The sequence below is a fragment of the Babylonia areolata genome, chromosome 5, assembly GCF_041734735.1.
Source record: "Babylonia areolata isolate BAREFJ2019XMU chromosome 5, ASM4173473v1, whole genome shotgun sequence".
Taxonomy (NCBI): domain Eukaryota; kingdom Metazoa; phylum Mollusca; class Gastropoda; order Neogastropoda; family Buccinidae; genus Babylonia; species Babylonia areolata.
In genome coordinates, this window is record NC_134880.1 from 51678763 (window position 1) to 51750851 (window position 72089).

The window sequence follows — 72089 nt, forward strand, 5'->3', positions numbered from 1 at the left end:
GGAGCCACTGTCCACAGCTGTCGAACCTTCCAATCAGCCCTCTGCACCTCTGCGATTGCTTGACATCGCTTGTGGCATGGACATGATGAAAGGCAAGGACGACGAGAAAGAAGAGGGAGAAGGGGACAATGGTTCCAGTCGACTGCTGCAGGTCGTGAAGAGAAGCGTGGAGGGGGAGGCTACCACCCCCGCCATGCCGGCAGAGGAGCGTGTTGTATGACCCTGCAGAGGTTGCTTAGACGCCTCTCTCAAGTCCAGGGTTGTGCCACTCTCTCATCACTCGCTCTTGAATTTGAAATGTTACCATAGATCTGTAGTGCTTATTTCCTTCCTTTCTGTCTCATCATTCATCTCACTTAATGGAGATATATATATATATATATATATATATATATATATATATATATATATATATATATTTTGTTTGACAAGGGGAAAAAAGAGAAATGATTGAAAAATTATTGCTGTTTCAATATTCTGGAAATAATTAAATTTGTTCTGTTGAAAATGGTTTTTCTTGGTAAATTTTTCTAGGTTGGGATGAAGAAGATTAAAAAAAATAATAATAAACATGACATTGTTCTGGTACTGACACTAGTTTAACAGCAGGAATTGAGGAAGAATGCTTGATGATTAGGTGCTGTTTTTAGTACAGATGACACGCATAATCTGTTTCACCTGTAAGGTAGATTCACAGGCTTGAAAAGTTCTGATGATTCATTGTTGCAAGGTAACTCAACTAGTTTTCTTCAGAAGAACTGGTCACCTATTCTTCTGTAGGAATAAATGAAAGGAGCATTCTTGTCAGGATATATTATAGATGTCTTCTCAAGTTGTGTGTTTGCCTTGCAGTTTTAAACTGGTGTCTTCAGACAGAAATAAATATATGACATAAAACCAGAAGAAGAAAAGATCATCTACATTCTACAGTTAGAACAGCACATCTTGATAATGTCGGTCTTGATAAGCACATTGTTGTATACATTTCTACCATTCAGAGTGAGTACTTAGATTCAGAGGGAGTGGCTTCTCACTCGTTCTTGTCCCCAGTTCCAGACCCCTGACAGATTCTGCGTCACCCATCCCCATGTCTGCTGCCCGCAACATTCCCGAAACATAGGATGTGTTTCAACATATTTTTTATGCTATTGTGACGTTGGTACATTTATCATGTGTTTTTGCGTTCCTGAATGTGTTTTGTGTGTCTTGCTCACAGTAAACATTCTGTGATCTGTGTAAAAGTTTGTTTCAGTTACGTTTGTTTGCAATTAAATAGAGCCTCCCCCCTCCTCCAACCCCTTGGAGATTGTATGCATTTGTATTTGATACCAGTGCAGACTGGTTTCTACAGACTGTTGTTCTGCAGTCAATGTCATGGTGTTTTTTGTGCGTGTGCATGGGTTGTTCTTTGGGTTTTATTGCTTCAACAAAATACTGTATTTGCACAATTTAGTAATAGTTAAAAAACAATATCATGTATGTATGTATAAAAGAATAGAGCCAGGCAGTTTGTGATGGCAATGTCAGAATTTTATTATTCGTTCCCATTTCAGACAGCTCAGGTCAGAAGGAAACAGTTTCCCAGTTTGCCCATATTAGATAATCAGTAGAATAATTGTATTTATAATGTTAATACAGATAGTAAATTACAATAACTTGAATAAGACAAATTATGTCTTTACTCTTAATGTTCATAAATTTACAATTATTCATTTTTGTTTATTTTTTCATTATTAAAGTACACAGGTGATTGGTTCACAGACAAATCTGTGTTATGTTTGTTCGAGGACCTATTGGTTTTTATGAGGCATGACTTTATATCTGACCCAGGTTTGGGGCCAAAACAGAAGAGGCAAAACAAAAAAGAAACGGTTCTTCAGTAAGAATAAAAGGAAAGCAGAAGGGAAAAAGAGAGAGACTCGAGAGAGAGAGAGAAAAGAAAAAAACTTCTCTTTTTTTTCAGTTTAGTGGGACTTTATGCAGTTTTCAGCTTTGCTTTGGGCTGATAATGTAGATGCTTTTTTTTTCTTTTCTTTTTTTTTTTTAAATATTTTTTTAGTTAAACAGAACAGGCTTACAGGCATAATGTTCTTCTGACAATGGTTTCTAATATGACACATTTCATATTCAGATCAGGGCATGAAACTTGCAGCTGTGATAAAAACATTTCAAAGCCCCTCCCTTTCTACCTCCTGCCCCATTCACCCTTCTTTTTTTTTAAGTTCCTTATATATATATATATATATATATATATATATATATATATATATATATATATATATAACGTAGTTGAACAACTGGTGTCATACCAGATTTTTGTTTTATGGATCACTTTTGCAGTTTGCATCATATGATTCATATTACATTTAATTGCCAGTAATCATATAATTGCTCAGAAATTGCTCTGAACCAATCATGGCTTGATAGTTATAACAAAATATAAGAAAATTTTGTTTTCTGATTTGGTTATTCCTGTGTGGTTGTAAAGAAGGAAATAATTGCACGATTGTATGTTTTTCACTAATGGCTACAGTATACTAGTCCTTCTTCACTGACTTCCATTGACCATATTCAGACCATCTGTATTGGTTTCTTAACAGATAATATTGATGAGAAATGAAGAATATACATCTTGTGAATTGCTGGATGGGGAAGCTGAATTTATGAATTTGAACAGGCATTATAAAAAAAATATATATGAGTCATTGCTTTCAGAAACAACCATCAGAATTGCCAATGATTCATACTTGCGTAATGACTAATAATGATTTTATGAATTTCTAAATTGAAAGTGTGGTCTGCTGAACATTCTACAGATGAAGGAGATCTATCACAAATAAGTTTGGTCCATATGGAATAACTGAAATGGTATGAGGTTCATCAACACAATACAAGCCAGTAAGCGAGAAGCCTATTCTAATTTAGGGGGTTGGTGGGGAGGGTATTTTGTTGGTTGCTTCATTTCTTTGTTTCCCTTCCTTCCATGGCAAGCTTTTTGATGCAAATATATTCTTATACTTTTGGCATGTGTCTTGCTTTACCCTTTTTTGTGCTTTTTTTTGTTTTTTTGTGCATGCTTTATGTTTACTTGCTGACAAAATTGTTATCTGTCTTGATTTTTCCTTGTTGATCACTTGAGAAAGACATTGTTCATGAAGCATTTTGGTCCAGCACATGCCTTTTTTCTCAGTCTGAGAGTTGGGTGATTTTTTTTATTTTTCTGTTTGCTATATTTACAGTTGTTTCTCCATGTTTTGATGGTAAAGTCAGTCTTCATGCTGTTGTTTAAGTTCTGTTGAGACCCAAAAAAATACAAGGAAGCTGAGGCAACACATACAGTACTGTTTCTTTCACTCCCACAACCTTTCTCCCCAATGATTCTCTTTGCAGTCTGTTTTGCTTTGACAACTGCTGAGTTGTCAGACAAAAGCTTTAAAACAAAATGTGAAAGTCACCCCACCCCACTCCCACACACCTTCCAAGTGACTGGAATGTGAAGATTTCATGAGATCGTATGTTATTACTTTCTTATGAATGACTCGTGATATATTTCAAGTTTTAGGTTTGACATCTCTGGAAGTTCACCAAACAGAACAGAAAATTTCCTGTGTAGAAAAGTGGTGTATTTTTTTTCCTTTCAAGATGAAAACAAATGGTTTTCATTAGTAGTGGAAGTGAGTTCTCATACTTCTAAAGGACACACACACACACAAACACACACACACACACACACACACACACACACACACACGTCATTAAAAAATGCTATGAAGGAGAAAGCACAGAACACAGTCAGATCCTCATCAGTTTGCAGTACATACATCAATGTAGTCTTTCACTGGTGAATCTCTGCCTCCATTTATTTGTTTTAGAACTGCATAGTGATCTCACCTCAGACCAAAGGATGCTTCAGTAATCTGTCAAAATATTATTCTTAATATGTTTTTGACTCATTTTTGCCCCCATTGCCAGTTCTGCTTTCCCTCTTAAAAAGAGAAAGAAAAGGGTAATTCTTTTTCTCTCTCCTTATTTTGTACATAACAGCTTCCAGTAAATTACAATACTCCTTGAGTCCTTGCCAGCATATTAATGGTATTGTAAACACAATTTTATTTCAGTGTGGAAAAAGAGGATGGGTATTTTAGACAGAATCCATTTTTCATTCTTGTGTACAGCAGTCATGTACGATATATGTGTACATGAAAAGTATGCCGTTAATCTGGTCTCAGCTTCTTGGCTCATGCCAATGTACAGTTTGGAATTTGCTTTGTTTAGTGTCCCATTCCTTTCGTGTTAACCCTGTTACAATATTAAGATAGCACTTCTGCCTCATAAGGTAAATTAAAAGATTCCGCATTATACTATCGTGTTATTTTGGGGGGATGCAGGGGGTTGGGGGGATGGTATTACATTACATAAAAATTATAAAGATACAGTTCTGGGGGGGGGAGTGTGAATGTGTCTGTGACAGTGTGAGGGGGAATGGGAGTGACTGTGGATGTCACACAATTAGACATTTATCTCTGCACATTTTTTTTTAAATTGTTTTTATTCACTGCCCACCAGAATGAAATATTGAACTTAGAATGTGTGTCAGCACCATAATTCTAGACTCAGTATTGTGAAACATGTACTTGTTAATATTAATGGTGTATTCAACATTTGTCTGTGGATTTCTGAGATTGTATTTTCTCCTTTAAATCACTGGAGATGTTGACCTATGTTTGGATGATTTTGTTTGTGTTCCCTTGAGATTTTGTGCAAGGAGAAGTGCAGCAAGATCTATAGTTGATGTACCACTGTTCTAAATGCTGTTTGCTTATGGATGCTATGTATTGTACTCGTCTGAGTCACAGAGTTGTATGACTTGTAAAGAATTGAACATTGATATATGAAGTCAAGTTGAAACAACTATTTGCCTTAACAATGTGTCAATTATTGTACATATTCATAATTGATATAATTATTAAGAGAATGATTTGTGTGTAATCTTTTTGAAGATGGCTGTTTTGAGTTCTTACTGTTTTATATCTGACACTTGTGTGAAATACATTTTTGTTGGGTGGTGGGAAACAGGTTGTTTTATGTTTTTGGTTTTTCCACTCTTATTCTGTTTCATTATCTTTTCATAGGCAGTGGATAGTTAATGTGCAGATGCAAATGGAATTGCCAGTTATTGAAAATAGCAGTTTCACAAGAGAATGGTAAATATTGTCTGCTCAACAGCAAACATGACTATGGATCTGCTGTTCTTTTCGTTTTTTTCCCCTTAAACTTAAGTATATTGATCTGTTATTCTTTTCTTCCCTTAAATAACTTAAGCCACAACATTGTGCATCAGCTTACATATATTTGTTACAGTTTAAGGTGTCTTAAGTGTGAACAAAATTAATGTAAATTGTGTGACATTCGTAATTTTTGGTTTACTTGTTTTAGTAAGAAGATATTTACAAGCAGCTCTAGTGTGAAATTAAAGCATACATGAAGATGAAATAACATGTTTACTTCTTTTTAATTTTTCTTAGATGCTGTTTGATTTTTTATGTGCACCCATTAATTATATGATTGTGAGGATGGTGGATTTTAGTTCCAAAGCTGGACTCAGAAATATTTCCAAAAACATACATCAGTTGAGTGTGAATGGAGGTAGCCGTGTTGAAGTGATGCAGAATGATCTAAGCACAGTAAAGGCAAGGTGTGGTGAGGCAGTTGTAATTTTGTGTGCTGCACATCCCTAATACTTTATACACAAAACAAAATAAACAGCTGTTCCACACTTCATTATAATCACAGCAGATGTAATTGTAAGTGACACCACAAAACTTTCCTTTTTTCTCCATTGCTGCTTTATTGACTATAATTATCTTAACCTTTCAGACAAAGGCATTCAAATGTGAAAATTGATACCTAAACAGAATGTCTACACACATCAGCATGTGTTGGGACACTAAACATATTTCCTCTTCTTTCTGCTCAAATATATTTCTCCAGTACTCTTACATGATTGTTAGATGATTCTTTGTGGCAACTGAATATGTGAATGACGAACAACACATTTATTTCAGTTAATGAATGAAGTAGCACAGGTGAGAGAGGCACCCTGACAGAATCGTTAAGGTGTTCCTGATCCGGTGGTCAGGGTTCGATCCCCCATTTCGGCCTAGTGTGGTGTCCTTGGGAAAGGCACTTTGATTTTCCTCGCTCCAGCCAGGTGTGAATGGGTACCTGCCTTTGGTTAGGGAAGGTTAAAATGGCAGAAGGAAGAGGATTGGGCCATACCTTTCTATGCCGAGCCCTTGACACACTGGATAGGAGTTCACTGCCCCGACTGCAGTAAAAGGCGATGGGGCCTTTAACCTTAAACTGTTGCAGACGTCAGCTGCTTAAAGCTGACCAGGACACTTGACAAGATGCTGAGTGCTTCATTTCACAAGTTTCAGCTTCCAGACTTGTGAAGAAAAGGTAAAGGAATGCTCCAAATAGCCACACCGTCCTGCAGTCCTTGGTTGTGATAGTGTATTTTGGTGCCGCTTGTGTGTGTATCCCCCGCTTTTTCATATAGATTGTTTCTTCTGCACTTTTGTCCTTTTAGAATAAAAACAAATAACCTCAGAGCAATGAACTACCCATTATTCACTGTAAATTGAATAATGGCATCCAGCACACTCAGGTGCAGATTATTACCTGTCGAGTATCCATCCATTCAGGTGACATCACAGTCATCAGTAGCAAGAAATTGCAGAATGTTAGAACTTTATGGACAGATCTGTGTGAATTATGTATAATAAAGTTTAAACACAAATCAGAACTTGGGTAAAGAATGGTACAGAAAGGGATCTCATGGGCTGAAGTATTTAAAACCTTCCCAAGACAGGAATTGTGATGAAGCACAAAAGTGTCTGAAATGTTGAAGACAAAGCGTAGCAGTCTTGATCGTTTTCTGTTTATTGGTTGCATGTGGAATTCCTGTTTGGAACTGTGTGACAGGTTTGCAGTTACCACTGCAGGTCATGCACAAAGCACATCAGGCAGCATTGTGTATGGTGGCATGACAAAAAGCTTCTGAATGTTTGGCATGTTTATGTAAAGAATGACGTCCTCAAACAAAATGAATTATAATTTTTAACTTAAGAGTCATAAAAGTTAAATCAGAGATGGTCGAGATTTACTACTTTGCAAACGGCCTAATGATTGTGTTAATTTTTTGTCACAACAGAGATTGCTCTTGTGAAATTTGGGCTGCTCTCTCCATGGGGAAGAAGCATGGTGCCACTGTGAAGCACCACCCTTTCTTATATTTTTTGTCTGCAAGTTTCTGTTTTACTGTCAGAATGATACATTTTGCCAAAGACAATCCTTTTGTTGCCATGGGTTCTTTTACTTGTGCATGCATTACACTGGACTTAAAATATCAATCCCATATGAAAGATTTGTACTCTTACACTACATTCTGCTTGTTTCCTTGTTGGGTGCATTACTACTAAGCCACCACTCTACTGATTAATATGTTGTGTTTAAAATTTGATTTTTCATGTATATTTAGCTCACAAAATGCAGGTAATAAATAGAAATTTATCCCAAATTCATTGTTTAGTGTTCACTACCGAAAAGAATGTTGATGGAGTCGGCAGTTGTTCGACTCGTTTTCTGTGCACTATTTGAGTTACTAAAGTCCCTAATTAAATCCTAATCAATTAAAACTTCACCATGACGCGGGGACCAAGCATGCATTCCGGTCATGGGCAGAAACTCACCTCGAAAGAACATAGATCTTGATAGCAGTAAAGATAAACAAAGTTGGTATTTACTCCAAACCACAAAAAAAATAATAAGAAAAAAGGTGTTTATCATCTTAGCATACAGCAGAATGGATGCCTTTTTATTTTATTATGTAGACAAATACCTGAACAAAATGTTTTAAACACAAGGGAATAAAATGATATAAAGAGCCTGAAGAAAAGCCTTTTATCATGTGATGATGTCGCTTCTTAAACTGTGTTTAACTCTTTGTGTGTGTGCATGTGTTTCTTGGTGGGGTGGAGAGAGCTTGTGTGTGTTTCTTGGTTGGGTGGAGAGAGGGGTTAAGGTGAAGTTACTGAAACCCTTCCCTGATCCGCCATTGGTGTCATTATGGCGTCAGGTTGGACAGAAACTTCCCCCAACTCTAATGCATTTGGCTCCCAAAGGGATCTTTTCACATGCCCAGCTGGAAATGTGATACCAGAAATATGTATGTTTTTGTGTGGCTGTGTATGTGTGTGTTTCTCTCATCTGTAACATAATTTTGTGCAGGCTTGCTTGTATCTGGTCAGAGAAGTACACATCTAATGTTTAAAATAACAGTAATACTATCCCGAGATCGTGATGGTATTTTATGGCAATGGAAGCTCAAGGTACATACTTTGTTTAGCAAGTTACAGTTCCAAACATGCGTACCATCCCAGGTGAAAAGACTTTTTTCCACTTGGCAAGTTGTCATACCAATATGTGCATTCTGGTTGAAAGAGCTTTATTCCCCCAAAAAATGTGATGAACAAATATTAGCAAGGTTCGGTGGTGCCGTTTGGTATAAAAAGATTTTATCTTTGGGACACTGTTATGGTAGTCTCTTCTTGCTTGTATAATCATCGGAATACAATTATGCAGTTTTGTGGAATATGCACATGCCGTTTATTGGTGTCAATATCACATCAAAGTGTTATAAAAAGAAAGAAATAAACCAAGTAGGTTGGCCTGATTTTGAAAAGATGTTTGGTACCAGTGTCCATGTTCACTGTTTTGTTTACTCTGACTACACAGGTCTGTACATACAGTGATTTGGGTACTGGGTTGTGAATGTAGGCTCCACGAATGGCAGTTGAATTGACATGTATACAATAAATTTTGTTTTCACCTCATTCTACCAGTGTAAATGTAAATTTGATGGATTGTTTGTTTCTTCTATGACATGGGTGTCAGTCTCACACACCTCACACCAATTTTCCTAGAATTATACTCCCCTTCCAGCAGCCACCACCCTTCTTTAATGTACAATATCAGAAACAGTGCTACACTTACAGTCAGTGTTACGAACTAAATAAACTTCTGGATATACACCCAGAACAGAAGACTTGCCTGGCAAGAAAAGCAAAGCCTGTTTTCATACATTTCTTGTGAGTGACAGTGACAGTCTGCCTGCTCATGTGTCAAATGCTCCTACTTAAATCACTTCTATTTTCTCCAATAATGTGATTGTTTTGTTGAATGCAATTTCTGGTTTTCCATTCCTAGGTTACTTTGTTCATGTTTTGTTTTTTAGAGGGCAGGTTGTAAAGTAATCAAAATATATGACCGTATAGTGATTGTCTGGAGATTAATTGGATGGGATATGAAACCACCATGTCACTCTCACATCTGTGTTTTCTTCTTGTTCATCTTTATGTATTATTTTAGTGTAGCATTGAATAAAGAAATTTTAAATTGGAAAAATGTTTCTGTCGTTATTTTCCAGTTTACAGTCTTTGGTTCTGGGGTGACTGCATTATACACAAGTCACCATGAAAACAGAGTATGAATGGCTTAGAATTGAAGACAATTTTTCTTTCTTTTTCATAAGATGGATGATTGTGCATGAATGCAGATTTCAAGTGATGTGCATATGCATGCTTTTGCTTTCTCTGCATGTGTGTGCATATGCATCAAGTGTGCGCTGAACATATATATAAAAATTGCAAAATTATATAATTTATAGACTACATAATTTATAAAGCTGTCACAGTGTCAGTTTGAAAAAACAAAAGAACATATGGTTATACCCACCTACCCTTACTCCATCACCCAAGCTCTATCTCTCTCTCTCTCTCTCATAGTTTATTTACTCGCTCAGAACTACAGGTGCACTCCCTCAGAACTATAGGTGCCTATACCTTTGACACTTTTAAAACATCAGGAGTAAATCCAGATTAAACTGCCCTTTGGTTATCATAAATAACAAGACCTGAATTGGAGATGACTTTGACATAAAATGATAAATTCCATATAATTCCATATCTTTAAAGAAAACTGCTCTCTCTGTTTTACATCAGGATCCAAATTACCTCTACAAAGATTTTTCTATATTAACATAAAACTTATGGCTATATTAATGGGTCTAAATCATTTAATCAATTTTCCATTACTATATTGTAGGTGCTATTTTTATGTCGATCCTAAATAATTATGTATTATAAAACATCAGTATCATCTGATTTTAAAAGAACTGAAATTCATCACATGATTCTTTTTTTTCTTTTCTTTTTTTTCACCATCCATGGTTTAAAGATTTTTTTGTTGTTGTTGAATAGCTTTTCTCATGAAATGATAGTGGGAAATTAGGGTGTACACAGTTGTGCGAAGAAAGGCGCAACGAACATTCACAATGCAACAGAAATTTGCATTCCATTTTCATTGTTAGAATGTTATTCTTTGCTGAAGAAAACCTGTTGGAACAATGTCAATAAACTAAAACTGGGGTCTGACCTTGTAAGCGAAAAAGCTAACTGATGGTAACTCTGGTAATGCAAATGCCCCCATGCATATCATCTATGAATGTGAAATTGAAAACATTTTTATTTCATTCATTTACAGAATCTGCAGTTCCTTCTGCTTCCATCGGAAGCGTTTTATATAACAACATATGTCTGAAATAGAAGGGGATGGATTTTAGTCAAAAATCACAATTAACGATTGACATAAAACAAAAAGAACAAATTAACACAGATGCACACTGCCATTAAGAGTGACCAGATGAGCAACATGATGAAAATTATACACAATCTAATCAAATAAATCCAACAAAGTCATGGGAAATGTACTGGGTCATTCAATCAAAAGTGTACTCAGTCTTAAGTGCTATTTATGTAAAGTAGAGCTGTTTGCTGGCTTATCTCTCTTTCAATAGATCCCAAGAAAACAAATATAAAACCAAATACTCTCATTCAGATTCCAGCTTATAAATACGACATTTCAATACCAGGACTTGACTTCACTGCCAACAGTGCAGATTCCACTCCCGAGTTGATAACACCATAAATGCACAGAAGGTGAAAAGATAACTATTTGCAAGCATCCAAGGTTTAAGCACCAATGCTGCTTTCGAAAGCGCAGGCTGTACATGAGCACAGATATCACATGATTAATGCACCATACAAAATCATGGGATCTCTGGGGCATACTGCCTTTTGAAGTCTTGTTTGCCAAGGAAGGTCACTTTAATGTTCCATACACAAGATTTCTCTTGCCTTTGACAAGCCCCTTTCTCTTTTGGCATTTGAAAAAAAGTTTGAAAAGCCAGTAGACATGTCTGCTCTGCTGTCAACAACCACCACCAAACAAAAAAAGAAAGACAAGAGAGGCAAGGCCTTCAAGACTCACTTGTGATAAATTAAGTCCCCTAGCATTAATTACAGAGTAATTTCCCTTTTTTACTATCTGCACCAAAACGTTTGCAAAATAAATAAAAATTCCATGCTTAGCAAAGGAAGTTCCTGTTTGAACAAAAAATGATAATAATGACTCCTCTTGTTGTTGTGTCAGAATAAGAGGTCAAAGTGCCAAGTTTAGAGAATACAAAAAAAAAAGTTAGAGAATACAAAAAATAGAAATATAACAGTAAATGCAGTCTGCATATAATTAGGCTTCTTTTTTTATTTTTTTGTGCCCATCCCAGAGGTGCAATATTGTTTTAAACAAGATGACTGGAACGAACTGAATTTTTCCTATTTTTATGCCAAATTTGGTGTCAACTGACAAAGTATTTGCAGAGAAAATGTCAATGTTAAAGTTTACCACGGACACACACACACACGGACACACACACACACACACACACAGACAACCAAACACTGGGTTAAAACACAGACTCACTTTGTTTACACAAGTGAGTCAAAAAAGAGGCTACTGGTGCTGACAGCTGATTCCTGTCAAAATAGCTGTCACTGTAAACACCGAGCCATACCACAAAATAAAAAATATTTTCTTTTTAAAAACTGGTCCATGTGCATACATTTTATATATATTAACTGGTTTGTTTTGTTTTGCTTTTTCACATAATATTTAAGATTAGCAAATGAATCATGGGTGCAATAATTGAGTGGTTGGAGCATTAGACTTTAAATCTGTGGGTATGCCTGCCTAAAAGGGTAGAAAATGGTCAAACATGTAAAAACCACCTGTAGATCTATAAAAGTTAATGTGGGACTTGAAGCCCATGATGAAAGCAAGCATGCAAATGAGTCAAGTTCGAACAAAATGACAGTTTATCACACACACACACACACACATCACTATCAAAGTAACTAACACAAGAATTATATTCAAGTTATTAACTATTTTTCCTCGGTTTTTCAAATATATACAACTCATCAGTATTTTTCCTCTCTTTTTTTCCAATACATACCTCATCAATTAATGTAAATTGTCTGTTTCAAACCACATAATTACATTTTAGAGACTGAACAGGTAGTAGTGCAGTAACAGATATGATTGTTATCTATAGGGTGATCAGTGAAAGGTATGTCACTTCTCTTTGGTATTTGTTGATGGGCATGATGTGAGCCAAAAGAGAATTTACTGTTTTGATTGAAGCAGATAATAAAGTATTTTGAACTGAATTGAATTGAATTCCTCAAACTGAGAAAGAAAATGGATGTGTTGTAAGACCATGACTGTGGAGGTAATCTATCATTGATCAGACAGTCGGTGCTACTGTCGAAACAGAGTATCTACTGATCACGGATAACATGGTCATGATGGATCAGATGAACGTGGTGTTCATAACACAGAATCTATGGATCACTGACAACATGGATGGAAATGGTGCAGATGACAGAGAATCTATCACTGATATCACGGATCAGATGGATGGAAATGGTGCAGATGACAGAATCTGTGGCAAACTGGAACACACACACACACACCATATGCAAGTGTACTGAGTAAGTACTGGTGTTTACAACAATCCTTTCACACTCCGTCACAGTAACAAAAATACCACAATCTTTTCAGCACCTTATGCAATATACATGAACATGAAATTCAACTCAACTGACATCCATACATCCAAGCAACTGTTACAGCACATTGTGTATTACATGTGAACATGAAATTCCACTCAACTGACATCCATACATCCAAGCAACTGTTACACTAAAAAAAAATATATTACGCTACAGCAAAAAATGCATTACATATGAAAATGAAATTCCCCTTCACAGACATCCATACACGCAAGCAACTGTTTCTTCGAAATTTGATTTTTTTTTTTTTTAATCATTTTCTTGTAAAATCATTACTCTTCACAAATCTATTGTACTCTGGAGAGCGTGAATGACGTCGATGACGATGTTCATGTCTAAAGCCATCACGGTCTCGTCTGGATCTTTCAAAGTCTCGTTCCCTTGTTTCTCTCCATCCTCTGTCAGCACTTTTGTAATTCCTAGGATTCTCATGAGGACCTGCCCTGTTCTCATTGTCTGCTGCCTGTCTCAGGGGAGCTGCCATAATAGGCTTGCGGAAAGGCCTGTCGCGTCCTCCAAATCGTAACTGACCTGACTCTTTTCTCCCACCAAACCCTCCCCCTAACCGTCGAGGGATCCAGTTCTTCAGAGATCTTCCATGTTCATAATCCACCAGAATTTCTTTTTCATCAATTGTTATGTTTTTTCCTTCTAAATAAGCATGGCGGACTGATTTTTCACTCTCAAACTCCACAAAACCGTAGCATTTCGAGAAACCAGTCACAATGTCTCTGACCAAACGATGCTGTCGGATTTTCCCATACTGTCGAAACACTGTGTACAGAGTTTCTTCATCTGTTTTTGGAGAAAGACGAGCAACAAACAGAGTCAATTTGGGGTCTCCTTTCACTCGTTTATTGGGTTTGTACTTGGCAGACAATGCACGAGCAATGGCACGGTCATGTGGGTACTCATCCGTCCCGTCAATGCTTCCAGCCAGCAGGGGATCATACTCTTTGTCCAGGTAAGGTGAAAACCCCTCCATTTTCACTGCAACAAAAATCAAGATAAAGTGAAAACCCCTCCATTTTTACTGCAACAAAAATCAAGATAAGGTGAAAACCCCTCCATTTTCACTGCAACAAAAATCAAGATAAGGTGAAAACCCCTCCATTTTTACTGTAACAAAAATCAAGATAAGGTAAAAAAAAAAACAAACAACAACCTCCATTTTCACTGCTACATAAATCAGGATATGGTGAAAACCCCTCTATCCTTACTGCAATAAAACCAAGATGAGGTTAAAACACCTCCATTTTTACTGCAACAAAAATCATGATATGGTGAAAACTCTTCCATTTTTACAGTACCTAAACCAGACTGGATCCTGATGAAACATTTCTTTTTTTTTTCTTCAAATTTAGAATGTTTTTGCAAAACCAAAGTAAACCAACCAACACAAAGCAAAACCAAACCAAGACAAACTGAAGAAAAAAAAAAACCACCAAAAAAAAACAAACAAAAAAACAACAACACTGGGTCAACTGAGGTAAGCTTGGGCCAAATGAAGCATTCAGTATACACATAGTGACATAGTCAACCAAATGTTCAGAGTTCAAAAAGAAAGGAAAAAAATCTGAGATTTGTATGGCTTGTATATGTACACTTTCAATTTCTTTTATCATCTCTGATTATCTGTCTCTTTCTGCTTCATAGAGCACACACATACACATACATATGTGTCAATACCTATACTCATGTCTGCCACTGCCCCCTCCCCTCCTAAACATGATCTCCAGTCTCATTGGGTGCATACACAATGGTATACACCTAAAGATCTACAACCACCACCATCCCCACCAGGCTCTTCTCCACCCTACCCCCCAAAATACAGACAATCCAATGCACCAGCCATCTCCAGTACACATAAGACATGCACGTTTAAACCATGTTTTATGTTTGCGAGGTTTGACAATCACTTGTTTCTGCTGAATAACATCTCATTATTCATTTCATCCAAATAGAAAAGAAGACAGAGTAACAAAAGGAGCAAAGTGCCATTCAGAGTCACTTCATATGGAATATGGATATATTCCTCTTCATTCCTCCACACTGAACTCCACACATCAACATGCACCCACCACCGCTCTCTCTCCACACTCTCATGATCACCCTGACAATGACATGCATGCACACACGGCACATACATTCACATAATAAAGGGTGGCTGCACTTACACACAAAAATAACTCATACCAGTACCGAGTTACCACCCCACACCATTCACCTTATAGTCTACAGAATCTTCACAATGATGAAGGCGGTAGTCAAGGGAAAGAAGAAGAAGACCTGTATAATCGCACTTTAGCATGCTAAATTTTAAAAAAAATTTAAATCAGCTCAGGAATTTAGGATGCAAAAATGAGATTCTCTCCGTCCCAATTTTGCATTCCAACCCTCTCCTGCAACACATACATACATAAATACACACACACACTTACCCTGTCCTGGATGTGCAAAAACACACACACACGTACACTCATCCGGTTTTCGGTGTTCACGATCAGCGCATCACAACTGGAGCATGTGTTGGAAGCCACGATCTTTCACAGCAGAAGTTCGCGGTGAAGCAAAAACAGACGCTCACCTATTACGACATCAACGCGAACAGTTTGATGAAAGTAATGTTTCTGTAAAATATATCAACATTTGTAGTCTTTGGAAAATAGTTCTATAGTTTAAAAAGCAATTTAAAGCGATCAGATTATTTCATTTTATCTGTATCGTAATGTTGTGAAGTTGAACAGAACAGTTTCTGAGTCTAGATTGTTCTGAGTGCCCTACAAGGGATAATAGCGAAAGTAACTTTCAAGGAAGAAATTGTTTTTGCTGCTTTCTTACAGGCCACACAGTGAGTATCTTTTCTTCTGCTTGTCAGCTTCATATTCAAAACGAGCGCATTTAAGTAAATCGATTTTGTATGAGTTCAAAAGAGAGGATAGACACAGCTGATGATGACACAGTGGATTGTGTTTTTTCCACGCTTCGTCCAAAGAACAAATTAAGGCAGTTTCATGCCATGAACCGACCTGACGCATTCTGTATCACTAAACCAAAGGGTTGAGATAAATTAGTGGGGTAAAATTATTATTAACATGAATTCCCTCATTCGTCTTTAAAAAATAAAATTTAAAAAAAAAGGGGGGGGTCTACATTTACAAGCTTCCTGACCATGACAAGGAATGAATAGTCTACTGCTTAGACACCCTCTGGAGGAAGATGCACGTTGGGGACTGGACTGTTTCAGGGGGGGAGGGGGGGGTGCTCCAGTCGTGGATCATTCTTGGGAAGGTGTTGTTTCTGTAGTCCGTACGGCAGGGGATGCGTTGGAACGGCTGACTGTGTTGGCTTCTTCTGCCCTTGGGGACAGAGATTTGAGGGCTGTGCACTTTATACATGCTTCACCATGCTTTGTTTTATATAGCATGGAAAGCCTGGCAATGCGTCAGCACTCCTCAAGTGAAGGCCACTGGAGATGGTGGAGCATGTCACTTACACTAGAGGTATTCCTGTGTCGGTTTAAGATAAACATGGCTACTCTTTGCTGGACTTTTTCAGTCCTGGAGGCTTGCATGTCAGTGTAGAGGTCCCAAACAGTGCTGGCATACTCTACAATTGGCCAAACTAGGGCCTTGTAGGCCAGCTCCTTGTTCGTCTTGGAGCACACCTTCAGGTTTCGCCTCAGGAAGCCCAGGGCTCTGTTGGCTTTTGCACAGGTACTATCAATACACTCGTCCCAGGAAAGGTCAATCTGCAGTGTGAACCTGAGGTATTTAGCAAAGGGAACTTGCTGGAGGGTGTGGCCGTGGAGAGAGTAGGTGGTACTGGCATTCATAACATGCTTATAACAATAGTTTCTGTTACAATTAGGATTATGTTCATACACTTGCTAGCTGCAGAGAATGAGTAGTTGATTTTGAGTGGAGACCAGCAGTGCTACTTCCAAGTTTCAGTGAAGGTCCATAGCAGTCTGCCATGTATCATGTTGTATGTGTGTTCATGTTTGTTCAGGGCGACCAAATATTTTCCCTCACCACATAGAACACCCTTCTATGGATACTAACAAAACCCTGTCTTGCGTGCACCTCGGGGATCAGCTGCATAGCACGGGACATAAATTCAGATCCCCAAAACCCCAAAACAGGCATGGCAAAAGAGGTGGGAAAAGATTGTGCTTAGGTAGCAGAATGACAAAAGCAGAGCGGCTGTCAAAGAATTTTTTTAGAATCGGCAGTTGGAATTGTTCCAGCGCGAGAATGAGAATCTCAACAATTGAGAAATTGGCATATGATTTTGACATTTTATGTCTCCAAGAGACCAGGACAAGTGCAGACAGACCAATACAGTTTGAGAATTTCACAGTCTTTCAAAGGAATGAAGGAAGAGGAGTAGCAATCATACTGAACAAAAACCTAAAAAAACAAAGTTTCCACCATAAATCTAGAGAAATGGTGTAGCAACTCATGTGAACTAGTGGGTGTGCGTCTTGAAAAACCTGACGGAATTAAGGGAGGAAGATGGCAGAATGGTTAAGACGCTCAGCTGCCAGTACAGAGAGTCCGTGAGGGTGTGGGTTCGAATCCCGCTCTCACCCTTTCTCCTAAGTTTGACTGGAAAATCAAACTGAGCGTCTAGTCTTTCGGATGAGACGATAAACCGAGGTCCCGTGTGCAGCACGCACTTGGCGCACTGAAAAAGAACCCATGGCAACGAGAGTGTTGTCCTCTGGCGAAATTACGTAAAATGAAATCCACTTTCATAGGTACACAAATATGTAAGCATGCACTCAAGGCCTGACTAAGCGCGTTGGGTTATGCTGCTGGTCAGGCATCTGCTCAACAGATGTGGTGTAGCGTGTATGGATTTGTCCGAACGCAGTGACGCCTCCTTGAGAAAGTGAAACTGAAACTGACGGAATTCACAAAAGCATTGTGCTCATCAATGCCTATGTTCACCCAGGAACCTGCACAACAAAAGAGGATTGGGCCTTTTTAGAGGAAATAGAGAATGAATTTGGAGACTCAGTCATTATCTGTGGAGACCTTAATGCAAGATCGAAGTTATGGGACCAGCGGAACACCAACCCACAAGGACTCGCACTTGAAGGAATGATAGGGGAAATTCTTCTTAGCCCATTAACAACCACATCCCCAACTCGCCTTGGAACAAGACAAGGGGACAGTGACAGTGTGATCGACATCGCTCTAACATCTCCAAAATTCAGAGCAGAAATGAATGCAGAGACGCTTCCACACCAAGGCAGTGACCACCTCCCGGTAGTTTTCAGTCTACAGAAACTGTCAGATAAACCCTGTATGAAACCACGTGATCCATTTCAGTATGAAACCAAAGAGACAACCATCATTGAAAAAGTAAGACGCAGAAGAAACAAAAGAACGGCACCGAACCGGATGCAAAATATTCAGCCCCCATGGTGGAATACCGACACAGAGAGAGCCTGGATAGAAAAACATGCGGCCGTCAAACCTTCTCCAGACAAAGATATTGAAACAAAAATGAAAGAAAAAACTAAACAGTTTGAAGTCATTGCTCAAGAGGCCAAAAATGACAAGTGGAAACAATTTTGCGAGGCACTCAGTTATGACACAACATTGACAGAGTTCTGGCAATTTTATCATCGCATGGAAGGGAAAACGTGCACAACAACAACCACAGACATGTTAGACACTGACAGAACCAAGCTTAAGACAAACGAAGGAAAAGGATCCGCCCTGCTCAAACGTTTCATACAACAGAGCGATCAAAGAAACTTAGATGAGAAAAAGAAATATGTTGAGGAGTTAAACCAAACCCTTATGCAGACTGGACCCGATGATGAATTGACAATAGATTATCTAAACGAAGCAATAGCTAAATGCAAGAAAGAATCGGCTTCTGGCCCAGACAAAGTTCACTACTCGGACATCAAGGAACTATTTGAAGAAGACAGAAGCAAACTTTTCAATCTGTATCAAAACAGTTTCCACAATGGACATGTGCCGGAGGACTGGACACACAGCTTCTTAAAACCCATACCAAAACCAGGAAAGGACCATCGTCAGGTAAGTGGCTACCGGATCCTAACCATGCAAAACATTGCTGGAAAGCTCATGGAACGCATGATAGCCAGGAAACTTGCAAGGGATCTTGAACACAGGCACATTCTCCATTCAAATCAAGGTGGTTACAGAACAGGCAAGTCCACATGGGAAAATGCAGCTGCTTTTGCATATGAGGTGTATGAAGGATTTCAAAGGAAAGAAGAAACACTAGCAGTAGTAATCGACCTTGAAGATGCCTACAATAAAGTCCAGTTTGCACACCTCATAGAGCTGCTGCTAAGGTATGGAGTGAGTTTGACACTGACAAGATGGATAGCAGCAGCACTTCAGGAAAGAACCGTCGTCCTACGCCTCGGAGATTGGATGTCTGCACCTTCTAAACTATTCATGGGACTGCCACAAGGGTCTCCGCTCTCTCCTGTCCTCTACAATGTCTACACGAAGGGTCTTGCAGACTTAAACAACAATGGAATAGCTCAGGTGCTTACTCTTGCGGATGATGGCCTGGTCTTCAAAACTTCGAAAGATGCTCAGGAAAGAACTAGAGCTGTCCAGAAACAACTAAACAATATTGCTCAATGATGTAAAGACACAGGATCTTCCATCAATCCAGCGAAAGCCCAAACATTGCTGTGCACCCTCAGCAACAGAACCGCATGCAAATCACCACCACCTGTATCATTCGACGGGATTCAGATCGAGAAAACCGAATGCCTACGCTACCTAGGAATACAAAGTTATAGAAAATGGCCCCATATTTCATGGCCTTTTATGCGTTGTTCCCATGGTGATCTCTGTGTTGTTCCCATGGTGATCTCTGTTTTCAACATCTCTACTTTTATGTTTATGTTGAGATCTAGTCTAGGTTTTTGATGTCAGCATATTCATGGGGGCTGTGTACTTCCATGTTTGTGTCGAGTTCCACTTCCAGTCAAGGTTTTTGATGTCAGCAGATCCATGGGGACAATGTATGAGGAATGTGCTATGTAGTGGCTGTGAAATTAATAAATGTAGCAATATTGTACATATAACATTAATAACTAATGCTTTTTCTTCTCATTGCCCTTCCTTCTTCTCCCCACTACCTTACCATCTTCTGCGTGCCTAAATAGTGTGCTTTACATTTTAAAAAGATAAAAAAAATAATCTATCTGACTTTGAAAAGGAAAATAATGACTTGACATGTAAATATGGTTTTCTGTTACAGATGAGTGTTCATACACAGGATCAGTTACCTAATGGTCAACAGGATATGCAAAGTGCTGGAATGACTTCAGCAGAACAAAATGGTGAAGGTTCTGATTGCAACTGTGGAGAAAGCAATACAAACACAAATAGTATGAAAGGAACACCGAAAACAGAAAAAGAAAATAATGAAGATGAGAATGTTCCTTCACTTAACGGTCATCAACCAGTACTGTCTGATGCTCAGCCAAATCAAACACCATTGGACATAAAACCCAAAGAAATTTTTAAGGACATTAAACCTGATCTAGAAACATCATCAGTTGAAGAAGGTGAACAAGATACACCTGATAAACAATCTAAAACAGACATAATGCCAGATGGACATCCTGATCAGACAAAGATGACACAGGAACAAAAGGAGTCGTATTCAAACTCGGAGGATGGATTTATGGACCTTCTGGGAAATGGACAACTGAAAAAGAAGGTAATCACTACCATAGTCCATTAAAAAACAACAAAAAAAAACACTTCCATTATCCACTCCTACTGTCACATACTAGTTGCCTTAAGCAAATACGAAGAAGTGAGCTTTATTCTGCATGTTAGTTTTACAGGCTCTCAAGTTGTAACACTAATTCAGTAATTGTGACTCGCCAGATTTTTTTTGTTTGTTCATTTGTTCTTGTTGTTGTTGTTTTGGGGGGCCATTGAGATTGATGATGTAAATGCAGTGCTGGGCCAGTTATTTGTCTGTTCCAGCTTTTGGATTTGAGAGGGAAAGACAGTAACAGAGAAGGGCAAAAGATTTGGGGAGGTCTTGACCACACATTTTCTGTTGATTTGATTTTAAGTCTGTACATCATCAATGATATCAGAAATGTATGCATAGCGCAAGTTTGACCACTTATATATTTTTCTGAAGGGGAAAATAGCATGCAGGTGATACACCTGTTGTTGGTTTTTTTGTTTTGTTTGTTTGTTTGGTTTGGTTTGGTTAGGTTGGGGTTTTTTTGTTTGTTTTTTGGGGGGGTTGGGGGGGGGTTGTTGGGTTTTTTGTGTTTTGTGTACATTTGTCATACTATAAAGTCTTTTCCCTTTGTTCATTTATTTGTTGTTGCAAATCATCCTTCACCAGTTCGTATGTTTACAGTTGACAATACACACATCGTCTACACACACACACACACTTACACACACACACACACACACACACACACACACACACACACACACACATGCACACATGTATGCACCCACTCTCTCAACTCTCTCATTCCCACATGCTCTCTCTCTCTTTCTCACACTGTCTCACTCACTCTCTCTCTCTCACTCTCTCTCTGTCAGTCTTGTCTCATTCACTCTGTCAGTATCTGTCTTTTTGCTGTTTCTGTGCTAAAAGGAATGAATTTTGCTTATTTTTTGCATATATGGTTTTATTCATCAGGTGGTGAAACCAGGTACACCAAACACAAGGCCGGTGAATGGCAACCTGGTCCGTGCCAAGGTGAAAATGTTTCTGGAGAATGGCACCTGTGTTCATGATGCTGTTGACAGCTTCTTCCTGGGAGAAAATGATGTCATCGTAGGTGAGTCCAGCCTCACTTTCAGTTTGTCAGATGTGGAGAAAGGTTTTTCTCTGACTGATGTCAAGAAGAAAGAATTAAGATTTTGAAATTGTTTTTAAAGAATTAAGTAATATTTTGAAAATATTAATGAATTAAACTAATGAGTTTGATCTACTGTTTTTGGCAATGTTCATTTGATGTTTGTTGGGTTTTAATCATTTGTTTGATTTTCTGTTGTGCTGAGAAAGATGCCGTTTTGTCAGAAGTTTCAGTTGTCTGTATAGGTTTTGATTTATCATTTAGAAATCAGTAATCATTTTTACTTGTTTTTGGTTTTTTTGTTGTTGTTCTTGTTGTTAAACTTCATAAACAACTGATCTCCAGGCACTGTTATTTCTGCAACAGGTGGTAGCACTGGCAGGGGTCCATGTCATTGATCAGTCACATTGGGATTAGCCATGGCATGAATAATATCTTGTAGTGACAGGTGTTTCTCCTTGTAGTGACAGGTGTTTCTCCAGTATGTTGTCACTTGTGTATATATAAAAGATAGCAAATAGTAATGCATTTGATGGGCGCAATAGCCGAGTGGTTAAAGCGTTGGACTGTCAATCTGAGGGTCCCAGGTTCGAATGACGGTGACGGCGCCTGGTGGGTAAAGGGTGGAGATTTTTACGATCTCCCAGGTCAACATATGTGCAGACCTGCTAGTGCCTGAACCCCCTTCGTGTGTATATGCAAGCGGAAGATCAAATACGCACGTTAAAGATCCTGTAATCCATGTCAGCATTCGGTGGGTTATGGAAACAAGAACATACCCAGCATGCACACCCCCGAAAACGGAGTATGGCTGCCTACATGGCGGGGTAAAAATGGTCATACACGTAAAAGCCCACTCGTGTGCATACGAGTGAACGCAGAAGAAGAAGAAGTAATGCATTTGAAGATTAAAATTCATTCAGATATCTAAGCTAAAGCATAGCACATACTTCAGTGTTAACAGTTTGTATGATATACTAAGTAGTTTGTTAGGAATTAACTAGAAAAAAGTATTTAAACACACATAAAATATATAGATGATGTGTATCAATTTTGTATTTGTGTGTGTGTGCAAAAAAACAACAACAAAAAACAAAAAGGCAGCAACACATTCTGTACTGTAGCTCAGACATGCCCGTTTTCCATGTTTGTGGAAATTCTTTTGCTTTTCTGCATTGTTCTTTGCCTCTTCCAAAAAATTGTCAGTGGCCATTTATGCATTTCATATGACCATGCTTCTGGTGACCTTGATCTCTTGTGAATGGTAAAAGACACTGCCAGTTCTCCCACCCTCCCTGCCCCTGTTTTCCCTTCATGATATTAAATTGCAGGTATCATCATAAAGCTTGTATTTTTTCTGTTTCTTAGTGAATTATGTAGAAAGCAACTTTCTGTACAGTTTTTGCTGTCATCTCACACTGTTGTTTCTTTCTAGCACTTGACATGTGTGCGGCCATGATGGATACTGGGGAAATTGCCACCATACAGACAGTTGCCAGATTCGGCTTTGGTCAGTTTGGCAGGTATGTCGTGTGAATGTTGTTGAATGCTGGTTGGTTTAATGGTTGATTGATTGGGTTTTTAAATTTATTTCTTTGATTAAATTTTTTTTTATAGCTGTATAATAATGATAATGGATACTTATAGAGCACACTATCCAGAAAGCTGCTCTATGAATGAAATGCATTTTATTCCAAGTAAGGATTAAACAACAGCCCCCATGCCCCCCCCACACCCTCCTACCCATCCCTCCTCCACTGAATCTCACACTCCATCCCTAAAAAAAATTTCTGCATATTAATTTGATGTACACTAATGATTTCTAATATTTTATTTTCAGGTTTGAAGGGAGGGGAGGAAATACATGTGTTTTTTCAAAATGATCCCAATGTATATCTCAATAATTTATTATGAACTTTCATTGGAAGAATTCTTCTTCTTCTTCTTCTGCATTCGTGGGCTGCAACTCCCACGTTCACTCGTATGCACACGAGTGGGCTTTTACGTGTATGACCGTTTTTACCCTGCCATATAGGCAGCCATACTCCGTTTTCGGGAGTGGTGTGCCGGGGGTCATTGGAAGAATAAAGCAGATGCATGTGAGTGTATAGTGGAACTGGAAGTGAAGAATAGTGAAGAAAAATGTTTGGTTTCTTCTGATTACCGTACTTGTTAGGTTTCATCTCAGTAACATACATGTTGGTAACAAAAGTAATGCACAAAAAAGAAAAAAGAAAAAAAAGAAGATACAGTCACTAATAAATGTTATCAAACAGTGACAAATGTGCCTTCCTTGAACTGTAATAGAGAAATGACACAAACATTTCTTGTTTATGAGATCATGATTTTGCCCATTTTTAAAGTGAAATCTAATGCTTGCAGATGACTATGTGAGAGAGAAATCTGTAATGTTTTCCTGGTAAGAACTTTATTTTTCCATAACACTAACAGAGACCCTGATATGCCAGGTAAGAACTTTGGAGAAAGCCTGTTATATCTGGTAAGAATTGTTTTTCCTCAACAGAGAGCCTGATGTTCCTGGTAAGAACTTTTTCCGCTTAACAGAATGCCTGTTACCTGATAAGAGTTTTTTTTTCTTTATAGAGATTCTGATAAACCTGATACGAACTTTTTGTTTCCTCAACAAGAAGCCTTATATCCCTGGTAATAACTTTTCCCCCTTCAACAGAAAGCCTGTTATACATGGTAAGATTTTTTCTTTGATTAAAGAGCCTGATGTATGTGGTTAGAGCTTTTTGTTTCCTCAACAGAGCCTGATAAAGTTATACACTTGGTAAGAACTTTGTGTCGAGATGGCTGCTGGAAAAAGAGGGCGCTAGCTAGCGGGACAAAGGGGAGGTTACCTACTTCCGGGAGGTTATCGGCCGTAGTTGCTTTCATATTCTCCTCATAGGCGGATAGTAGTTTGCACAGGACAGGAATGTCAGAGCCCTGCCGGAGTCTGCACTAGTTGGGTCACGGTTAAGTATGTTATTTAAACGTAATTTTAGATAGAAAATTTCCTTTTTCCTCAACAGAGAGCCAGATATACCTGGAGATGCTTCTTTGACTGTGGAGGCAGAAATACTTGAGGTGCTTCCAGCCCCAGAGGTATCTCAAATGTCTGCAAAAGAACTCCTGGAAATGGGGTAAGACTCAGGCATTGCCTGCTGAACATTTGCTTTCTTTATTGCGGGGAATGCCATCTCAGACCTATAACCTGCCGCATTTGTTTTAGCAAAGCGTGTCACACAGACTTTCAGAATACTAGGCTTCCAATAAAAATGCTGTACTGAAGTAGCAGTGAATAGAAATGGATGGTAATTGGCATAAAGATCAAGGAAAGTCCCTGGGGCGTATTGAGGTTGTGTTCCACTTCAAGGAGCTGGAGAGAGTGTTTAAGATTTGAGGTTAATGCCCTGATTAGGATGTTAGGGATTGAGCCCACTACCACCAAAGTTTCCTTGTTTATATTTAACAGCTTATGTATTGATGTGTGTGTGTTTGCGTTGTTGTTGTTGTTGTTTAGATAAAAGATTTGAAGTACAAAGAAACAAAAACAAAACAAAGAAACAACTGATAATGGTGCTCTGTCTTGACCACATTCATATAACATTTACAAAATTCCAACAGAATTGTTTATACTTAAAAACTCAAGACACATTGATAATTGTAATTACATCTCAAGTCTCTAGAAGGTAGGTAGGCCATTGTTTGAGATTCAAGTATGTAAATGATATTCCATGATAATTCAATGGCCATTGGAGCATAGACATGACACTGACACTTTGAATAGATTGATAATACTGGAGTATTCTGATTTTAAAATAAAAATAAAAAAAAGAAAGAAAAAAAAGTGATTACAGATGTTGATGAAGTGAAGGATTTTATGAAATTAAGGTTTCTATGTTCATTTCTTTACCTGAGCATACTTAATCTGTTTGATGAGTCAGTGAATCATATTCTTTAATTATGTCCAAATTTCATTTTAAATAAAATTGGTATTATTATTATTGGCACAGGGAGAAAAAGAGACTGCGTGGCAATGAATTATTCAGCCGTGAAGAGTACTCCACAGCCATCAGTGCGTACACAAGGTAAGTTCAGTGCAGCTTGTTCACTTTCCAGAACAGTGTGTCTTTCAGTTTCTGGTTGTTGTTTTTTGACTCACTTGTGTAAACAAAGTGAGTCTGTGTTTTAACCCAGTGTTCGGTTGTCTGTGTGTGTGTCTGTGTGTCCGTGGTAAACTTTAACATTGACATTTTCTCTGCAAATACTTTGTCAGTTGACACCAAATTTGGCATAAAAATAGGAAAAATTCAGTTCGTTCCAGTCATCTTGTTTAAAACAATATTGCACCTCTGGGATGGGCACAAAAAATTAAAAAAGAAGCCTAATTATATGCAAACTGCATTTACTGTTATATTTATATTTTTTGTATTCTCTAAACTTGGCACTTTGACCTCTTATTCTGACACAACAACAAGAGGAGTCATTATTATCTTCTTTTTTTTTTTTGTTCAAACAGGAACTTCTTTTGCTAAGCATGGAATTTTTATTTATTTTGCAAACGTTTTGGTGCAGATAGTAAAAAAGGGAAATTACTCTGTAATTAATGCTAGGGGACTTAATTTATCACAAGTGAGTCTTGAAGGCCTTGCCTCTCTTGTTTATTTTATAGTTTTGTTTTTGTTGTTGTTTGTGTGTGTTTGAGTGTTTGTGTGTGTATGTGAATGTTATGTCAATGTCTTTCTCAATACAGGGATGTGAAACCTATGAGGGAATGCGTAAATGCGCTTTTCAGTTTATAAAAAAATAATAATTTAAAAAAAGCGTCTTTCAGTCAGACGGGGCTGCTATGCATACAGGTGAGTCAGAATTGAGAAACAGGTGTGCCAATTCTTTTTTCTTATTCTTCTGCGTTCGTGGGCTGCAACTCCCACGTTCACTCGTATGTACACGAGTGGGCTTTTACGTGTATGACCGTTTTTACTCTGCCATGTAGGCAGCCATACTCCGTTTTCGGGAGTGGTGTGCCACATTACATGTCACCTTTGTAAGCTTCACTCCAATTTGTGTTCGCATACAGTCAGCACCTTTTGAAAAAACCCAGAGGCAGTTCCTGAAATCTGTGCAAAGCCTGTGTATTTTCAACAAAATTGGGATAAAAAAACAACAACATATATATAAAAACTAGCCACCTTGATATCATCCATGCCGATAATGAGAGGCCGGATCCTCTTCTATTCTGTGTTGATCCAACAAACTCCTGTGCCAAACATATGGGTTCTTAGATCTGAGAGTCAATTATTATGTCGTTTTGATCAAGTGAAGACTCCTACAACAACAAGCACTTTGGGGAAAAAAACAAGCAAATCTATATTCATTTCTGTGTTTGGGAGCAGTACCTGTGTACACACACACACACACACACACACACACACACACACGCACACACACACACAAACGCACGCACGCACGCATGCATACACACACGCGCTCTTGCATGCGCACACACACACACACACACACACACACACACACACACACACACACACACTTTTTACCACCACTCCCATACACATCATCACCCCCCCTGGCCCCCCCCCCCTCCCCTCCCCCGCCCCCTCCACACACACTCACACACACAAACGCACGTGTGCACAGACACCATGATCACCATTCTTGTTTGCCTTAAAGCCGTTTGTTATTTCTTCAGCAAAGAATGTAGCACTTGATATCAATGTTTTCTGTATGCTGAAATTACGTCAGCTGATAATTTGGTAATGCAATTCACAGCTGCAGGAAAACGTTATTTAGATTGTGATCTATAGTCAAAATAAAATGATCATCCACTTTGCAAGCAGGAAATATAAGGTTAAGACGAGACAGAGCGTAAACCTGACAAGATGGCGTGGAGAGCCTTGGCCAAAGGAATGATTCAGCGCTTATAGCTTTTGGAGGCGTTTGATTGGCTGAGAGTGGGCCAGACCAAGACTGCTCGTCTTTTCACTGTTAGCCACGTGAAATTTGGCCAAGCAGAGCAAACCGATAGGCCTAGTTTGCATCAGTTTGACATGGTAAGTATATGTAACACCAAACATGGAGTATAATACAAACTCCTCCTTTTTGTTCATATGCGCCTCTAATCTGTCATTGGATGTCAGTACTTTTAACTTTCGCTGTTCTCATTTGGCTGTTATGCATCACTCTTCTCGCAGCCTACCCATTGTGTGTGTGTGCACATGCACGCATATGCGAAGTCAGTGGTTGAAGGAATGGAATTGGAGGGGTGATGTCAAAATAAATACGAATTGAGTGTGTTTTTAGATCGGTGCGTTCCATTCCCCCATCTCCCTCTGCCTCTCTCTCAACGTGAAGGCATACACACACGCACGCATGCAGACACACATGTACGCATGCACAAAGACACACACACATGCACATGCCGATCTTACCATCTCACTCACACACAAAAATATTAGGCCTTATCTTCTCTGTCTCTGTCTCTGTCTGTCTGTCTGTCTGTCTCTCTCTCTCTCTCTCTCTGTCTCTCTCTCTCTCTCTCTCTCTCTCTCTCTCTCTTTCTTTACTTATCAATTCAAAGATCCTGTGTGTTACTCAAGAGGAACTGGACATGCATCATCAAGAAAAAGAAAATACACACATCCATTCTATACAGCCTTTAACTCACTCAGTACGGCCAGTCCTCTCTTCTCCTCTACACAGACCCCTCGGATGTCCTGTGGGTGTCTGAATGACCCAACCTTTAGCTTCCGTCGTAAGAATTGTGGTTATTCTTTGTCAACATTCACCTCTTCAGTATAAGAAGCTTCCTCTTGCAATATTTTGATGTTGGTAATTGGGGTGAAACGCTGTTAACGTCGTCTCTTTCGCCGTTCGTATGGAGAGAGTTAATGACTCAGATCACCACAAACAGGACCACTTGATTGCCCTCACCCCTTCCATGCACATCCCCTCATTCCATCCAGCTCTCTTTCTTTCTCACCTCTTTCATCTCTCCTTTCCTTGTCCTGTCTGTTCAGCATTTGTCCCTTGTCCCTCCTCCCTTCTTTTTACATGGGCAGAATAGAAATATTAGAAGGGATGGAGGTACAGGTTGGGGAGAGGGGAGGATTAAGTCCTGTTCTGCTGAAGGTTCAGACAACACATTAAAGGGTGGTGTCAGTTCAGGTACAAGGAGAAAAGGTCCCTCTTTATCATGAAATTATACCAAAAAAAAAAAAGAGGGCACTAGCCAGGGGGACAGAGGGGAGGTTACCTACTTCCGGGAGGTTATCAGCCGTAGTACTTTCGTTTTCTCCGCATAGGCGGATAGTAGTTTGCACAGGACAGGAATGTCAGACCCCTGCCGGAGTCTGCACTAGTTGGGTCACGGTAAGTATGTTAATTAAACGTAATTTTAGATAGAAAATTTCCTTTTAATGGCCCCTGTCCATTTGGACAATTACCCTGTCTCTTCTGTCTGATGGCAGAGCAATAACGTTCTTTGAAGCTGGAGGGAAATTGAAAGGAGAAGATGAATCATTGCTGAAGCAGATGGCAGATGGTCGAATCAAGTGCTACAACAATATGGCAGCCACACAGCTGAAGGTATGCCCATTGTTCAGTTGAATGGCCTGCCAGCCACTTCTTTATTTTGTCGTTTGTTGTGATTTTTGTTGATGAATTGGTTGCATCAATGCCAAAATCAGTGTTTAAAGTTTTGTTTTGTTTTCTGTTTCTGGTCATAAATTTCCTTTCTATTTAGCAATTTAGCAGATTAGATTATGGTATTGTATTGTGATGGTCATTTGCATCAAAGTGGCATACAAGTGCTGTGATGGGATTATGGTATTTTATTGTGATGGCCATTTGAATCAAAATGGTATACCTTTTTTTTTTTTTATATAAGATAACGGTAACTTGTGATGACTGTTGGCATCAAAGTGGTATACCATTATTGTGATAAGATGATAACTTGTGATGGCCATTTGAATCAAAGTGGTATACCATTGTTGTGATAAGATAACAGTAACTTGTGATGGCCGTTTGAATCAAAGTGGTATACCAGTGTTGTGGTAAGATGATAACTTGTGATGGCCATTTGAAACAAAGTGGTATGACATTGTTTTGATAAGATAACAGTAACTTGTGATGGCCGTTTGAATCAAAGTGGTATACCAGTGTTGTGATAAGATAAGTGTTACTTGTGATGGCCATTTGAATCAAAGTGGTATACCATTGTTGTGATAAGATAACAGTAACTTGTGATGGCTGTTTGAATCAAAGTGGTATACCATTGTTGTGATAAAATAATGGTAGCATGTGATGGCCATTTGAATCAAAGTGGTATACCATTGTTGTGATAAGATAACAGTAACTTGTGATGGCTGTTTGAATCAAAGTGTTATACCATTGTTGTGATAAAATAATGGTAGCATGTGATGGCCATTTGAATCAAAGTGGTATACCATTGTTGTGATAAGATAATGGTAGCATGTGATGGCCATTTGAATCAAAGTGGTATACCATTGTTGTGATAAGATATTGGTAATTTGTGATGGCCTTTTCTGGCAAAGTAGTATACAGTTGTGATAAGATAATGGTTACTTTTGATGGCCATTTGAATCAGAGTGGTATACCTTTGTTGTGATAAAATAATGGTTACTTGTGATGGCTGTTTGAATCAAAGTGGTATACCATTGTTCTGATAATGGTAACTTGTGATGGCTGTTTGAATCAAAGTGGTATACCATTGTTGTGATAAGATAACGGTAACTTGTGATGGCCAATTGAATCAAAGTGGTATACCTTTGTTCTGATAATGGTAACGTGATGGCCATTTGAATCAAAGTGGTATACCATTGTTGTGATAAGATAACGGTAACTTGTGATGGCTGTTTGAATCAAAGTGGTATACCATTGTTCTGATAATGGTAACTTGTGATGGCCGTTTGAATCAAAGTGGTATACCATTGTTGTGATAAGATAATGGTAACTTGTGATGGCCATTTGAATCAAAGTGGTATACCATTGTTGTGATAAGATAATGGTAACTTGTGATGGCCGTTTGAATCAAAGTGGTGTACTGTTTTTTTCAAACAGATTGGTGCCTTTCAGGCCGTCATTCGCTCCTGCGCATTTGTTCTGGAGAGTGAACCAGATAACGTCAAAGCACTGTACAGACTGGGCAAGGTAGGGTTGTTTTTTTTATTTCTGTCACAGGAATTAGGAAGTGACCACATTATTGCTGTTGAGTTGCAGTTATGAGTAGTGACTGGTGTTTGCTGAAAAAGATTCTGCAACAGATACTGTATTCTTTGTGCATTTGTGTGTGTGTGTGTGTGTGTGGAGTATTTTGTTTATTGATATTCTCTCTCTCTCTCTCTCTCTCTCTCTCTCTCTCTCTTCAAAAGCTTGTTTTGCTTTGAGCATCTTAATAGCTTGACATTTAAACATTTTGTACAAATAATTGTTCATTCCTTTCAAACATTGTAGCTTGACTGTTGAATGTTGTTGTGATAAAAGCTTGTTGTTTTTGTTTTGTTTTCAACCTCCAGGCACACTGTGGGAGAGGGGAAATGGAGAAGGCCATTGGGTACCTGAAAAAAGCAATCAAGCTTGAACCTGAGTCAAAGGTAATGTCCCAGTCTTAGATATTACTTCAAAATAACCTCTCCAAAAAAATTTTTTTTTTAAGAGCAAGAAAAATAAAGAAGGAGCTCCAAGCACTCCTGAATACCTTCCTTAGTGCTGTGGGCATCCCTACCCGAATCGGTCGCCATCTGACGTGAGACGGTTGGGGCATGTGGCATGATGGCGCCATAATCCAGTGTTATGGGCGTCGTGGACGAGGGGGTGGCAGTCCGTCGGCTTGCCGTGGGATGTGCATCCCCCTGTAGCTGAATGGCGGTCCAACCTCGCAAATAGCTCCTGCGAGAGGACTGACGTTCAGCTGTTGTGCGTTGACGGATAAAGGGATAGACAAGATCGGCCCGAGCACTGCCAAGTGGCAGGATCGAGTTATTAAGAGGCACTCTGACGTGGAAGTGCCAATATTAGTCTGGGTAACAGCAGAGTTAGGCGGTAGGGCAGAAGAAACCAGCACTGTCGAAGTTCAATGGGCCGTGCATGTACCTGCTCTGTGGGCAAGGGGCGGTGCAGGCACAAGGGAGGTAACCGCGACGGTCACTGGGCAGGGGTGCTGAAGCAGAACAGAGCAGGCTCATCTTTCTGCTTGATAATAAAACTGCCAGAGCAAAGACACAGCTTGAACACATTAATAGGAAATATATCTTTTCCATTCAAACATATTTGTGGGGGAGAAATTAAAGCAGTCACTGGCCTAAGAACAGAAAGACAGATTTATACAAGGAAAGAAATAAACTAATAGCAGGCAGAGACTGTGGCAGGCACATCTCAGCACAGTTTGTTACAATCATTCTTGCAGCGTGTCAATACAGTCTGTATAATTCTTAGACCATATCAGCAGTCTGATAGTCATTCTAACCACATGTCTGCACACTCAGCTGACTGTCTGCTGATGTATGTGTATCATTGTCAAAGAATGTGTGCTAGATATACAAGACTTTAATTGCTTCGTCAATTTTTCTGTGTCTGTCTCTGTCTGTCTGTCTGCCAGTTATATATATATATCTGAATTTTAGCCACAAGGGATTTTATCTCTTTGGTGTATTTCACTAACTGCTTGTGATGTGGTTTTGGGGGTGGGTTTTTTTTGTTTTGTTTTGTTTTGTTTTTGTTGTGTTGTTTTTTTAAGATATGGTTTCTTGAAATATGCAGCAGAATCGTTTAGTTTCACTTGTAATATTTGGATCTTTTCATTTTTCAGTTATTACACAGAGAACTGTCGTTGTGGACCCAGAAACGAAAAAGAGAAACGGACAATGAGAAGACGATGTACAAAAAGATGATGGGTGACATGGCTGATGCCGCTGCGGAAGGCAAAAACAAGTCATCAGGCAGCAGTGTGAGTTGTGTTTGTTGAATTGGGAGTGTGCTTCTCTGTGTGTGTGTGTGTGTTTGTGTTTTTTACAGATTCATTTGTGGTGTGTATCCGCACGCAGCTTTCTTTCATTTCAAATTTTTGTTTTGTCATAGGATACGGTGATGTATGTGTGTTTCTTCAACTGTTCAGCTTCTGGATAGAATATTCATTCACTTATTGGCTCCCTTGATGTTTGTGTGTTGTACATTTGAGAGAATGTTTCATCTTGCTGGTGCTCATATTTAGTGACCAGGTCTATTTCAGATAAATTCAAGGTCTCTGTAAGAAAAATCACTCGCACACACATCCACGCACACAAGCACACATACACACAAACACACACACACACATGTACATTCATGCACATGTGTGCACGTGTGTGCGCACACACACACATACACACACACTCTCACACACACAAACACACACACACACACACACACACACACACACACACACCTCTCCACGATCACCACCACCAGTAACTATGACAACAACAACACCACCAGCAAGTACATCATACCAACAGACCAACAAAAACATGTAGGATATGAAAATAAAAGCACTGTTTGTGCATGTTGTTCAAAAGACATTACAGCGCAATGGCCGAGTAGTTAAAGCGTTGGACTTTCAATCTGAGCATCCCAGGTTCGAATCTAAGTGACAGTGCCTGGTGGGTAAAGGGTGGAGATTTTTCCAATCTTCCAGGTCAACATATGTGCAGACCTGCTTGTACCTGAACCCCTTCATGTGTATACACACACAGAAGATCAGATCCGCACGTTAAAGTTTGTGTAATCCATGTCAGCGTTTGGTGGGTTATGAAAACAAGAACATACTCTGCATGTACACTCCCAAAAACAGAGTGTGGCTGCCTACATGGCAGGGTAAATAAAATGGTCATACACATAAAATGTTACATGTCTGTCTGAGAGTGTATGTGTGCACACCTGAAATTGATTGAATGACACAGGAAATGAATGATGAGCACCCAATGGTAGCCGTCAGTCAGCTGTACCCACACAGGCAGCCAGCTGTGCAAATGACCCAGCATTTGTAAAGTGCTTAGAGCTTGGACTCCCACTGAGGATTGGCACTATTTTATAAGTATCCATATCATTCTTCATTCATTCACATCAAAAGTAAATTGCTGTTTAATTAAAAAAAAAACACAACAATAGCAGGTGGCTGCTGTGAAGAAAGTGAGAAACATGTCATTACATTTAAGATGTTTTAAACAAACTTCTTTTTACAGAGAAATCAAAGCAGCTGTATAACAGATAAGTCAAAGCACAACAAACAAAGCTTACAGCCGTGCTCTAAACTGGTTACTTGCCATTGAACTGGCTGCAATTAAAGAAAAGTGTGTTCTTTGTGGTTTGTTGGACAGTTAATCAAAAGTGTGGTTATTTTGTTGTGTGCAGATGATGAAGTTGTCGCTGGTGGTTGGAGGATTAATGGCAGCCATGTTCTCGGTGGGGTTTGCCTACTATCGCACTGCGCACTAATTGGTGGGCTGGTGTGTGCATAGGAAGGAATGTCACCTGTAATGTGGATTGATTAATGTGGAGGGTCTGTCAGGTTTTTTTTGGTTGGTTTATTTTTGTTTGTTATTTTGATTGACTGCAATGGAGAGGCTGAAAGAAATAAAACTAAATTAATTCAATCTTTTTCTCTCTCTTTTTTTTTTATTTTTATTTTTTTTTTTAATATAATTGTATACAGGCATTTTTCTTTGAGAAATATTTAATGTCTATGTATTTCATCTGTTTGTTACATGCCCAGTTTAATGAGATCATGTAGCATGTTTGTTAATTCTTATTCCTACGTGTTTTAAGTTGTGTTTTATATGGACAACTGTTGAAAATTCTATGAAATGCAAAGATCAGGGCGAGTATTTAAATCACTTAGGGAAGTTCGATGAGTACTCATGTTTTTTTTTGCCAACTCCAGCAATATTTTTGGTCAGCCTCAACTACTGCAGTGTTTCTTCTGCTGTTTTGTTTTTAGACTAATTAGAATCTAAAGATGTGACTTTGAACAATAAATATTAAATGAAACTTGACTGTCCTGTTGACAACAGCTCACTGTCTGTCAGGTTTTTAATATATTTCTTTCAACACCCTGTCACTGATAGTTGAGTTAAACAATTGAAGATTTCACTAATTAAACTGCTGACACTTTTGTTTCTCAGTCAGTTTGGATTGCTGATGGAAGGACTTATGTTGCACTTACTGCTTTTCTGGTTGTTGTTGTTTTTTGTGTATGTGGCTAGTTTGGTTCTTGAATTGAATGTTATCCTCGTTTGGAGATGCCATGACTGAATCAGTACGGTGTTGGACTCCTGTTGTTGTTGTCTCATTCGTCATTTATCAGATGGATTCCCCTGTCTCCTCGACAAAGGCGGCAGTACGTCGCAGGTCCTCCAGTCCTCCGTAGAGCTTCCGGGCCGCTGGGCACAGGGCCCGGCACTCTACTAGCATGGCGGGACTCCACTGGTAGAGCACCATCTCGAAAAGATTTGAGGTTTTCCATCCATGACGTAAATGCGTTGTACTGCCATTACTCCCCAGGGGCCCACAGTACAGCCATCTTCGGCGTTGGTTTTCTTGTCCGAGTTTCCCTCTCATAGGCGACTTGCCGACCAAGGCTTAAGAGCATCCCCTACCCTGGTTTGTTTCTCCGAGGTTTTCCTTCCCCGGGGCTAGAGGTTTTTATGCGCCTCTTACTCACATGATGAACCTGTCACAGAACACATGGGGAATTTGATATGGTGTAACAGTGCCACCTGTTACCCCGCCCCGTCCTGGTAGAAACATCGCCATTTGGTCCGGGACTGTTTATTCGACCAGGCAAGCCTGACTTATATCGCAGGTAACCTTCATATCTGGGGGCCGTTCCCCAGTCCGCCACCAGTGGTTGTCTGTCAGGGTTCAAGGCCCAGTTTCCACACTGTGTTGTGTCCTTGGAAAAGGCACTTTGTTTTTCCTCACTTCATCCCCACACTGTGTTGTGTCCTTGGAAAAGGCACTTTGTTTTTCCTCACGTCATCCCCACACTTTGTTGTGTCCTTGGAAAAGGCACTTTGTTTTTCCTCACGTCATCCCCACACTGTGTTGTGTCCTTGGAAAAGGCACTTTGTTTTTCCTCACTTCATTCCCACACTGTGTTGTGTCCTTGGAAAAGGCACTTCGTTTTTCCTCACGTCATCCCCACACTGTGTTGTGTCCTTGGAAAAGGCACTTCGTTTTTTCTCACGTCATCCCCACACTGTGTTGTGTCCTTGGAAAAGGCACTTCGTTTTTCCTCACGTCATCCCCACACTGTGTTATGTCCTTGGAAAAGGCACTTTGTTTTTCCTCACGTCATCCATGTGTGAATGGGTTGACTTTGGTTGAGGAAAGGTTAATACAGCAGAAGGGGAGGACTGTGCCCCGCCTTCCTGCACTGTGCCCCGCCTTCCTGCACTGAGCCCAAGACAAGTGGATTTGAATTCACTGCCCTGTTGGCTGTAAAAGGCTATGGGACCTTTAACCTTTAACCTCTTTTGTTTGCTGAATGCATGTGCAAAAGAGAGCTTGAATGCATTTTGACAGGTTTTTGTGATAATTCTGACAAATTAGCAAATGACAGAAATACTGATTGTTGCCTATCCTCTGTTGTGTGATATCTTTTATGTGAGGTGTTCATTGCGTACCCCACAAAGTATTCCCTCTCTTCTCCACTTCATTTTTTTGTTTTTTTGTTTTATCGTTGATAAAAACAACACACACACACACACACACACACACACAAAACAGGAAAAAAAAGATTTAGGAAGCATCATGGCAGAATTGATTAGAAGTTGGATTTCTGATCCAGCGATCAGATGTTGAAGCTTTTGTTTGGCATGATGTATCTTAGGGAAAGGCCCTTTAGATTCCAGTTTGTCTTGCCAGTTATATATATATATATATATTTATATATATATATATATATATATGGAGAAAAAGATAGAGAGAGATGCACACATCATATGTAAAAAGTACATCTTCATCAGAAATATGTGTACTATGGATGCTGCTGAATTCAGAGTGTTTTGTGAAGTGACACTCACCTTGATTTAGGATACTAGAAGTTGATAAGTGCAAAAACTTGCCGTAGTATTGTTGATACCATCCTCATTCGCAGCAAAGATTTGATCACAGAATACCAAGTTCAACACATCTTGAATGTCGTAGAAACTTGTGACCAGTGAACAGAATAATGTAACATCTTGGGTTTGTAACTATAAGTAAGTGAGACATTCTCTTCCATTATAGAATTAATTGAGAAACTTCTTCAGGATTGATTTTGATATTGTTATCAACCTCTTCCCAGCAGTTGCAGCTTTGTTGATGTTGAGGGGGAGGGTTCAGTGAGACAGTGGGAGTAACTTTCACTGACTGCCATGTTTAATGTATACCATCTTCATCAAAGTGTGTGACAAGCAGTTTGAAATTAATATCAGCATGTTTATGTGTGTGGTGCCTCACCACCTTACGTCTTTGTTGTTTTTCAAAACAAGTATTTTGCCTTTTCAACTATTCATTTGCTACATTAGGTGTTTTCAAGGCTGCTATACTCCAGTGACAGTAAGATGGTAAACACTGGAGATGGCATCCTGCAGTGCAAGTTGCCAGTATGGTCTGTGTTGTTATTTTCTTTTTTGTTTATCAAATGTTTTTTGTTGTTTTTTTTTTAATTCCTTTTTACTTGCCTTTTGTTTTTGTTTTTAATGCAGAGGTAAGAGAAAGCCATGAATTGTTCTATGTCTGTGTCCATCTTTTTGATTTCAGTATTTTTTAAATTATAGCTGTCAAAAGAAGGCGCAAGTCAGAGACGCAAAGGGGAGGTAACCTACTTCGGGAGGTTATCGGCCGTAGCTACTTTCGTTTTCTCCGCATAGGTGGGTAGTAGTTTGCACAGGACAGGAATCAGACCCCTGTCAGAGTCTGTGCTAGTGGGTCACAGTAAGTATGTTATTTAAACGTGATTTTAGGAAGAAAATTTCCTTTTCAGCCCAGATACGGCCTCAATGATCTGTCGAGTTACAGACAACAATGTATAATCAACAAAATTATGGTGATGGAACTGTTTATGTGCAAAAATGTCATGTGTTGTCAGTGTTTTAAAATCAGTGCATGTGCATTGGCCTATACACTTTTATATATTTATCTATTTGTTTATTTATTTATAATAAAATCATGCTTTCCATCTACAGGTCTTATAGTCATGACCCTGGTTCTTCGCCAGTGCATCACAAAGATAGTGGCAGTGACCATAAATATTGATTTCAAATTTTTTGTATTACTCTTCTTGTACAAATGCCATGTGTGTGTCTGTGCACAGATGGACTGGGACCAAGCAAGGTAGCATTCCTATTGCATGCATGTTTTCCTGTGAGGTTAAAAGTAGATTCCAGTATCTCATAGCCCTTCATCAACCTCACCCCATTGTGCAACATGGTGCTGTTTTGTGCACATTTACTGTTTGTAACCATTCAGCTTTTCCAGGTTTGACAATTTTGAGCAAATTCCAAAAGCAGAACTGATCCAAAAGTTCACATGAGCATCAGCAAAGTTCTGACTTTCTTTCCCTCTCTTCTCCATTCCTTCTGCCAACCCACCGCTCTGTCTGTCCGTGTTATATCAGGAGCATTTGTATAATTCCATTCCTTTTATGAATACTTGCTTATGATAGATGCTGTAATGTTCATTATACTTTCCAAAATGTCCATGGGCACTAAGAAAGATTTGGTCTCATTTAAAACTATTGGTTTCAATAAATTTCTGTACTTTTATTAATACTTTTCATGGTCATCTTAGTGAACATCCAGGCAAGTCTTGAGTGTCACAGATGACAGCGAGGCTGGGAAAAGATGATGATGTCTGGTGTAAAGAAAAGGATAGGAACGCTTGTATTGAATTTGGAGGTTAATGCAGATATTTACCCTACATATTTATTGATTACTGTATTATTCAGAAAGATAAATATGTGGTAGTTGTACTTCACCTTTTTCTAATGTTGGATATCAGGTAGGAGAGAATGGTTTTTTTGTTGTTTTTTTTTTTTTCAATTATACTGCTTATTTCAAATACATTTGTAGTTTATTGCTTGGATCAGTATTGTTTGCATATCAGTCTGATTACGGAGCGTGCTTCGTTAACTGGTTGTTGTTGTTTTTAATTCTTAAAGATATATCATTAATCAGGTGTGCCTAGCAGTGGTAGTTTTTAGTTTTTACAGATTGTTTCATTATTCAAATGTGCTGTATTGACTGGGCATACCAGTATTTTAAATTCTTATACATCATGTATAGAATGTGCTGTCTTGTAGTTATACTTTTTTTGTTGTTGTTGTTGTTGTTTTGCATATCTTTTTTGCTGCCCCATCATCTGCATCATTTCAGTGACATTACTCCCACACCACTCATACTCGCCATACCCTGGTTCATCTGTCACAGTCCCAGCATCAGCTGTCAACAAGGCACTATTGATGTTAGGTCACCAGGAGGCCAGACACCAAAGGAGACTCTGTACTGCTGCTAAGTCACTTCATTATTGTTCAGTAGTGCTTGTTCTGATCCAGCGCACAGAAGACACCACCTAGCCCCTAACTGACAACAGTTGTTACGTAGAGGAGCCAGACTTAGTGAATGTCCCCTCCAGAATGGAGACTGCCACCACATCTCTCCAACTACAGCCCCCCATGACTGCACACTTTGACAGGACCTGCCACAACAATGGAAGTGGCAGGGGGAATGGTTTTAATTCTTATTCATCAACTCATTTACATATTCTTTTATTCATTCCAGGGGGAAGTGATTTCCAGAAACCTGGCCTTTATCGCATTTCCTGTGCTGTCAATGCAGGATGATTTATTGAGAAAATGAATTGAAAGTATAAGGATACTATGGGAGAAAGAAATGGAAAGATTTGTTCAGTCCATTTGCAATGTTAATTACACATTGAAAGTAACCATGATGTAATTACTGATTTGCTTGCCAAACTCTTCTTTGTTGTTGTTTTTGGGTTTTTTTGATTGAATAAATGAATTTTGTCATATCAAGTTGCATCTGTTTTGATTTTTTGAGACGTATGAATTTGTGTTGTGTATGCACAGGTATATTCGCTCACACTCTTTTTTCAACCATGTTATTTCACTTCTTGGGTTACATTAACTCTCCATACGAATGGTGAAAGAGATGACGTTTACAGCGTTTCATCCCAATTACCATCATCAAAATATTGCAAGCGGAACGCTCTTATACTGAAGAGGTGAATGTTGACAAAGAATACCACAATTCTGACGACGGTAGCTAAAGGTTGGGTCATTCAGACACCCACTGGACATCCGAGGGGTCTGTGCAGAGGAGAAGAGAGGACTGGCCGTACTGAGTGAGTTAAAGCTTAAGTTGACATGAAAACAACCACTGTTAGCGTCAAGATAGTATTCATCACCAACAAGTGGATTTTGTTTGAAAAACATCTCAGTAAGTTCAAGCTCCTATGTAATAAAAGTTTGTGGTTCACTTTATGCTAAAGGCAATAGAAAATTCATGTAGCAGTTGGGAGTAGGAAAAGGGAAACCACACGGACTGATTTGCTGTTTGACTGACATGCTAAAAAGAGTAGTGTATTGTATTACTAGTTTATCAAAAGAGATTTCTCTGTGTGAAATCTGGGCTGCTCTCCTCATGGAGAGTGTGTTGTCACAGTAAAGCGCCACCTTTTTTAAAATCTTTTTTTCCTGTCTCCAAGTGTATTTTACTTTTTTTTCTTCTTTATTTTTTTGACCCATCATCTGCACTGTTTCAGTGGCATTACTCCCACACTGCTCATTCCCCCATACACAGCCACACCTGGGCTATTCCACCATAGTCCCAGCATCAGCAGTCCGCAGGGAACCATCATTGTAAGGACACCAGAAGGCCACACACCAGAGGAGACCCTGCACTGCTGTTGAGTGACTTCAGTAGTGTCTGTTCTAATTTGATGCACTTAGGACACCACTTACTAAGCCCCCTACTGACGACAATAATGGCTTTGTCGTGGAGCCAGACTGAGTGAGCATCCCTCCCAGAGTAGAGATCACCACCACGTCACTCCAACAACAGCCCTCCATGAATCTTACTTAGGCCTTACGCTCCTTGTGGATTCCCCACCGATCTCAACTCTGGGCCCTCCTTTGTGCATCCCTTCAGCTGAATCCCAGCCTCCTTAGCTCTGCTTCAGTGTCCTGCCTCCATCTGTTCTTTGGCTGTCCCCTCTTCCTTCTCCCCTGGGGATTCCAGGTCAGTGCCTGGCGTGTAGTGCTGGATGGTGATTTCCTCAAGGTGTGGCCATTCCATCCCCACTTTCTTGTCAGGATCTGTTTCTCCACTGGTTCCTATCCCCCTCTTTGCCACAGGTCCTTATTTCTAATTTTGTCTGGCCAGTGGATCTTATAAATGCGCATCAGACAACTGTTGATAAAGATCTGGGTTTTCTGTAGCATCTTCATTCTCCAAGTCTCTGATCCATAGAGAAGAATGGACTTCACGATGGAGTTGAAGATGCATATTTTTGTTGTTGTGATTTCTTTGGAGGACCAGATGTTCTTGAGGGTGATGATGGCTGCTCTAGCTTTGCCCGCTCTGGAAGTGACATCCTTGTCAGTGCCACCCTGTTTACCAACAAGGCTGCTGAGATAAATGAAGGAGCCCCCATGAATCTGCTGACACTGAAGACACTGTCAGGACTCACCCCAAGCACGGAAGTGGAGGGGTATCGAAACTGATGTCACCATGAGAGCAGGGTATGCAAGGCCACATAGTTTGGGACTTTTTTAAATGTTGATGATGAAGAAGGAGGAGGATGACGATGATGATGATGAAGATGTTACTGTGGAGGTCTGTTAGGTTTGGGACTATGTGACAAAGTTGTACTCAATGCTTCCTGTCATAATGATATCCTGGTGTCAGTCCAGCCCAAAAGATGCAGACACTTGCAGTATTGGTCAGGAAATTAGAGGAACGCACCCAAAGACACATCCGTGAAGTGGATGATACTCGATTGTGTGGTCACAGTCTTCACATTTAAGCCTACAGCATGCTCAACTCTGGGTTGGAGCTGGCCGAAAAACTCAACTCTGCTGGGATTTGAACCCGCGTCCTCCCAGCCGTCAGTCTGCTATGCTAAACACTTTGCCACGGCCGTTGATATGTATTTATTTTACTATCAAATTGGATATTTCTCCGGGACAATCATTTTGTTGCCTTGGGTTCTTCTATGTGCACTAAGCGACCATCCCTCCCAGAGTAGAGATCGCCACTACATCCCTCCAACAACAGCCCTCCATGAATCTTACTTACTTAGGCCCTATGCTCCCTGTGGATGATAGGTCATCAATGATGCTTCCCCACCGATCTCGACTCTGGGCCCTCCTTTCTGCATCCCTCCAGCTGGATCCCAGCCTCAATCGGTCTGCTTCAGTGTCCTGCCTCCAGCTGGCTGTCCTCTTTTCCTTCTCCCCTGGGGGTTCCAGGTCAGGGCTTGGCGTGTAGTGCTGGATGGCGATTTCCTCAAGGTATGGCCACTCCATCCCCACTTTCTTGTCAGGATCTGTTTCTCCACTGGTTCCTGTCCCCCTCTTTGCCACAGGTCCTCGTTTCTAATTTTGTCTGGCCAATGGATCTTAAAAATGCGCATCAGACAACTGTGGATAAAGGTCTGGATTTTCTGTAGCACCTTTTTGGTCATTCTCCAAGTCTGTGATCCATAGAGAAGCCGGATGGACTATCAAAGTGGGTTTTTCTCCAGAATTTTCCTGGGACAATCATTTTGTTGCCTTGGGTTCTTCTATGTGCACTAAACTTATGCTGCACATGGGACCTCAGTTTATTGTCTGATCTGAATGACTAGCGCCTAGACCATCACTCAAGATGCAGTGGTAAGAAAGAAAATGCTGGCGAGTGTGGGTTTTGATCCCCTACCCTCAGATTCTCTCGCTTTCTAGGCAGACGCTTTAGCACTAGGCCACCGTTCCAATCCAGTATACAGATTTTAGAGTGTGCTGTAAACTGACAGCTTTATAAACAAAAATACAATACGATTTTCTAAAACAGTCACAAAGGATGAAAACCAAATGCCACAAAGCAAGTCAACTCATATTTTGTGGACACTTTTTGAAAATGTCCATTACAAGTACCGGTGATCATGCATATTCATTCAAGTTCAAACACAGACTCTTACTTAAAAATATGTATTGGACACATACAGATAAAAAGACTTGAGGCAGAGAATGGGAAAGAAAGTAACAAAGCAGACTGAGACAAACAGATGCAAGGAGAGAGAGGCTGATGGAGAGAGACAGGAGAAAAGCGAGAGGCGCAAAAACAAACTTCACTGTATGTGTGATTTATCTTCTCTCTCTTTGTGTGTGTGTGTGTGTGTGTGTGTGTGTGTGTGTGCCCCATCATCTGCACCGTTTCAGTGGCATTACTCCCACGCCGCTCATTTAAATTCCCCCATACGCGGCCACACCCGGGTTCGTCCGTCACAGTTGCAGCGTTGGCAGTCCGCAGGAAACCATCGATGTTAGGTCGCCAGCCTGAGGAGGCCACACACCAGAGGTGACCCTGCACTACTGCTGAGTCACTTCGGTGGTGTTCAGTGGTGCCTGTTCTGATTCAACGTACTTTGGACACCACTTACTAAGCCCCCTACTAACGACAATAATCATGTGGTTTAGTCGCGGAGCCAGACTGAGTGAGCGTCTCTCCCAGAGTGGATACCGCCACCACGTCCCTCAAGCAACAGCCCCCCATGAATCTGCTGTCTCTGAAGACATTGACAGGACTCAACCCAAGCACAGAAGTGGAGGGGCATCGAAACTGAGGTCACCATGAGAGTAGGGCATGAAAGGCCACAGACATTGAGACTGTTTTATTTATATTGATGATGATGGAGGAGATGTCGATGATGATGTTGCTATGGAGGTCCATTTTGGTTTGAGACTGCGTGACAAGGCTGTACTCTACGCTTCCTGTCATAATGATATCCCGGCGTTAACCAGGCCCGAGAGCTACAAACACTTGCAGTGGTGGTCAGGTAAATAGAGCAACACACCCAAAGACGCATCCTTGAAGTGGATGAACTCGACTGTGTGGTCCCAGTCTCCCCATTTAAGCCCACAGCACACTCAGCTCTGGGTAGGAGCCGGCCACGGGCCGAAAAACCCATCTCCGCTGGGATTCGAACCCGCGTCCTCCCAGCCGTCAGTCCGCGACGCTAGATTTATCATAATTATTGTATGAGAAAAAAGTGACATGAAGGAGAGATTGTAATGACTATGAAGATAAAGCTTTTAAGAACACAGATTAAAAAGATATTTAAAGAAAAGAAATTTACTTTGAAGAAGAAACAAATTCCTTCTTTGATAATTTCTTTGGAAAAAAAAAACACCAAAAAACCAACAACAAAAAACAAAACAAACAAACAAACAAAAACCTACAAAAGAAATACCTTATTCAGGATTAAAAACAAAAACAAACAAAAAAAGAGCAACAAATAATTATTAAGTTAATCTCATGCAAGTAAAAAAAAAAACTACAAAGGAAATACCTTATTCAGGATTAAAAGCAAAAACAAAAAAACCCAACAAATATTAAGTTAATCTCATGCAAATGCAGTTTGTCCTAGTATTTATTTCACATCAGCAATACTTAGTTTATTTTCAATAACACAGCTGACTCCAAAAATTAGAGTGAAATTGTAGCCCACTGCCACAAATAATAAACATGTCAACTCCTCACAGATAAAGACACACCAGTCTAATGTGTTGTGTGACATAAACATCAGAACTAATATCAGTATCGAAGTCTGTGCCAAAATATGTGACTGCAGAATGTGACACGGATCTGTTTTCATCAATCAAAGGTAAGGACATGACAGGCCAAATCATAGACGCTAACATCTCACTTATGTCAATGGCACTGAGATAATCTGTTATAGTGGAAAACACAAGGTCAGCACATCCTGTCTTAAGTATGGCGTTCCACAAAGTTTTATACTGGGTCCTGTGTTGTTTGTTCTGTGCACACAGTCACTTGACCACATTTTTGAAGAACACTCCATCAGTCACCACGCATTAGCAGATAACACAGATACAGAAATCAGCCCCTCCCCAAAGAACAGCCATATCAGGTATGCAAGCATTCCACAAAACCTGGATAAGCACAAACGAACCAAAGCTGAATGATGAGAAAATTGAAACACTGTTGATCAAGTCTAGAAGATTATATTTCCAAGACACAGCACCCACTCCTATCCATGTAGGACAGACCAACATTCTCTTTACATATGCAAAAAAATCTTGGCGTCACTTTCTCTAGTGATGTGTCCATGAAACACCCTAAGAGTGACCATATCTGAAACAACTCCACTGGTTGCTGACACAGACCACTGAGGACCGTGGCTGAATATAAACTTTCCACATATTGCTTCAATGCTTTCTCTGTTTTTACACCTATCTTTGATTCTGATCTTCTGGCACTATTCAAACAAGACAACCATTTTCGTAATCAGATAGTTGCTTTTTCCAAATTCCCTCAGTCAAAGATCCTCGGCATTAGCCTTCTCTATTCAGTGGATCTCCTTGCCATGGATATGAACTAAGACACTCCCAGTCCATTTCCAGATTCAAAACCAGCCTCAACTAATCTGTTTAAAACTGCCTTCAAATATAACCTCCTGATGACTGCATCATTGTGGATGTGTGCTTTATTCTGTTTTCAGTAGGTGCTAGAGGTATCAGATATATATAGTGATAAGCCAACTCTAGGAAGAGTTGTACAGTACAAGGTCTTCAAAGAAGAAGCCTTCCTCAGTCAAGTGTTTCAGCCCTTAACTCCTTACACTCGAAGGGGGCCGGGCCACACCCAGGTCATGACCCCTGGATGCCCTTGTACTGCCGCCTTTTTCAGTTCCTTTACTGACCTTTTTTTTCTGCTGGTCCTCAGCAGGTTCGAACCCGCGCGTCCAGGGTGGTCGCCACTTCAGGACTGTGCCACCTGGCATACGTTTTAACCACTGAGCTGTCGTACGCCCAGTCTGAGTAGGGAAATTTAATCCTTATGAAAGTTTACTTTCATTCCGCTCATCCTCGACCACTGAGATCCAACTGGAACTCTTTTCTGCTGCTTCTGCCATTGCCTTGAGAGCCCATGTCCTCTCTCTGCCAGAAATCAACAGCTGTTTCATGAGGCTGTAGGCAGATGCACCCACCGTCAAACCCTCTTGCACCAATCTCTATGGCGAGGACTTTGGCTTGGAAGCCAAATTCTCTCAGGCTGCTGGCTAGACTAGCATACTTCTCGACTGATCTTGTAGATGTGGGCTTCATCAGTCCATTCTGCTTTCCGTATGGCACAGTGAGCTCAATCAGAATCATCGGAGCCGCTTGTTTCGTTGCCTTGGAGTGGAGTACTATGTTAGGTCTCATGCCACTCTTGCTGATGATTTCCAGGTGTTTCTTCCCCTCTGGTAGGTCAACTGTGCATTCCTAATCTTCGGCACCACTCAAGCAGCCCACGTTTCTATACTTTGGAAACTTTGGATGCTGTTCCTGCAGACTTTATTGCCTTCTGCCGAGCGGAACTCTACTGGAACTTCTGGCCCTAGTTGGTGCTCCTTGGACAGTGCTCACCACGTGTGCAATTTCTTTTAGCACTTGGTTGTGCCTCCATGTGTACCGGCCGTCCTTGGCTCAACGCCACTTTGCATGAGCTGAGGACATGTTCCACTGTTTATTTGCCATGGAAGAGTGGGCACGCAGGGCGGGGTCATCTGCTTTCTCCCATTTCACCAAGTTTGTATTCCAAGTCGAGGGAAGGAGGTCGTACACAAGGAAGAAGCTGATTCTCGGTCAGAGGGGCCATGTTTATAACCTCCTGATGCCTGCATCAGTGTGGATGTGTGCTTTATTTTGTTTTCAGTAGGTGTTGTTGAGGTGTTTTATATATATATATATATATATATATATATATATATATATATATATATATATATATAAACTGTTTCTTAGCAAAATCATTTGATAAGGCGCTTGTATAGATAAGCTTGATATTATTACCATTAACATTATGCATGATTACCTGCCAAATGCACCGTCCCACGAACTCAGATTTTTTTTTTTTTTTTTTTTTTGAAGGGGGGGGGGGGGGGGGGGAGGGCTGTTATTGACGTGTTCTGATTGGTCCATATTTTTATTTGCCATCCAATGTGATGATCCACAGTTATTTTGGGGAAACGGAAAGGGATGAGTAAAATGAGGGAGGGGTCTAAAAAATCACATGATCAGGCGGTATTTTTAGAACAATTTACTTTCAGCATCGAATTACTTTCATTGCCAGATGGATAATATGCCCACAATAGTGTGTACCATTATGCACATCAGTTATAATTACAAGTGTTTATTTATTTCTGAAATGTTGTTCAACCTTATTTTCCAGTCATTCTAACAGTTTCATTCAAGCGACTTTCCACAATGCGAACATTGGTCACATGATCATTCTGTGCCGAAAGTATTGGAATAATCCGCTCTGAATTAGTCCTTCCAGTAACATCGACATTGAGTGATTTGTGTTTCATCCACTAACTTTAAATGCTCAACAAAACAGATATACATTTTATTTGGTTTAGTTTGTATTCAACTTTTATTTGAAAAATTAAACAGTTATTCGCGTAGTAATACTATCTGTGTGACCTCTTGCGAGTTTACATGGTGGGCTCCATGCTGACAAACTGAGCGAGTAAATTTTTGCGACAGCTGACCCTGACGTTCTGCACTGGCAATTCCTTCATAGAGTTTTTACTTTCAGACATTTTATGAAGCATTACTTCTTCGTTTTGTGTCGATTGCTGTCATATTCCCGCAGTGAAATTTAGATGGAGTGTCCACACTTGGAAGAATGCGCAAGAATATTAGAACCAAACTTCCAAACAGAAAATAATCCTCAGGAATTTGTATGTTCTGGTGGGTATCTATGGTGATAAAAGAATTACTCGTTTGTTTTCATGGTGCATGTCGAGTCACTTTATTATATTTGAATTGTTGAGGTATGATATCCTTTCGTTATCCATCTTAATTTACTCACAAACTGCCATGCGTCATGACTGTTCGAAGCTTCTTTGTCGAAACAGTGAAGCATTGTTTCCCTCGTTTTCTTGTCTTGACGCATACACCGTGGTTTACACCATTGCTTTTCCATACAAACGAAGCAAGGCATTTGTCAAGCAAAACATATTCTGTTCCAACTTATATTGATGCTTATCAAAGAATACAGTTGCCAAAATATGCCATTACTTCTTTATTCGTTGTCTGACGCACATTCCTTATGACCGAAGAAACCAAAAATAGAACGGGTGTAAAAAGACAACACAGTTGAGATTCTAGATAGTGATTTTGCCCAGGAACACGCTCACATTTTTGTTGTTGTTGTCGTATTTGATGTCAGTGTTATGAAAAGCATGAAGAAAGATCGTGTTTTCGTGTTACTTGAAGAAATTGGACTGGCAGCGACACAAATGACAGTGGTCCAACTCGTGTGCCACGACACAAAATGACAAAGACTTCTACAACACGGCCAGCAGATCACGAAAACTTGTCAAACTTAATTGGTCCAGGCAATTTACCTGATGTTATTTTGGACTTAAAGGCCGTCACATTTACCATTTGTTTGAATCAAAATGTGTGGATTCATTAGATACTGGTCAAGCAGACACTCCCACACACATTTGAGTTAATGCCCCTCCCCTACACCTATGATCCACGTTAGCTGCTGCAATTTTTGTGATTTTGGGAAACGTTTTGTAATAAGAATTGAGCATGACAGTGCAATTGAGCTCAGGTTAAACACTTGATTAAGTTGATATAAAAACGCCCATGAGTTAGAGTTCACATTACTTTCCATAAATATGTAAACCTGCAGGCAAAAGGCAATGCAATCAAAGCTCATGTTGTGTTACAATAGACAGTTAATTTGATATGATGTATACACATATATATCTACACCCCAGCACTGTGCCTCACTTGGCAAGCTAAACTGGTATCCTGAAAATCAATTTTCCCTGTCAGCAACAACACTGAACAAAGTACAAGTCTACTCAGATTACTTTTTGTTTTCAGCATTTTAGTATTTGATCCTGTGACACCAGGCCTAGGTTACTTTTGAGCAATGTTAGCAATGCTAGGTTTACTCAGCATTACGAATTTTCCAAGTCTAAGTTAATTCTGTAGAAAATTCTTCATGCAAAGCAAAGTAAGTGCTGCCAAGACAGCAGAAATGCAACACAGCCCATAGTTACAGTGTAACAGTACAGTTGTTTAGGGCTTAATTCCTGATCACAGTCAGATTTGTTTGAATATTGGACATTCAAGTTTCTCTGTTGACCGAATAAACATGCACTCATGAAGATTTGTTTCTCTGACAAGTTATGACTTTAGTCTTTTCTTCATGGCAAAACAGACTTTGTTCAGTTTGTTGTTTCAACACCTTTGAGGCCTAGTTTTAAGATACAAGACAATATAAACAATGTGATATGTAAAAAAAACAAAACAAACCAAAACAAAACCAAACAAATGTGACTGAAAATAGATAAGCTGGAACCTGATTATATCACAGTATCACTGGTGCTCTAAACAGTTGTCATTGAATATTGATATTGTATATGATTTGATTATTCATAGTCGTATTATACAGATGTGTTTATAGTTTTTATACTCATGTGTTTAATGATTCCATAACTTGTTGTTTAAACACAGAGAATCAAGAAAAGACAAACATCCAGTAAACTATAACAGTTCTAGAGTGTTGCAGATACATGTACTCTGACTCTGTCACAGGCAGTCAATTCATTCTCAAAGTCTTCAGCATAATATCAAAGGAACGACTCCCAAAATTTTGGGAACAGCCTTTTATATGATGTAGATAATAAAAGAAATTTCACTAAGTATAATTCATATCTTCAGTAGCTGTTGCTTGCTTGTATTGGAGGGTCTTTTTCAGCTGGCAACCAAAGATAAAAAATCTGATGATTTCTCTCAAGAAACAAAAAAAGAAGAAGGAAAAAAAAGAAGACCACAGCCTGTTTTGATTGCAGTCGAATGTACTCCCTTGTGGCCGGAAAACCTAGTGAAGAGCTGACGACCTTTAAGAATTATTAAAGATTTGTCTTGCCATCTTTTATTAGACTTCAGCTTTACTCCAAGTCAAGCCTTTTTTTTTTTTTTCATACTCGTAATCACAGTTCCACTGTTTGGTTTGAGATTACTGTAAAGATTAAAGTCAAGTCATTTTCTTTAATACTCTTGGTCACAGTTTCACTGTTTGGTTTGAGATTACTGTAAAGATTTTGAAATATACTTGATTCACAGTTAAGATTAACTGCAACAGGCTGTATAGGGGACGAGTATTTTTATTGTTTTTTTTTTTTCCCTGCATGTGGCAGAGTTGGATAACATATTCCTATTCTATTCTGACAGAGAATAAAGTTTTCAAATTTCTGTTGCAGTTTGTAATACAGAGAAAAGCCCTTGGATTTGCTTACAGTGTGGCATTATTAATTGTGGAAGGTATGGTTCTTTTTGTCATTTTTTTCATCTTCATTGTATTTAGATTTAAGAAGTTTGTGCTTGTATGAATGTGTTTATATTTTAGAAATTAAAAGCCTTGAATGTTTACTATAATGTATGTGTGTATATATATATATATCACACAGAACTCCCAACCCCGACCCTATAGCTGCTTCTTGATTCCTTCCATGTACATGTACTGGGGTTTGGGGGGTGGGGGGGGGAAGCAGGTGTGTGTGTTTGGGGGGGAGGAGGGGGTGTATGCTGGTACACCTGGAGCAAGAGTTAACACAGATGTTATTATCAAACAATTTGTGAACATCCAAGCAATCTACACCACATTATTGAAGGGCCCACATTTATTAATTGTTGACTTTCTTGATCTTACTCAGTGCTTTGTTTGATGTTGTGACTGTGCATAAGGTTAATAAATGTCACATTCATTGCATGAATAAGAAATATGCTTTCTTGTCAACATGCAAAATGATAAAACAGAGTGCTTTACAGTGATGTGAAAAATCCTTTTTACTTTCATATGTTAGATATATTTTATAGAGATAGTTATTAAAATGTATGGCTATAGTTACATCAGTAGCTGAAATGAAATGTGGGGAATTTGAAAAAAGATGCACATGCCTGTGAACTGTTAATTAATTTATACATTATTATTGCAATCGTAACTTGCTCACATGCATTCTTGACTATGATTATTGATTTTGCTATGTGTATATATATATATATATATATATATACACACACACACACACACACACATCTATATATATCTATATAGATAGTTTTTGTTTTGCAGGTATGTCAATGCTCATGCAAAGAAACACTTTGAAGAGACGGAAAGTGAAAAGCACCATGTCTGTATGGATTGCCACGATTACATGGCCTTTTGGTGAGATATATTGATTGTCACAATTTTTTCACATAGTCATTATTATGATGATGATTATTATGATGGTAATGATGATGATTCTTTAGCATCATTATTATTATTATTTGCTGATGCTTTGCATAGGAGAGATATATATATGTGTGTAGACTCATTTTCTTTAATTTGTAACATGATTTTTAGAGAAATGTGCCAATGTGTGCAGCTAGAACTCTGAAATGTTTTTATTTCTGTTTACAGCTACACATGTGATGAGTTTGTTATCAACGATACAGCAGCTGGACACTTAGAGAAGCTGAGGAAGTCTTTTGAATCATTATCACGCTTGGCACAAAAGTCACAGAGGTTGGTTGAGGATCATCAGATTGCGAGCTGCGAGTAAGGAGCAGTTACCGTGGCAGTGTGTGTGTTTGTGTGTCAGTCTGCATGAAGACTCTAGATTGTGTTTTTTTGCGTGCACATTTTGTTGTTGGAAATTGTGTCAAGACATGTGTTTGTCTATGAGTGTGCATGGCATTGGTATTGTTTTTTGAGGAATATATCAGGGATTTTGTTCCTTCTGATGGATAGAATTTTGCGTTGGTATTGTATGTTTTTCTATCTGTATGTGTATATTTGTGTGGATTTGGGGTTTTGTGTTTTGTGCTAATTAGATGTGGTGGTGGGGGTGTGGGGGGTCACCACAGCTTTATATATATATATATATATATATATATATATATATATATATATATATATATATATATATATATATGATTGAATAAATTAAAAAAAACACACAAAAAAACGGAAGCTTTGCAGAACTAGATCTTCAGTGTATGAAAATGAAAGCATGACCAGAAACAGCAGCATGGGAAATGAATCTGTCGTCACATTGCTGATGCTTTAATTGCAAATGATCAGTGACAGCAACTTCAGTCTTGTCTGTCTTTGTTCATTTGGCTGAAGCTCCAGTGTTTGTATGAATGGACATGTGTATGACTGTTTTTACCCAGCCATAGACAGCCACACTGCATTGTGGGGGGGTGTGCGTACTGATCTTGTTTGTGTATCCATAACCCACCAGACGTTGACATGAATTTGGGATCTGTAATGTGCATATTTTATCTTCATACACATGAAGGGGGTTAAGTTGCAAGCAGGTCAGGGTATATGTTGAAAATCTGCACCCTTTATGCACCGGGGCTGGCAACCAGAATTTGAATCTAGGACCATCAGATTGGAAGCTAAACACTCTTAATCACTTGGCATTTGCGCCTGTCAGTGACTTATGTTCAGCTTTTATATGATTTTTTTAAAGCATCACATTAACAAGCGTGCTTTGCATTGACTATACAAGAATGCTGGGTTGAATTATATATATATATGTATTTCACATGTTTCTCACTACTTGTGCAAAAATTTAAAGAGTGTGAAATTTAGATATAATTTAGAACAGTGTGAAATAATGTATCTATATAATATGTTGAAATAACTAAACAATAAAAGAAAATATTTTGTGAAGATGATACTGCAAATATTTTCAAGGAGATTGGAGATGACTAACAGACTGCTTGCTTGTTGGATTTATCCACAGGTCAGTTGACATTGATATGTTTGTGTGCTTCAGTCCACAAAAGAGGAAGAAGGGAAAACGATCAGGGGGAGCGTCCGCAGGTTCTTCAGAAAATGACAATAAGAGAAGGAAAAAGGTAGGTCTTTATTCAAACAAAAATTATTTTCATGGTTATGAAAGTACATACACAGGTATTTGTGCACACAATCATACTGTATTAACATTCATTGCCATTTACTGCAACTGCAACTGGTTAGAAGATGATAGCAATTTTCCTTAGTAAGTGCAGGTTTTGTTGGGGGGTGGAAAAATCAGGAAAACGTGTATGTATGTTGGAGTTTGTGTGTATGAGAGAGAGAGAGTGTGTGTGTGTGCATGATTATTTTGAGTGTCATAATAATAGTGTGATGTATTTTTTATGATAGATTGATGATATGATTATACAGGTTTGTAGTTCTGTCATTTTGTGCTGTGCTTTTTCCAATGATAACCACCTGTTCTTATGGTGCTGCATTCTCCAGGAAGAGAAAAAACTATCCCGTCCACCCCGAACACCAGGTCTTCGGAATTTAGGAAACACATGCTTCATGAATGCTGTTCTTCAATCACTAAGGTATTCTGCCCAAGAGAGTGGCTTTGAAAATTTTTTTGAATGTTTGAAATGTTTAGTCCAAAAGATTTTGAATTGTACATTGTGATGATAGCTGTTCATAGTTTTGCAGGGGTGAAGATTTATTTAAATTTATGATTTTGTGCTTTAGAAGTTTAACTGTTGACATTTCCTCAGTCACAGCGTGGTATAGATATTGAAAACAATCTGTGAGTGTGACATGTAATTGTTGAATTGACTTGACTGGCTTGATGTACATTAAAAAGAAAAAACGAAAAGAATCTTCTCTTGAAGGGTGAAAAAAAAGGCAGCACCTTTGTAGTCATCCCCTTCATGAAGACTTTGCTCAAGTATGCAGCTCCCAGGTTCTTGGTAGACATGATATCAACATTTTCTGGTAGTTAAAAAAAAATCTATGGAAAAGAAATACAGTTATTTTCCAGTTGTTTTGATTTATTCTGTTATGCCTGTGTCTGTTAAATATAAAAACGAATCTTTTTCTCTCATGATTAATCTGTTTTACTATTTCAGTAACATTCAGTACTTTTGTGGATACATCAAGCAGCTTCCATCGCTTGAAGACAAAGCAGTGAAGGTCAAGAAATACAACCCTGCCAAGAAATCTCGTGATCTTGGAGAGGATGCGTAAGGATCATGATTTGCTCATGTGCTTGTGTCATCTCTGTGCTTGTGAGGGTGGTTTTTGTGAGAGAATGGTTGTGTTTGCTCATACATTCATATAAATGCATGATTACACACAAATGTGTGGGTGTGTGAGCTCCTTGCTGACAAGGGTTAAAAAACAAAAAAAAAACATGTACAAAGTGAGTCTGGGTACATATAATGATCACCCTTATTCAGTTATCCACGTGTGTTTATGTGTGCATATTTTACCTGAATTATTAGTGCAAATTTTATTTAATCTATATTTAAGTCAGCACTCGAAATATCTTGCTTTTCATCCAGGTTCCCATCATGATAGTTTATTCTTTAAAAAAATTTTTTGGTGTGTACATGTGAGTTATGTGATTATGGAAACCTGTTTGAACCCAGGAACAGCACTCGCCTAGAAAATAAAATTTTGGCAGTCTGACATTTAGTGACGATGTTGCAGTTGTCATCAAATCAAAGTCAGTCTCTTTTTTTTTTTCTGTATTTGATTATTGTTATTATTAAAGACCTGTATGATTTGTTGTGATGACCAGTGTGTGTTCACTAATGTGTGTCTGCAGTCTTGTGGTGGAAGAGTTACGAAAGATCTTGGTTGCCCTGTGGCAAGGCAACAAGACGGCCATCTCCCCAGAATCTCTCTTCAATGTGATCTGGAAGGTGGTTCCAAGATTCAGGTACTTAGCATTGTCCTGCTCATGCTGGTGGCTCTACCTGTTGAGTGTGCACATGTCATTGGTTTGATTGAACACTTCAGTTTGTATCGTTTTTTACTCTTTCCCTTTTCCATGTTTTCCTTTTATGTCTGTCATTTCTCTCTCTCTCTCCCTCATTTATCCGACACCCTTTATTGAACATGTTTATCATTTGTGCGATCATGACAGGGCAGTCTTTCTTTTAATTTAACAGTATTTGTTTCTGCATCATAGAAGAGCTTTATTTTATTTTATTTTTGAAATCTGGTTGTGTGTTTGTGTGTTTGGCGCAGAATAGCCCCTGTAATGTTTATGACAGTGTTAATGAGTTCCTTGAGTACATTTGTGTACATGTGTTTTCAAGTTTTTGTGTGTGTGTGAATGTTTGTATATGTACAGGTATGTATTTGCGTGTTCCCTTAGTGTTCCACGAATTCATGGATGTGATTATTTCCATATTCTGCTGATTTCATTTTTTGGATTTTTTAATTTAATTTAATTTTTTATTCTTTTTCATATAGCGGCCTGTAACTCCCATGCACATGATTGAATTCCAGTGGAATAAATGTGTTGCTCAACGACTAGATTGATTGACACTGAGATGGTGTGTGTGTGTGTGTTCAGGGGCTACCAACAGCAAGATGCACACGAGTTCATGCGCTATCTGCTGGATCGTATGCACTCTGAGCTGCTGCAGTTGCTCCCCTACCCCACCTCCAACTCACAATTCATTACCCAGAAGTCCACCTCCACCATCGTCACCGCCATCTTTGGGGGGCTGCTGCAGAACGAGGTCAAGTGTCTCATCTGCGGCATTGAGTCCAAAAAACACGACCCCTTTTTAGGTGAGGCACTTGTTTTGGATGGTGCATGCTATTTTTGTTTGGCTTGTGTTTTTTTAATTCATTGTTCTTTTCTTCATTAAAAGTTGAAAAGAAGTTGCCGCCTTACACAACCATAGGGGCATTGAATTTTGTGTAAGGCTTGGCATAGGGAGGCAGGGACTAGTTATCTCCTTCTGTCACTTTAATGGAAGGCAGGGCCCTGTTCTCTCCTTTATCTTCCCTAAGTCGGGCACCCATTCACATGCGGATGGAGTGAGGTAAATCACAGTAAATGCCTTTCTCAAGGACACAATACCATGCCAATAAAAGGCCTCAAACCCTGATCACTGGTGAACAATGCCTAAACAAACCAGCCGCCGTGGCGAGGTGGTTAGCATCGCGGACTGACGGCTGGGAGGACGCGGGTTTGAATCCCAGCGAAGGTGGGTTTTTTGACCCGTGGCCGGCTCCTACCCAGAGTTGCGTGTGCTGTGGGTTTATATGGGGAGACTGGGACCACACAGTCGAGTGTCATCCACTTCAAGGATTCGTCTTTGGGTGTGTTGCTCCAATTACCTGACCAACACTGCAGATGTCTGTATCTCTCAGGCCTGGTTAATGCCGGGATATCATTATGACAGGAAACGTAGAGTACAGCCTTGTCACGCAGTCCCAAACCAAAATGGACCTCCATAGCAACATCGTCATCGTCATCCTCCTCCATCATCATCAATATAAACAAAACAGTCACAAGGTCTGTGGCCTTTCATGCCCTGCTCTCATGGTGACCTCAGTTTCGATGCCCCTCCACTTCTATGCTTGGGATGAGTCCTGTCAATGTCTTCAGTGTCGGCAGATTCATGTGGGGCTGTTGTTTGAGGGACGTGGTGGCAGTCTCCTCGCTGGGAGGGACGTTCACTCAGTCTGGCTCCGCGACTAAGCCATTATTGTAGTTAGTAGTGGGCTTAGTAGGTGGTGTCCTAAGTATGTTAAATCAGAACAGGCACCACTGAAGTGACTCAGCAGCAGTGCAGGGTCTTCTCTGGAGTATGGCCTCCTGGCGACCTAACATCGATGGTTCCCTGTGGACTGCCGACGCTGGAACTGTGACGGACGAACCCGGGTGTGGCCGTGTATGGGGGAATCGAAATGAGTGGCGTGGGAGTTACGCCTCTGAAATGGTGCAGATGATGGGGCAACAAAAAAAAAAGTAAAACAAAAACAAAAAAAACCCCTTGCCTTAGTACCACCACAAATACTGTATGATTTTTATTTAAAGAATTTTTTTTATATAAAAACATTCCAATGCAATTAATTCACCTGTGTAGGTTGTCAATAATTGCTTGCTGAAAGGAGGGAGTAATTGAAAATATAGGTAAATACCTTGCTAAAGAATGGAAATATCAAGTTCAGTTATTCAAAAAAATAAACTTTGATTTTACAGCAAAACAACAGAAACATGGAACTTGGTTAAAAAACCACAATTTTAAATAATACATTTGAAAAAAAAAATCATTTATTCTTCAAAATGATTACATTCATAAGATACTTTAACAGAACGTCTGCAATCACTGGACTGGATAAATAAAAACAACAACCCCCCCTCCCCACTTCCTCTCATTAAAAAATGAAACTCAAGAGTCAAGCTTAAAAAAAAAAGGAGAAAAAAAGGGGGAGGGGAGGGCTGGGGTGGGGGGGGGGGTTCATAATTTGAAGGCACAGTGTGTTGTGGTGTGAAGTTTGAACCTTGTAGCGACATGAACGGTTTCAGACCTTTCCCTGGACATCCCCAGCCAGTTTGCTGTACGTCAGAAACCAAAGGAAGGGGACCCTGTCTGCAAACTGTCAGGTCAGCTTCCCCGTCTCCGCACTTCCACTTGTTTTGATTCTCAACCCTCCTCCTCTAACTTACCTGTTTCACCTGTCACCTCCTGTAACTTACCTGTTTCAGCTGTCACCCCCTGTAACTTACCTGTTTCAGCTGTCACCCCCTGTAACTTAACTGTTTCACCTGTCACCCCCTGTAACTTACCTGTTTCAGCTGTCACCCCCTGTAACTTACCTGTTTCACCTGTCACCCCCTGTAACTTACCTGTTTCACCTGTCACCTCCTGTAACTTACCTGTGTCAGCCGTCCTCCTGTAACTTGCCTGTGTCAGCTGTCCTCCTGTAACTTGCCTGTGTCACCCTCGTGTAACTTACCTGTATCAGCTGTCTTCCGATAACTTACCTGTGTCACCCTCTTTCTGTAACTTAACCTGTGTCACCGTCCTCCTGCAACTACCTGTGTCACCCTCCTCCTGTAACTTGCCTGTGTCACCCTTCTCCTGTAGCTTGCCTGTGTCACCCTCCTCCTGTAACTTACCTATGTCAGCTGTTCTCCAATAACATACCTGTGTCAGCCTCCAACTGTAACTTACCTGTGTCACCCTCCTGTAACTTACCTGTATCAGCTGTCCTCCTGTAACTTGCCTGTGTCAGCCATCCTGCTGTAATTTGCCTGTGTCAGCCGTCCTCCTGTAACTGGCTTGTGTCAGCCGTCGTCCTGTAACTTACCTGTGTCAGATGTCCTCCAATAACATACCTTTGTCACCCTCCTGTAACTTACCTGTGTCACCCTCCTTCTGTAACTTACCTGTGTCAGCCGTCCTCCTGTAACTTAGCTGTGTCAGCTGTCCTCCAATAACATACCTGTGTAACCCTCCTGTAACTTACCTGTGTCAGCTGTCCTCCAATAACATACCTATGTCAGCTGTCCTCCTGTAACTTACCTGTGTCAGCCATCCTCCTGTAACTTACCTGTATCACCCTCCTATAACTTACCTGTATCAGCTGTCCTCTAATAACTTACCTGTGTCACCCTTCTCCTGTAACTTGCCTGTGTTACCCTTCTCCTGTAACTTACCTATGTCAGCTGTCCTCCAATAACATATCTGTGTCACCCTCCTCCTGTAACTTACCAGTGTCAGCCACCCTCCTGTGACTTACCTTTGTCAGCAGTCCTCCAGTAACATACCTGTGTCACCCTCCTCCTGTAACTTAACCTGTGTCAGCTGTCCTCCAATAACATACCTGTCACCCTCTTTCTGTAACTTACCTGTGTCAGCCATCCTCCAATAACATACCTGTGTCACCCCTCCCCCAATAAAACCTGTCATCTCACCAGGGTGTACTTTTTTGTTCTCCATACGGTCTTTTTGTGTTGTATTCGTTTGTCACAATAAATTTCTCTGTGTGAAAAATCTGGGCTGCCATCCCCAGGGAGAGCGTGTCACTACAGTGCGGCACCACCCCTTTCTATTTTATGCCTGCAAGGGTATTTGTTTTCATGCCAGTGTGGAATTTTTCTTCAGATATTTTTGCCAGGGGCATCCCTTTTGTTGCAGTAGGTTTAGTTAACTTGTGCTAAGTGTATGTCACAGAATGGACCTGTTCATCATCTCATCCGAATGATTAGCATCCAGATCACCACTTCTGGTCTTGTGGAGTAGGAAAAAATATTGCTGGGTGGGATCTGATTCTGTGCATTCAGATTCTCTGGCTTCCTAGTTGGATGCTTTACCACTAGGCCACCTCACCACAGTTTACATATTTGTGTTGGTTGTCTTATTAATACTCTTTATGCCCACGTAAGGTCACCACCAGAAATCTTCACTGCTGCCTATCATGTGCTGTCTTAGCTGGCTTTCCCCAGATGTGGCCATTCTTCTTCAGTTCGTTTTCAGCCTGTTCTGTGCAATGCCTCCCATGGTCTTCCTTGCAATCATTTTCCATCTGGTGTCCAGCGAAAGGCTGCTTGAAGTGCATCTGGTAGGTTTAAAGTCACAGGTTTGTGTTACTTCCAGCTCTACCCTTGCAAAGCACAGCTGGTTGAATATAGGCAAAAGCAGTTACACATGAAAGTGTTAACTTGTACAGTGAAGTGAACATGATAGGCAGTCCAAATCAGCTTAAGGTGTGCTTTCAGATTGAGCGTTCTTAGTGTCCCCTTCTCTTCAGTTGGCATTGATCCTGCATCCCACTGTGACCTTGACAGTCCCATGACAGTGTTTGTTTTCCCGGTTTTTGTTACGGTACCAGTGTACATGTATTTGTGTTGTAGATAGCCAATAAAGATAAAAATTTCTATAGATCTTCATACAAACAGCTGTGCACGGGTATGTTAGTATCCCGTAAAGATCAAACTTGTATAAACGGCTGTGCATGTGTATTGTAGACAGCCAGTAAATATCAAAGTTGTGCAGACGGTTGTGTATGTGTGTTGTAGATACCCCATAACATCAAACTTGTACCAATGACTGTGTATGTGTATTGCAGATTGCCTACACAGTTTCACTGATGTGGAGGAGCTTGAGGAGTCAGAGCTGTACATGTGCAGCAGCTGCAAACGACGGCAACGCTCCACAAAGAAGTTCTGGATTCGACGTTTGCCCAATGTAAGGACACCGCTTGGTTCTTCTTCTTCTTCTTCTGCGTTCACTCGTATGCACACGAGTGGGCTTTTACGTGTATGACTGTTTTTACCCCGCCATGTAGCCAGCCATACTCCGTTTTCGGGGGTGTGCATGCTGGGTATATTCTTGTTTCCATAACCCACCGAACGCTGACATGGATTACAGGATCTTTAACGTGCGTATTTGATCTTCTGCTTGCATATACACACGAAGGGGGTTCAGGCACTAGCAGGTCTGCAAATATGTTGACCTGGGAGATCGTAAAAATCTCCATCCTTCACCCACCAGGCGCCGTCACCGTGATTCAAACCCGGGACCCTCAGATTGACAGTCCAACGCTTTAACCACTCGGCTATTGGCCTGTCACCGCTTGGTTCATGCACCTTGCATTTTGGGTGAAGTGAAACGAATCATGTTGATAGTATGTGTTCACAGAGAAATACCAGAGAATTGATGGAGCTAAGAAGTAAATGCAGAAAATGAAAGATTGTTTGTGTGCATATATATGAATGCTGATGTGCACATGCTTGCACACTCAAACACACTTTCTCGTTGTTTGTGTGTGCACTACTGTGCTCTTCCCCACAGCACACACGCACATGTACAGGGTCCTGCTAAATGAAATGAAACCAACCAGAAGAATGGTGTTTTTTTGTTTGTTTTTGTTTTTTTAAATCTATTTTTTAATGGGGTTGAGGGTGGAAGAGACTGATGTTTGTTCAGCTGTATGCAGTATATGCTGCATAGGGCGGAAACTGATATATGATGTCTGATCAGCCCTAGGCCTTTATGTGCCAGTTAAAAAACAAAAAACTAAAGCAGGAGCACAAAATTCTGAATTAGATTCTGTACCAGCAACTCTGATATTTCAGTTACCAGATAAGAGATATTGGTCATGGAGAAACACAGCTTGTACAGAGCAAATAGTTGATGCTGACCATTCCATTGGCATTTTGCTCTCTCCCCTCCTCCCCCTTCCAAAACATGTTACCTTTCTTAATGTTAGGAAGAACTTCAGAAAGTTCTGCAAAGAAGTTTCCAGAAGAAGGAAAGGACACATGTTTGTATCCCTGTCGCCTTTCTTAATGTTAGGAAGAACTTCAGAAAGTTCTGCAAAGCAGTTTTCCAAAAGAAGGAAAGGACACATGTTTGTATCCCTGTCGCCTTTCTTAATGTTAGGAAGAACTTCAGAAAGTTCTGCAAAGCAGTTTTCCAAAAGAAAGAAAGTGACACCTGTTTGTTGTATCACACAGGTTCTCTGTCTTCACCTGAAGCGCTTCAGGTGGAGCACGTACTGTCGGGTGAAGTTGGAGACGTTTGTGGAGTTCCCATTGAGCGGCCTGGACATGAACTGCTATGTGCTTGACAATCTCCATGAGACCCGGGGCAGTGGTGCCGCCGGCAGCAATCTGTACGACCTGGCCGCTGTCATTGTACATCATGGCTCGGGGTGAGCACATAGTTTTTATTTCTTCTTGTTTTGGGGGATAGGTGGGGCCTGTTTTTTTTTTCCAGCTCACGTGCTGTCTATAGCATACAGATGGTCTTGTCCACAGGTTCCGATTTGATCTGAACAACTCTGATTTGAAGGCTGTTGCTCCAGTGTCCGATTTTTTATCGAGATGCTTTGATTTCTGATCTGCCTCAAGACGAGAAAGGGAAGAAAAAGAAGAAAAAAGACCCCCCCCCGCACCCCCCCAAAAAAAGCTGCAGATCCAAAATCAGCATGGCTCACCAGCTGGGATAAATAAGCGGAATAAGGAGTAAAGCAAATGCTTCATGATGATTGGATGATTACAGACCTGCCTTGTACTATTATCAGTTCGTATTTTCTTCAGTTCAAGCTCGTGGACAAAGGCACCATGGCTGAAAAAAATACCAAACAAAAAAACCGATCTTGACAACTGCAAAACCTACCAGCACACACACACACACACACATACATACATACATACATACTGTCGTCTTTTCGTGTGAATTTTTCTGCAGTTGATAATGTGGCAATACATCAGGGATCTAGAGCTGAATTACCAAAGATTCATCCGCTTTACGTACATGAAATATGGTTTGTCCAAACTTTGTGTGGCCTCTGTCTCTCATTTGGAACTCTGTACATTTCACTGTTGCCATTGTTTTCGATCACCTTCACACTTGCACACACACACACACACACACAAGTTCGTGCACACATACACATGCGCGAGCATGCGCACGCACGCACGCATGTGCACACACACACACACACACACACACACACACACACACACACACACTTTACTGTCACACACATACTTTCCATCATAACATATTCTCTGTGAATCATACTGATGTTATTTGTTTAATGAGATTTGTGGGGGTGTGGGTGTGGGGGGGGCATCTAATATCACTTAAAATGGAAAGACGTTAATTGAAGACTACTGCTACTACTACTACTACAACACACAGTTCTGATGACTAATTGTGTTTTGAAATGTTAGGAAACTTTTAATCTTGAAAGCAGTTTCTATCGTAACATATTCTCCATGAATCATACTGATGTTATTTATTTCAAGAGAAATATTTGTTTTATTTTGCAGCGCTGGTTCTGGTCACTACACATCATACGCTACTCATGAGGGTGAGACATGTTATTTTCTGGATATGTGCAGTGGAGGATTTTTTTTTTTTTTTTTTTGTTCTTGTTTTTTGTTAAGCAGGAAAAGAGAAAACCGGCTTTTGTATAACAATTTAGAATAAAACAACAATAGGAAGAATCTTTCCTGACTTCACTAAAATAAAATAAAGCCCAATCTGCTGGGTCTGTTAGAGTAAATGGGAGAGGGAGAGAGAGTGGTCATGAGTGGTTTATGTAGTTTGTATTTTTTCCCTCAAGTCCTGTTTGAAAAAACAACATTACATTATTACACCTCATCAGCTGTCATGACATCTCAGAGTTTTTCAGCCAGCTCAAATAAAGGAGAGAAAGTGAAAAGATATAGTGAAAGAATGGAGTAGGACTTGCGCGGGGCAGAGGGAATTAAAAGTCCAGTAATAGAAGGGCAACCCCAAGACAATACACTCTCTTAATTAGGCATTGGTTTAACCTACGTCTTGTTGGTATGTTGTAATCATAGGTAAAATGGCAACTGATTATCTACGACTTTTCAGTATGTTGTAACCATAGGTACAGCGGCCACTTATTATCTGTGACTTGTCAATATGTTATAACCATAGGTCCAATGGCAGCAGATTCTCATTATGTTGTAACCATAGGTACAGTGACAACTGATTGTTTATGACTTGCCAGTATGTTGTAACCATAGGTACATTGGCAACTGATTCACAATATGTTGCAACCACAGTTACAATGGCAGCTGAGTATCTACGCCTTTTCAATATATTGATGTTGGCGTGCAGGCCAGTGGTACCACTTCAATGACAGCACGGTCACGGCCTGTGAGCCGGAAGTGGTGGCACGCTGCAAGGCCTACATCCTGTTCTATGTGCGTCGCCAAACCCGCCTGCCCGAGTACCTGATGGCCAACAACAACGGCAACGCTGCTGCCTCCACCTCCGGCCGCTATAAATGATGGAGGCCTGATGAAGGGGGAGGGGGTACTGAACTTGGAAGTGTGGGGCATGTATGGAGGGGGTTAAGGGGATGGTTGTTTAAGTAAGAGACCCAACTGTCCTAAGGGTTGCCCTCCTGTGGTTTCCCCTCTGAAAATGGACGGTGTTAAGCTGTAATCCTTGTAAAATCTTTAACAGTCTTAATAAACCCTTACTATTCACTAACCGAGTAGGAAACCATGTGTGTCAGGATTCTGGTTTGCTCTGGACGGTCATTTTGCTATCAGTGTGACCAGTCCATCTTAAGATGAAACGGCTCATAATTTAAAACCTGTTCCAAACAGATTAGATTAAACAAATTCAAAAAAAGAAAAAGAAAAAAAAAAGGAAAAATAAAGAAAGAAAGTGGGAGGATAGTAGGATGGGCATTGATAAGAAACAAAAGAAAGGAAAATGTTACTTAATTATGCGTAAGAAAGAGGCACGTGTGTGCCAGGACACAAGGTGGTTGCATTGGCTTTTTTTAACAAACGCTTGATTCAAGCCGCTGGAAGTTACATCGTATTACTGAAACCATTACTCAAGTGAACATTACTGATACTTGGTTCCATTCCTGGTTTTTGGACACACTGTAACCCTGGAAGCAAAAACATTACTCTCTGTAACAGATTGGTATACTGGCAGTAATTTGGAACATGTACCATTAACCAATCGATACAATCTTTAACCATGTAATGGAATGGATAGTGTGCTTTTTGCTTGGTCTTAAAAAAAAAAAAAAAAAAAAAAAAGTTGACAGCTTTTAAATTTCCAGTTATAGAACTTGCATTCATGCAGACATGTGAACTGGTTGGGTTTGATTTTAACGTGATGAAGAGAAAAATGCTAAAGGTGGGGGTTTAGCTTTTGATGCTTCCTTTTCTTGGAAAGGAATAGCGTTAGACCATTGGTTTAGAGGTTAGTTTAGTTTTCTTTTTCTTCTTCTGTCTCTTTTATTAATAAACATTTTTAGAATTTAGAATTGCCAAGGTGGAGATGAAGTTTTACGCAGACAGCTTTCACTACTATTGCATATCATGTATCAGCAACTTGAGCGCTTGGGTCTCATTGGATGTACTTTTGATTCAGATGATTGGGGCTGTTGGCGATGCTGCATGGTATTCATGCTGGTTGATACTGATGCCAAGAAATTGTGAAGAAGGGTGGGGAGGGACTGGGTGGGGGTGGGGTGGGGTGGTGGGGACAAGAACTGAAGAACAGTGGTGACCAAGAGCCCAAACCTTTTTTTTTTTTTTTTTTTTTTTTTTTTCAGGATCTCATTCACATGTGCTTGTTTTATGTTTGATGCACAAAAAGCGGGTGGACTGCTCTTGTTTCCGAGCAGCCCTGCTAGTATTGGTTTGCGAAAACGACGACTGCCTCATTTTGAAAATGTTGACAATGTTGATGCCCTGGGAGCAAAGTGTACTCTGTGTGCATTTTTGTTTTTTTTATCCAAAGCTTGTATTATGTGTGTGTGTGTGTGTGTGTGTGTGACTAATTCATTGACCTGGCTGGTTGGACACTTCAGTGTCACAGCCTTTTATCCTGGAGAGAGACGCCTGGGATTGGAGTGTTACACTAGAGGTAAGCTTTGTCTAATGCTTGTCAGCAGAAAATGGAGTGATCCATTCAGTGGAAAGGATTCATGTGTGTGTGTATATCAAGTTGAGATTTTTTGGGGTGTTTCTGTTATTGAAGAAGTTGGTTCAGACACATTTGCTGTCTTCTGACGAGTTACTGTACTTTTTTTTTTTCATTCTGAATAAGTGAAAGTTATGAACGATAGGGGAGGGGAGGGTGTGAGGGGGGAACAAGATTGGGAAAGAAATGTGAAGGGAGGAGATAAATACTGGGGATCAGAGGTTGTGAAAGTGAGGCTCGAGACTTGACTGGAGATCGCATAGCAAACAGGGATTAGGAGATGTGTTTCCCATAAGGTTTGGAACTGTATTAAAATTTTAATGAATATCCAAGGAATTTTTTCATGAATGGTAATGATCTGTAAACTACTCTTTGCCAGTGTGTCTAAGCCACTAATAAGTGGATGTAAGACAAAAAAAGAGAGAAAAGATGCTGAAGTTCACTCTGACTGATACAGTGATAAACACCATCTTTGACAATAGATGTGCAGGTGTGACTATGCACATACACCCTCTTCCTGTTCAGAGGAATATTCAGAGGCAGACAGACTTGGAATTGAAATGAAAATGGCAGGACATTTTTCAGAATGGACATTAAAATGGTGGGGAAATGCGATCATTGGAAATAGAATTGAAGTAGTATATTTAAAAAAAAAAAAAAAAATTGAAAAAAGAAGAAAAAGAAAAGACTGGGAAATGCTTTCAGGATACAAAATTGAAGTGACAAGGATAGTGAAACTGAGCACATGGCCACTGCACTTTGTTGTTTTGAGGATATCAGAAGATGCAAGTGCACTGTGGTTACTGAAGCAGAGTGCTACTTTTCACAATCCAGCTGTATCTTGTTTTCTTTTATTCCGTTCAGGTGTTCAGTAATGTTTTTTTTTTTTTTTTAAGTTTAGTAGATTTAAGCTTGGCATGCAGCCATTTGAATAAGTAATTAATTTGGATATATCATGCCCTTCACTGCTCTCGCTGGAGGATACTGTGCTCTAGTGGCATAAAAATGTTTGAAAACAAGAGAACACTGGCCATTAAGGAGAAGTGTGAGTGAAGGAAGCAGGGCTCAACTTCTGGAGACGTTTTCCCTTGCAACACCTGTGGGAAGTGCTGCGCATCCAGAATCGGCCTCTTCTCCCATATGAGGACACACACCGACAGATAAGCCTGCCTGCCTACTCATCCGTCGGTCCAACAGGAGACTCCATCATTTAAAGCAGTTCAGTTCATAGTATGATATTCTATGGATTATATCCCAAAGTTTTGTTTTGTAGTTTAATGTTTTGTTGTAATTTGTTAATGAAAGAGATATAATTTTGACAGCTGTCAGCCAGTGATTACGAGTCAGTTGTCTGTGGATGACTGGTGGTGAGTGAGAGCACTGAGCAGTGGCAAGCAGAGTTTGGCTGAAACAAAACAAATGTTAAAATTTCCCCACCTTTTTTTGTACTTTTTTTTTTTTTTATAAAGTTTTTTTTTTTTTACAGGGTTTTTGGTTTGTTTTTAACAAAATCCAGGTTGAAAGGTTCATTGGTGAGAGGTTATACTCACAGTGTACCATGTTGATTAAAGGAAGAAAAAAAAAAGAAGAAAGAAATTATATATTTGCATTTGTTAGATGGAATAAACATTTTGCCTTTTTCAGTGAAGTAGATCTTTCCTTTAGTTTAAAGATTTTTTTTAAGTCATTAGGTGCAAGCATTTTCAGGGTTTAAACTTGTAAGCAAGAAATACTTATAAGAAGACAGCAAAGTTGGGTGGCTGGTCCTGGTCTGTGTATTGAAAAATAAAGCTGGAAACTGGTCTGAAAGGGAAAAAAAAAACCGCCTCTAAAACTGAAAAGAAAATGTGCTTGTCCGATCGCATACTCTCCTTGATAAAGTCATTGCTGATAAACACAGACTCCATTGCTCACCCAATTCATTGAAATCATCACCGCTACAAGTTTCAGGCTTTCTCATGTGAATTAGATACCCCTTAACTTGTCACTGTGATAGGGAACATGTGGGGATCAGGCCACATCAAGATGTTTTATTCTTGCTTGGATTCTGATGATATAGGTCACATGCATGAGGGTGTGTGTGTGGGTGTGAAAGCTTCACACTGGTCCTGTGCGTGGGTTGAATGCTCTGTGTGCCTGCTGTGTGTGAGTGATTTTGTGATCGGGTGACTGCTACTTAACCAGATTGTGTTCACTTCAGTGAGAACAGGAACTCTTGTTTTATTTTTTTTCTGCCTGTGTTTTCCTGATTTAAAAAACTTCTTATTTTTTCTGGAGTTTAAGATTTTTTTTTTTCTTACCTGTTAGTCGAGTCATGCATTCCAGTGTGACATAGTTGGATTGACTCTGACCTGTATTCTAATTAAGTGTGACAAAGATGCTCTTTTTTTTCTTCATGTTTTTTAAATTTTTATTTATTTATTTTTTCTCTTGTCTGCACCGTTCTTTCCCTGCTCATTTTTTTTAATTTTCTGGCAATGAGATTGGTGGGGGGATGGTGTGTGTGCCGTGTGTGAAACTAACTGATTTATTTTGGCTTGTATCCTGTCGTATGTGTGATGAACAGTCTTGTGCCTAGCTACTGAAATGTTAAGCTCTATTACGTTGGTTTTTTTTTTTTTTTTTCCCCTTCATTGTCAGCATGCTGCAGATTTGGGTTACTGAACGACAGGCGCAATAGCCGAGTGGTTAAAGCGTTGGACTGTCAATCTGAGGGTCCCGGGTTCGAATCACGGTGACGGTGCCTGGTGGGTAAAGGGTGGAGATTTTTACGATCTCCCAGATTTTTACGATCTCCCAGGTCAACATATGTGCAGACCTGCTAGTGCCTGAACCCCCTTCGTGTGTACATGCAAGCAGAAGATCAAATACGCACGTTAAAGATCCTGTAATCCATATCAGCGTTCGGTGGGTTTTGGAAACAAGAATATACCCAGCATGCACACCCCTGAAAACAGAGTATGGCTGCCTACATGGCGGGGTAAAAACGGTCATACACGTAAAAGCCCACTCGTGTGCATACGAGTGAACGCAGAAGAAGAAGAAGGGTTACTGAACCAGTCCTTGGGTATGCCACAGCTTTTATCTACTACATCTACTGGTTTGCTCACGTACAAATCCTAAATGCTCACTTTAAGTGATAAAGCATCACCATGGCTCCCTTTCCTAGTTCAGCCACACCCATACCCTCAACACTCACACACATTCTATGTGGACACAATTTTATTTATTATATATTTGTCCTGTAGAGATGCCGGGGATCTTTTTTCAGAATGAATGGTGTCCACACTTGGTTGGAAATCTGTGCTAGATGTTTCCTGTCACTCTTTGTCTTTTCCCTTTTCTTTCTCTCATCCTTTTTCTTTCCTATTCTCTGCCTTGCTGGTCCATTCGCCTGTACTTTTGTTCTTCTTTCTAGAAAGCCATGAATAGTTTTTGTCTTTTTCTGGAGATTTTAATTGTCACTCTTACTGGGTTGTATTCTCTATTTTTTTTTTTTTTCACCGAGAACATGTGAGGTGGCTTTTGGGAATGCTCGGTTTAGTATGCCTTTTATTATATATGAGTTTATGTATTGATTTTTATGTTCGGAATAGTTGTGTTTGTGTTCAAGTTAATTCTAATCCTCTGGCGAAAACTTGACGGAACATTCAGTGTAATAGGCGTGTTTTGACTTGTGCATTATTTTCTTTTTCAAATGTTTTATTTTCGGTTCTGTGGGATTATCAGCAACAGTTTTTCAGTCTGGATATGGCCCTGTGTGGTTGGTTGGACTATAAGCAACAAAGATACATACACACTTGTAGATGAATATATAAATTCATAAATAATGCCATTGTGAAAAAACAAATGACAGTGAAAGAACGATTAATACATCAGTCTCAGTAACAAACATCCCCTTTCTTTCTCTCTCAAACCGTCAGACTTGTCATTATGTCATGGGGGTCGTTTTCCACGTTCACTGTCGTTCACCCTTTTTACATGATTTGTTAGCTCTTCACAATCTCATAATTTGGTTTTCAAGAGAAATAAGTGTGTGACTTATGAGCAAACAATTTTTTGTCCATTTTTGTTTTTAGAGTACTGCTCAAGCAAATATTTAACAAGCATTTGTGAAACAAATATTTCACTTTCAGTTGAACAAACTTAAAGGCTGGCATTAAAAGAAAACCAGCTTGTATGTGTTTCATACTTTAAATTTCAGTTACTTAAATCTGAGTAAAATATGGTTTGGGAGAATTCCAAAGAAAGCAGAAGGTGATGGGGTGTTTCCTTTCTGAAGCATGACTGGAAGTGAGGGTTGTTTTTTTTTGTGTGTGTACTTGCAGCAGAAGTCTTAAATGTCCTGAGATCCTCTTCAAAAAATGTTGAAAGCTTGGTCCTTGGTTGCCAGCTTTTGATTTATTATTCTATTCTTTATTTTTTACTGCCCCATTATCTACACTGTTTCACTGGCATTACTCCCATGCTGCTTATTCTGAGTCCCCCATACACAGCCACTTCCAGGTTCACCTGTCTCAGTTCCAGCACTGGCAGTTCTCAGGGAACTATTGATGTTATGTCACCAGGAGGCCACACATCAGAGGAGACATTGCATTGCTGCCAGGTCACTCTGGTGTCCAGTAGTGCCTGTTCTGTCGTACTAAGGACACCGACTACTACACCCCCCAACTGAAGACAATAATGGTATAATCGTGGAGTCAGACTAAGTGAATGCCATTACATCCCTCCAGTGATGGTCCCCTATGAATCGGCCTACACCACAGACCTTGATAGACTCACCACCAAGCATGGAAGTGGAGTGGTATTAAAACTGAGGTCACCACAACTTGGAACAAAAAAAAAAAAAAAAAAAAAAAAAATGTTTTTAAACTAATTGATCCTTGTGCTTGAGCATTGCTCTGGCAACCAAATTTGTCTCATGAAAACAGTTTTTCATTTTCCTACATAAGCATAAACTGGAAGAAAGGAAACTGACTTCTGCAGTATTTGCGGATATGTCCACTTATGATTTGGAGGAGAAACAGTTTATCTTTTTTCTGCATCATTATGGCATGAAAGCTTGCCAAGTTGGTAAACTCCCCAGGGTTGAACTGGGTATTATTATTATTTTTTAAAAAAAATTCTTTATTGATGATGGAGGAGGAGGCGATGGGGTTCCATTTTAGGTTTGGGACATGACAAGGCAGTACTCTGCTTCATTTCATGGTATCTTGATGTAAACCAGGTCCAACACATACAGACACTTTGTTGGTCAGGAAATTAGAGCAACACACCCAAAGCCGCATCTGTAAAGTGGATGATACTTGCCTTTGTGGTCCCAGTCCTCCCATTTAAGTCCACAGCACACTCAACCCTGGGTAAGAACTGGCTGTAGGCAACAAACCCCACTTCCTCTGGCAGTTGAATGCCAACCTTCAGCCTGTGATGCAAACTACTTCGCCACAGCAACTAGTAGCTTTTATGGAGTTGACATAGCGTCTTATTGTAGTTAGTTTGGCACTTCAAGGATCAGATGAACTCAATAGTTTGGCACTTCAAGGATCAGATGAACTCAGTAGGACTGTCAAAAGTTTTTGTTGAAAAGAAAGACCTGGTAGACAACACTGAAACATGTAAACATGCTCATCTGTCACTTTGAAGGCTGGTTCACCAGTTTTCATCATTCTTACCTGTAAATTTGACAGAAGAGAGCACATTTATTTAAATTACTTACATTCTTATTTCAGAGAGCACATTTATTTAAATTACTTACATTCTTATTTCTGACAGTTTGCTTTGCATTGTTTACTTGTAAGAGGGTAATATTGGACAGGAAATTTGCATAAATCCCCCCCTTTTTTTTCATTACATTTGGTTCTGAAGCATTCTTTGTTGATTTTTGAGCAGTGTTAATTCAAACCTAATCTGAATGTGCAGCACTTTGCAGTACTTTGCAGTTCAGATAAATTCACATGGTTTTAGCATGTGAGATTGTGTGTGTGTGTTTGCATGTTTACAGTTTCCCAATAACTCTTGTCCATGTGTTTGTGCTTTGTGCATGTGTTTATCTAATTTGCTCTGTCTTTATGCTCATATTTTTTTCTTGTTTTGTTCATCTGCTAGTGTTACATTTGGTACATGTTGTCATATTGTTGTGAATGTGATGTACACATCTGTCAATTCCTATTCAGCTGAGATCTGTGGTTTTTAGTTTGGCTGTTGACACTCAGCACACATGTCTGATGACTTTTGTGACTGTGAAGTCATGTTTATATCATCATGTTTTATGAACATTCATAGTATTTTAGAACTTAATGCTGGAGTTATGTACGCCAGATTTTGGCAATTCATTTCTGTCAGCTAGTAAAAAAAAAACAAAAAAACAAAGAAAATCACAATTCCCATGAAGAAATACAGGTTTGATTCTGGACATATATTTTATAATGATATTGGTAAGACAGCTCTGCTACTGCCTGTGCTCTTTGTTCTCAGCCTTGATGTTACTGTCTTAACTTTCCTCTTTCTGTGCACTTATTTCATTGCCTCTGTGGTCTCACAAGAAGATGGGTTTTTTTTTTTAATGCTACTTTTAGTTGATGTGTATTGTACTTCATTGCTAACCTAATTTTCTGCC

General features: G+C 39.7%; 3 protein-coding genes across 4 annotated transcripts; 2 read left to right on the forward strand and 1 right to left on the reverse strand.

Moving 5' to 3' along the window:
• Window positions 1-10047: 10047 nt before the first annotated feature.
• Window positions 10048-15611, reverse strand: LOC143282157 (U11/U12 small nuclear ribonucleoprotein 35 kDa protein-like). Its single transcript, XM_076587704.1, has 2 exons — window positions 15476-15611; window positions 10048-14024 (listed from the first exon to the last, which is right to left on the reverse strand). Exon 2 carries the CDS (start codon window positions 14017-14019, stop codon window positions 13288-13290), a length of 732 nt encoding a protein of 243 aa, XP_076443819.1. The 5' UTR covers window positions 14020-14024; window positions 15476-15611; the 3' UTR covers window positions 10048-13287.
• LOC143282307 (peptidyl-prolyl cis-trans isomerase FKBP8-like) lies at window positions 14732-39435 on the forward strand. Its single transcript, XM_076587909.1, has 12 exons — window positions 14732-14782; window positions 15542-15655; window positions 20304-20768; window positions 21729-21870; window positions 23324-23411; window positions 24927-25037; window positions 25911-25985; window positions 29385-29502; window positions 30997-31086; window positions 31452-31529; window positions 32744-32881; window positions 34324-39435. Exons 1-12 carry the CDS (start codon window positions 14732-14734, stop codon window positions 34405-34407), a joined length of 1554 nt encoding a protein of 517 aa, XP_076444024.1. The 3' UTR covers window positions 34408-39435.
• Window positions 39436-47633: 8198 nt separating this feature from the next.
• Window positions 47634-64971, forward strand: LOC143282523 (ubiquitin carboxyl-terminal hydrolase 3-like). 2 transcript variants are annotated; one of them, XM_076588196.1, is made up of 14 exons: window positions 47634-47935; window positions 50473-50533; window positions 51345-51437; window positions 51675-51812; window positions 53044-53125; window positions 53511-53602; window positions 54131-54244; window positions 54832-54945; window positions 55588-55808; window positions 57559-57636; window positions 60105-60223; window positions 61495-61691; window positions 62818-62858; window positions 63638-64971. In XM_076588196.1, exons 1-14 carry the CDS (start codon window positions 47848-47850, stop codon window positions 63808-63810), a joined length of 1611 nt encoding a protein of 536 aa, XP_076444311.1. In that variant the 5' UTR covers window positions 47634-47847; the 3' UTR covers window positions 63811-64971. The 2 variants fall into 2 exon arrangements, with proteins under 2 accessions (XP_076444311.1, XP_076444312.1); XM_076588197.1 differs by having other exon boundaries at window positions 47635-47935; window positions 51675-51779.
• The last annotated feature ends 7118 nt before the right edge of the window (window positions 64972-72089 follow it).

Coding starts and splice junctions, on each gene's coding strand:
- LOC143282157 (XM_076587704.1), bottom strand. CDS start 14,019: ATGGAGGGGTTTTCACCTTACCTGGACAAAGAGTATGATCCCCTGCTG.
- LOC143282307 (XM_076587909.1), top strand. CDS start 14,732: ATGTCTGCCACTGCCCCCTCCCCTCCTAAACATGATCTCCAGTCTCAT. Junction 21,871..23,323: donor AGAAAATGATGTCATCGTAG/GTGAGTCCAGCC, acceptor GTTTCTTTCTAG/CACTTGACATGTGTGCGGCC. Junction 25,986..29,384: donor GCCATCAGTGCGTACACAAG/GTAAGTTCAGTG, acceptor GTCTGATGGCAG/AGCAATAACGTTCTTTGAAG.
- LOC143282523 (XM_076588196.1), top strand. CDS start 47,848: ATGGAGTGTCCACACTTGGAAGAATGCGCAAGAATATTAGAACCAAAC. Junction 53,126..53,510: donor ACAATAAGAGAAGGAAAAAG/GTAGGTCTTTAT, acceptor TGCATTCTCCAG/GAAGAGAAAAAACTATCCCG. Junction 53,603..54,130: donor GCTGTTCTTCAATCACTAAG/GTATTCTGCCCA, acceptor TTACTATTTCAG/TAACATTCAGTACTTTTGTG.